The 72,089-nt window shown below is 44.7% G+C and overlaps 2 protein-coding genes across 2 annotated transcripts; both read right to left on the reverse strand.

The window, feature by feature from the left end:
- Positions 1-8,739: 8,739 nt before the first annotated feature.
- Positions 8,740-19,196, reverse strand: LOC149371126 (neprilysin-2-like). The gene is made up of 4 exons (XM_089579365.1): positions 19,163-19,196; positions 18,464-18,699; positions 11,123-11,266; positions 8,740-9,087 (listed from the first exon to the last, which is right to left on the reverse strand). The coding sequence occupies exons 1-4, from the start codon at positions 19,194-19,196 to the stop codon at positions 8,740-8,742; spliced, it is 762 nt and encodes a 253-aa protein (XP_089435491.1).
- An 854-nt stretch (positions 19,197-20,050) lies between these two features.
- On the reverse strand, positions 20,051-34,874 carry LOC149371127 (uncharacterized). The gene is made up of 7 exons (XM_089579373.1): positions 34,653-34,874; positions 32,535-32,672; positions 29,744-29,923; positions 28,132-28,297; positions 23,834-23,932; positions 21,392-21,676; positions 20,051-20,286 (listed from the first exon to the last, which is right to left on the reverse strand). The coding sequence occupies exons 1-7, from the start codon at positions 34,872-34,874 to the stop codon at positions 20,051-20,053; spliced, it is 1,326 nt and encodes a 441-aa protein (XP_089435499.1).
- Between the last annotated feature and the right edge of the window lie 37,215 nt (positions 34,875-72,089).

Here is a 72,089-nt window from a genome sequence, read left to right on the forward strand (position 1 = left end):
GTGTCTACACCTGCCACCGGACACATGTGGCGTCCCTTCTCTTGGCGCTTTTCATTGCTGCGGCACCGAGTCGGTGCCCTTCGGACAGGGGGAGCAATGCCACCGTACGAACCATTCAGTGGCGCCGTACCGCGGCCGAACTGTTGTCGCTGCAACTTGCCATGCCTTGGGCATTCGAGGGGCTCGATGATCGTCTTCTTCCTCGCTCGAGCTCCCTGCTGTCTGGAACGCCGATCTTGCCTTATAAAACCTCGGCTGTGCTCTTCGACTGTTTGTCGGTGACAATATTATCAAATTTATTTCCCCCCAGAGAGCCTGAGCACGATGCTGCATGAAAGCCTGGTCCCATTGGAAACCCGGCTGATAACAGGGGCAGAGGGGCCGAGGATGGGGGGAGGGTTGCTGTGGATACAAGCCGCGCATCCAAGTAGCCACACAACCATGTAGAAGAGAGAAAAAAAAAACTCGCAGGATGGTTAGAAGTGTAACACAAATGTTCAAGTGTTAGCCGTGGTGAGAAAGAAAATGATTTCCTGAAAGCAGGCCGAGATGCCCCTGGTCTCGCAGGATCATGGAGCACAGCCAAATTCGCCGAGCGTGCCACCGCCATCGCCGCTCCCGCCAAAACATAAACAAGCTGTGGGGTAACTAGCATCATCATGTCGCACTGTAAAGGTCTCTGCTATGGGCAGAGGCGACGCTGAGGACGCAAAACCGACGAACGAGCAAATGGAGCTAGTGTTCTGCAGAATGTAGTAAGTTCGCTGACTTACGTTTGCAGGCATAAAACGAACGCGTAGCGATAAAACGAACGCGTAGCGCGTTATTCTTTGGCAGAGCTAGCTACGGAAGAGCATGCAAAGCCTCATCTTCAGATTGACCTTGCTGCTGACATAAAATTAGCTTAAAATGGGCAGAACATTTTAGACATGCTCGCAATTCACAGAGAAGGATTATGGTTTGTTCAATGTCTTCATATCTTACATGTAAATCTACTTTTTGTCAATGCCATTTTTAGCTGACATTTATTATGACATTCGCTATGTAAAGCTTCTGCTCAAAGCAGTATATACGACGGCACTTTGCGTGAATATGAGTCGAATTTCATTGATTTGAATTTTTCTAAGGTTGCCTTACCCATACTCCTAACGTAACTCGGGTATGTTAGCTGGCAAACTATGTACAGAATACGCGCGCGAACTGCTGTCAAGGAACGCTGAATGGAAATAGATTCAGAAAGCGTTGGGACACCAACAAATGTGAGGTATAGGCCACAGGCCTCAGTCGGTTGCAGAAATGGCACTGGGAGACATGGACGAGCGGAGTGCAGGTAGAAGACGGAAGACCAGGAGGCATTTGAGGGACTTTTTTCGAGCCGTAATCGCAAAGCGTGACTGCAGTTTCAGCTAGAACGTGCCTCATGTTTTTCCTTGTCGCAGAAACTCACGACAGGAAAATAAACAAAAAAGGCAACTACAGTGAACTGATTGTTGGGCAAGCAACGAAGACCGGCGAAAAGTATAGCACAGAAGAGATCTGCCTGAGATAATCATTTACTTAACATGGCCCCGTTACTCCAGGATAGGTGATGGCTGCTTAGTTTTGCGCGACATGAAAGTATTGTTTGGCCAGGAAATGGCTTTCTGGAAGCAAGGTTTATGTTAAAAGAAGTTAATACATCTATTTTTGTAAGACATAAAAAAAGTAGTAAAAATGATCACAAACCATGTAACATAGTAATTAATATTAATTATCATGAGCCGGTAGTTTACCGCTTTACGTCGTTTAAAATTGATGAAATTCTCTTCTTTCAGCATCTTAAATCCTTTGCGCTGTTCTCGGCAACGAATACATCTTTTGCGTCGGAAAAATGCACGTTCAGTTATCAGTTTGTGAAGGTGTCAGCCGCGAAACTTCACATAGGCGGCATACAGGGTCTGTTCTGAAAGTAGTAGGACTGGTTTTTTCCTGGGCGAACGGGCGGACGAGAGGCTGTCTGCGCGTGCAGGATCGTTGAAGGGGGATATTGGGAATACTGGGGAAAATCGGCAGTAGGCTCTCGGCCGTCGAAGAGAGGAGGTCGCTTCTACTGTGAACCCCTGTCGAAACGTCTCGTCACGCAGAATCATCTAGCGTTTACTGAATCAGCGATACGCGATAAAATTTTGAGTAAATCTTGGTAAAACGGGCAAAGAGACTCACAACATGATTAAGGAGGCCTACGGTGACGCTTCCATGGGTAGATAAGGTGTTTTTGAGTGGCAAAAGCTGTTCAGAGAAGGTAAGGAAAGAGTGGAGGAAGACGACCGCTCCAGACGCCCTTCGACCAGCAAGACCAACGAAAATGTGCAGCGAATGAAACATTTACTTAACAGTGATCGTAGAATGAGTATCAGAATGATTGCTGATGACTTGAGCATTCCTCAAACCCAAGTTTTTGAGATCGTGAGAGAAAACTTATCAATGAGGAAAGCGTTCGCGAAGTTGGTGCCGGGAGTGTTGTCAGAGGAGGAAAAGGCCAGCCGGTAGGATCTTCTTCATCATGTGTATGAGGACCCCGATTTTTTGCCCAGCACAAGGCGGCGATGCTGCCTCAGCCCCCTTGCAGCCTCGACTTGGCCCCGCCAGACTTTTTCCTTTTCCCGAGAATAAAATCGACGCTCGAGGGGAAACATCACGGGTCGGTAGAGGTGGTTCAGCAGGCCGTGACGAGGGAGCTAAACAGCATTCCGGTCCAGGCGTTCCTGGAGGCGTACGAAAACTGTAAAACTCATTGGCAGCAGCGTGTAGGTGCGGAAGGGTGCTACCTTGAAAAATTGTAATCGTTTGTACTATTCTCTTGAATAACTTTTGTTTAAAAAATGAGTCCTACTACTTTCAGAACAGACCATGTATGTCCCATTCGCGTATGTACGAGGAAAAGGTAGCAAGAAGCCAGAATTAGGAACTACAAATTCATAATAAAATTATGTAGCTGAAGAGTGGAGTGACACTTATAAACAAGCACAAAATATGCAGGAAGCTATTGGCGAATGTGAGCAGCATATTATTATTTCTTATGGCACCGATTTTGCTAGAAAGCTATCTGCAATCCTTCCTCAGTGCATGGAGAGCCCATAAACAGTGAAATGTTCCATTGCTATGCCTTCTTATTATATTCCACTGCAATACGTCTCGCGAAGACAATATCCCTCAGGTGACACGAACTTCTTAGTACCCTTTTCAGGGTTTGGACTTTTTGGTGCTGCAGTGAAAGTTAATACTAATGTTGAAGTCTCGTAACATGTAGCCTTCCCTGTAACAAACACTGTGTAAAAAAATTCTGCGCGAACGTGAATAAGAGTTTATAACATAATTTTGCCTATCAATAGAATTGGTGCTGAAATGGCGACTCAACTTGCATTTTCGCGTCATATTTTTACGCAAACTTCATTATGCTGTATAGCCTGAACATATTTCTGCTAGAATACTCGTTGGCACTGAAATATTATGAAGAGCATCCTAACATTTCTTCCTCAAGAAATCATTACAGAGAAATGTGTACCATGGTATCAAGCGAGAGCTGATGAGGCCTTCGTGAAGAGCCTTAAGCTTTACAGCAAGAGTTGTGCTCCCATCTAGTGAGGTCACCGTTGCGTATGTATCCTTCAACGAAATAATGTTCGTATTTTCACTTCCATGGCTGCGAAAGTTTCTTGAGCGGGAAAGCAAATCACAGACGCTTCTAATTCTCACTGTCTGCCAAACTATGCGAGCTTTTGTTTATTTCTTCCGGATGCCGAACATACGTTCAGAAGTGCATTATATTAACGAGTAGCCAATGCCCTAAAAACCATCATACTGGCTATGATAGTGCTCAGAGCTTACTGCAGGCATTGCGGTAGCTATACTTGAATGAGATGAAGCGTTCGTATTCAGTGGTCATACATAGAGAGGCATAACAAGTGTTCGTAAATTTTTAAAATGTCGTTATTTTTATTCCTCTCTGGTAGTGCAAACACACTTCATATTAAAGCATGCTTATCTGGCAGAAGGTGCATTCAGGGCTACAGCCCTCAGAGACGGGCCTGACTCCAGCTACTGATTCCTAATTACGGGATGGAGTACACTTGGTGCGTACCAACGGCCGAGCTGGCGGCAAGGGTCAGCAAAGCCGATGAGGCAAGATAATAAAAAAATTCCAAATCTGATTTATTTTTTCCGGGAGGTTTGATGTCTGCTATACTTACTAAAGTTTTAATACGGAAAAGTTACAAAAAAGCCTCTGGTTTTTTTGCTGCCCGGAACGTTTCCAAAATGAATGAATCTCGGCATTCTGAGAGGTGGTCGTTGGAGCAGAATGAAAAAAAGTCTTTTTAGTCATTTATAGCGTATGTTGAATGATAATTAAGAGTAACTGAAATGCCACTATTGAGAGGTACAAGAGCTACTGCGAAAGACCATAATCACTGGTTCAAAAGAGCAATGTTCAGCAGCCTACAGGCCCATTCAGGGCTACCGGAAAATGGCATAACCACGTCGGATTGAAAAAATACATTGAAGAAAACATTGAAAAACATTGAACATTGAAAAATGATTTGATATTTAATCTGTTCCTGACAAGAAACTAGTGTCTAGTACGCTTCACTAAATGCCGCTAATACATAAAACGTCTTAAAAAAATATATATGATAAAGCCCGAGCCCAGTCACGTGCCCTGGTTCGACGAAGTGTTTGAGCCTCAGGCACGTTCCATGCCTGGGACGGAAACGGAAGAAGAAATGAGGCATACACAACATTCGCGCACTCAAAAACACTCAGGGTTACCGAAGAGAATCTGCCAAATCTGTGTCCTCAAGAAAAACTAGCACGGATTTTGTCTCACGCGCAGCCGAAGCCACATTACTCGAGGGTGCAAGGAAATGCGTAAGGCACAGGGCGTCGGTCTTGCGGAGAACTAAAGTACTTAACACTGCATCGAGGTTAGTATTGATAATTTGGCAGCAGCAGACCAAGTGTTCATGTTGTTCGCGACACCATATGCCGGAGACAGGGGTTGCTTGAAGTACTAGTTTTATGAAGAAAGTATTTAGCGTAACAAACGTTGAAACGCATTCGGTCATTGATCAAAAATTGAGTATCGTTCGCACGTGCGAGGAAATACAACAGACGAGATTATTTGTTAAAGATAAGAGCGAGACAGTTCCAGTGGTATACAACTGTTGCTTCACACCATCTTAAGCGACTGTCTCAATTTTCATCAGGCTCGCTAGTTCTCAGGCGCTGCCACAGAGCACAGTAATGATTTTTTTTGTCAAAGCTTCTTCAGGCAAATTAGTCTTTTGATACGAGGTGTGCCTCTGGCTTAATGGGAACCACTCCTCTAGGATTACAGCTCAGAAACAAATCCTATTATGTTCTTCACACAAAAAGGGCTTCATACAAGACTCAAGCGAAAACCCTAAATAATTAGGCTGTGGGCACCGTTAGTTTACGTGATGTTACACTCAGTATTCGTTTCCCTTCTTTTCGCTTTTTCTGTGGTGGCCTCCCCAAGCATCCTGTTCTACTCGACGCATGAGAGCGTTCACATCCCATTGCGTCCATCGATGTTGTAGTCGCTGCGGGAAGCCGGATGAGGCCAGAGTCCACAGGAATCGTTGGTTTCTCCGCAACGGCCACTACTAACGACCATCTGAGCGGAAAGAGACAATCTGTCTCGGTTCTTCCAATGCTTTCCTGTGCCTTGCTTCCTTAGTGCCGTACTTCCCTCTGTGTAAAATGCGGGCTCTTCTCTTCGTTCCCGAAATGCGCCATTGCGCAAAGGTGTTTCTTCAGCATTTTTTTCATTCTTTGAAAAGTGAAACACACATTATAAGGCGTGTGTTGCAATGAACCTATAACTTATTGTAAGTTTTGGTAGCAACGAAATGCGGAGGCCTGTGACTGTGACCATAACCGCATACCCATTCCTCCTTTCAATACATACATATCCACGCGTCAACAGATATTAGATTATCGGGAGTGCCCACCTTTTAGAATTCATGTTTCTTACAGCACAGTTCTGTCTGAGTCACATTATCCTTGCCCAAAAAATAATACTGGAAGTTTCTGGTAGCCACAATATATAATTTGAGACATGCCATAAAAAAAGTTTGTTGTCCGACTGTTACCGCGTAAAAGAAAGGCATGGTGCGTTGAGAGGCAAACTCTGTAGCTGGGTAGACCAATCAATCCCCCTCACATGAAAGCACACCCTAAAGCGCATATTCAAAACATGTTTCAGCCTTGGCCTAAGCTTTCCTCTGGTGCGGCTGTTTAGAAAGAAGAAAAATGATAAAGATGCGTTAATCTGCACACTAAGGATCAGTGATGTGTCAACCTATTTATCAAACGCAGATGCAGCCTTTTTGTGTATTAAATTCATCGATTTCCTACTGAAATGCATTTTACACAATCGCCGTTTGCACAAAATATGTTTATACTGCGGAGGAAACCGAAAGGAACTACACGGACTTGAGTTGGAATATTATAAAGCCAACGTAATAGCATTAAGTTGAGAGAATGGTTACAATATTGATGACTTAAACACCATGACCTCATGCAATTCATTGGCATAAATACATTTCAGCGCAAATTTTACTTGTAACAGACCTCCCTTAAATCATTTGGCTGGCAGGTGTTGTTTTCACGCAGTGGAGGTGTTGTCCATTTAGCATAGAAACCGTGGAGAAGAAAAAAAAATATCGCACGCCATATTTAATGCTCGAACTGGTCACAGGGTCAAATATATACTGAATTGGAATGACAGCTGCAGGATAGAAAACGAAAAGCAATTAGTATTTTTGTTCGGGCAACAGCGTACACGAATAATCGAGCAACGAGTAACGTAGGCCATGCTTGCCATAAAGGGCTTGAAGTCAAGAACCAGCAGAGAGAGCTTGTTATCTAAGTGGAAAAGTTAGTCTGTACTATAATTTTGAATTTCTTCTTTGCATTTACAGCTTGCCTCTAAACATTTAGAATGCTTAAGCAGTGGGTATGCCATATTAGCATGCAGAGCAGTTTTGACACATCGACACAGCGTTCCGGTGGCATCTGTAAGTGCTTTTGACAAGGGTACACTTTGCAGCAAACGATGCATCAAAAGCCCATGAGAGCAAAAGGTAGTGTACATGAAAACAGAGGAAACATTCCAACAGAGGCATGCACTCGCAACTTTTCCGAATTCACAGCGTTCTAGAAAACTGCAGAGAAGTCAGTTGCGCTTTTGAAGCTGATATTGGCATTTTACGTGCTTGGCAAACTCTAGAAGTTCCCAAAGCAAGTCTCCCGTCATACGCCTCGCACTTCGAGCACGCTGGAATGGCATAACTATCTTCACACGCTTTGACGGGAGAGACGCGTTCCGACACTCTCTTGTTCATTCTTTCTTGATCCGTTTGAAGTTCGCTCCCAGAGAAAAAGAAGACGAGAAAAAGAAGAAGAGAAAAGAAGAGAAGTCGACGTGTTTATCCGAAATATGATGTCCCTTATTTCCTTCTCGAAGAATTTCTCCAGAAATGAAAGGAGAAAACTTCAGTGAAAATCGCTTATTTGTTTTCTCGCTGCTCCTCAAATTCGCAGGAAATGTGCAGGCAGTTCCGCCGTCAGACAAGGCTTTGAATTCACTCGCTAGCTTCTTTTACTACCCCATTGTACAGGAAGTTCTACAAAAAAGAAAATACACACGGAAATGCTAAAACCATTATCGACAAATTGAGAGGTCCATTAGGCAAGCCTATGTACTATAGAAGATGCGCAAATATATTTTGGAGCAATATTCTGTACGACTATGTTATTAACTTGCTCTTTGCTCTGGGAAAGAACAGTAAGTCAAACCTAATTACTGACTTGTTTTCGGTCACTTTGTCTTGCTGATTTTACCAAGATGTTAGGAAGCGAAGATATTATTAAATAATATGTGGAAAGTGAAACGAAGCTTCGTTTCTCAACCGTTTTTACTTAGTGGTGAATCAAAAAGTCAAAAGCATGGTTGTCAAAATGTTGCCCTCAGTTGGTTTATTTCATTAAACGGTAGGACTGCGCGAATAAGACAAGGACAGGAGAGATAGGAAACATGGTGTCGTTTTCGTTCCTATGTCTATGTGTTATTCGCTAAGTCCTACCTTTTAGTGGTATATAAGCATCTCGCTAAGCTAACCTTTGAGCGTGTACTTCATCTCTGGGCTTCAGAGATTAAACACATACAAAGAGCGACGTTTGCAGTGCAGCGTGTTGCCACCTAATTGTCGGTGCCATGAGGTACTTGCGTGTCAGAAATTTTAATATACGACTGCGACATCCAAGGTTCCTTCGGCCAATAGTGTTTACTTACGAAGATATAACTTAAGACATTCACCCCAACTAGGCCAACATGGTTTGCCGTTGAAACCGCAACAATTTCATGAGCGCCGGAGCGCCGAACCCGTCGAGTCTTTGTGCCAGGTGCTGAGAAATCAAAAAATCAAAATTTTTTTTTATTTGTCTGTATACGTACACATTCATAAATTCTGATCTGCCTAAGCACATTTTGCTTGTTGTTGAGAAGTCTAGCCTTCTTCGCTTGAAGGACTCTGACGCGTTCCAAAGAGGAGGCGCTAGTGCTCTTGTCATAATTTGTTCAAATTCATAATCAACAAAGTGAGTAAAACAGTAAAGGAACAGATATGAGCGAGACTCTTCTTGATAGCAGAAGGTGTAAAGCACAACGCAGAGCGGTTACCAGACGGAACACTTCGGTGAAGGGTTCATCCGTGCCTGCGCGCTGCAACCAAAGGTCTGCGCGAAGGCCTCCATGTTCATCGCGGGCACTTCGCAGCGGGCAAGGGGGCTTGCGAGGTGCCCTGCTGGCGTGTCGGTGTCGTTCTTGTACTTGCAGGCGTCCAAGCAGCGGCCAACAAAATACAGCTCCTCCGCCGTGAGGTTCAGGCCCGGTAATGTGCTGGTCCTCTCGGAAATGTGCAGCATCTGGTGGGCAGCGTGCGCTGTGGTGGCCGCCGCCAGATCTGCCACGTTCTCCGACGCCACGGTTTCGTTAAGGGGCAGATCGAGTGGCGTGTATCCCGCCTGCAGTGCAGCAATCGTGAGAATTATATGTGACCACTGAGATACGCTCCCGAATGGTGGTAAGGTCCCTAAGTGTGGCAACGCACTGACACTCGTAAGAACTCGTCCAAGAACTTGCATCTCGTAAAGAAACATTATTCAGTATTGCCAGTACTTAGGAATTGCCGACAAAAAGCCATATTGGCTTGATGAAGTCCGCGTTTCCTTACAAGGAAAACAGCGTAAGAAGTTCAATGAGTCATGACAACTGGCGGAAGTTAGCTAATGAAGATCAGCAACTATAGACCTACACTGATTGTATAGTGAAAAAGTGAAAGCATTTAAGAGCATTTATACTTTTCTAACGCAGCAGACTCCAACGGTGCTAGCCGTGTGTTGAACATTGGGGGCCCATAGTGCGAACTCTTGGAACCTGCCAGCGTCGATTTACTAGGAAGAAATAGACATGATCTTTTGCTCTCAGCGCCAAAATAGAGTTTGATTTCTTGGGGTTTATCGCCCCAAAGCAACTCAGGCTATGAGTGACGCCGTAGTGAAGGGCATCGGAAATTCCGACCAACTTTAACGGGCACATCACACGAGCCTCTACAATTGCACCTTCATCGAAATTCGGCCGCTGCGGCCGAGACCAAACCCGCGCCTTTCCGGTCAGCAGCCGAGTGCCATAACCACTGAGCTACCGCGGCAGGACGCTAAATCGCAGAGAAGGAATGTGTCATTGCGTTCAACTGATGCCTGATATCGTTTTAACAGCCTTGGGCCGTATGAAACCCTTACGGGTTCAACTTACGGTACGAACTCTCGGTTAGAAATGTTATATAAAATCTTTCACCGAAAAATAAAAATAGATAAAGAAAATTATTTGCTTCCACCGAATTTCAGGTGAAAGAGACTTGACCATGGGTGGAAGATTAAACAATTCAAATGCAAAACTAACACTTAACAAAATGCATTTTTTCCATCTACCATTCATGAATGGAATCGCCTGCCCCACGAAATTGTTGAGTGCCGTTCCGAACGTATGTTCCGCGCGTTGCTATCGGATGTATGAGTGCGCAGCTGGCTTCTTTTTTTTTGCTTTCTTGTCATGCTTTGTTGTTTCTTCATATTCATTCATTTTGTACTTGCTTTGTCATGCCTTGCTGTATTGCTTTTGTCCTTTTTTTTCTGCCCTGTTATTCTGCTATCTATCCTCATCCCCCCCCCCCCCCCTGCAATAATGCCTATGGGCGCTGCAAGTATTTCCAATAAATAAATAAATAAATAAATAAATAAATAAATAAATAAATAAACGATTTAGTGCCATGAAAATGTCATCTCTTATCTTATCTTATCGTATCTTAAAATGGGTTCAGTGCGGGTGTCGTACGGTTTATGCCAACTCTATACTGAAACCGGGATATTTCTTCATGAGCAAATTACATATTGAAATACCTTATTACTTAAGTAGATTTCTGTCCAACCGTTCTGACTTATCCGCATCGTCTAGTACGTGCTTGTGGTTACGGATGCGTTAGCGAGAAGCACTGGGAAAGCATGAAGCATTTGTAACTCACCAATGTGTGTTGTGCGCAACTAACTGCGCTGCATCGCGCACAAACCGCGAGAAGACCAGATTACACAAATCACGAATGTGTTGCGTTGGCAGCGTTGGTGATAGCGCTGGTGTTGAGTTGCGTTTCTGCCGCGTTTTATTCGGAGCGCTATAAAATTAGCTGTATAAAACCACGCAGTGTGTGTCAGCACGAAGTTATGTAGGAATGACAGACCCATAAATTTCGCAATAAAACAAGCATGTCTGCACTAAGACTAGGTCTGCTCAAGAAGGCCTGGCCGGTTTCCTTGTGTTCCAGATTTGAGACTTCTCCTCTATTATTCGCCACTACGATTAAAAATATATAATGCTTTTCTTGCACTGTAATATTACTTCATGGCTAAGCTGATCTCGGCCGCCTCGAGGAATAAAAAAGGAAGACTATGGGCTCATCTCACATCGTTTGTATCGTCACCTTTTGCCCGCAGTAGTTCCTCTCACCTTTTCGTGTGAATGATGCAAGCACCTCATATTGAATATATAGCGCTGTACGGTGGCCGTGGTATTCCATGGATTGAACTGGCCGTTTTCATCGTACAATATTCCTGTGACGTCGAAGGCCTTCATGATTTTGCGGGCGAAGTCCTGCAGTACAAAACAAAGAGCCACAAGTGTTCAGATTTGCAACGACAAGTTCTTCGCGTAATTTTTTCCTCTTGTTGGTGTTCAATTTTCGATTTCTTTGCGAGATGGCTAATTACGACGCACATTTAGCGACCTCAGTTGATGTTTCTATAAATAAAGTAACACTGCGGTTTCAGCACAGCATTCCAAAATGAGCCTTAATCACTCGAAAGAGACAACTCTTACCCCCCAAAGTGACAAGTGTTAGGTAAAGATGTCAGGTTTCACAACGCCATTTGAGCTACCACTCGGTCGCCGGAAGTAATTCCTTAATGATTATGCCCATATGCTGTATAAACTGATATATAAACGTCAAATTTTCCTTGCAATCTTGGTTTCTTTTCTACCTTAAGCCAGCCATGGCAGCAGCCCTCGTGGGATCTGTTCATCGTTCCCCGCGCAGTTTCAGTTCCGCTGAGTTGTTTTCACGGATAACCGTACTTAGACATACCTTTTCCGCTAGTGCGACCCTGATCGCAGCGTATAATTCAAGTGTGCTTCCCTGCCAGTGTGTCGGTATTGAACCCCACGGCGGGCACGACGAGCGTATAGAGGACCGCAGCTGCGCAGGGGGCACTGCAGGCGCCAGTGGAAAGCATCTTCTCCGTCCTACTAGGAGAACTGCTAGTCGATGAGGTCCACTCCGTGGAGCGGATAGTTGACGAAAAACGCCGTTAAAATAACGGCGAAATGTGGTCGCGATTAAATGACAAGATGATTTAAGACGTGGAATTCGAGGTAAATACCTTTTTTTGGTCCGGTCAACTTCGGAAATTACTAAACTTCGATGGGTGGCTCCGTAGTTCGGTGCATGCAACTTTGTCAGCCAAATAATTTGCATTTTCTTACGTGTTTCGCTGTATAATAATGAAAATTTTATTTGTTTGGACATAAAATAAAGTGTACTTAAGGCGACAGGCGAAGCTGAAGAGATAAACCAAAGCATGCATGAAATGCGCCTACCAGCTGCTCGCTTATGGCTAAGAGAAAAAAATGTTCTAGTTAGGTCGGCCGCTACCACTGAGATAAGTGGCTGATATATTTATTTTGATGCCGATCACAGTGCACGTGCATCCCCAAAACAATGCATTTGCAGAGCCATCGCTCATATGCAAATGCACATTCATATGCAAGGGAAAATTTTGTCTACTGTTAAAAAAAATTTTACCTGTTGTACAGAGCCAAAGCCACCTAGACACTTTAAGGCCTGCGCGCTCCCTCCGTGACGTCACCGAACTTGACCCAGCCGCCACTCCCCGCGTCTCCTCCCGTGCCGGGGCACGCGCGGAGTGCGGGCGGTACTGATGCGGGGTAAAATTTTTGCGCCTGCTTTTTAATTGCATTGGGCTAAAATGAAGAAAGGTATGCATTGAATGGGTGGGTTTTCATCGTACTTAATGAAGGGATTGCTGGAAACGTTTAGCGGTATATGTTTCGCGTAGCATATCTAGATTTGAAACTTCAGTGAAAGAAACGTCAGTGATCGAAAGGAACAGTGGCCACAAGACTTTATGCACATATTTACAAATTATATACATATTTACAAATGGAAAAGCTTTTTCCGTTTGTGTGCCATGAAATGCTTTTAGCTCCCGTTGTCGGCAGTGTGGTGACGTCACGCCGAGACCCAGTGGAAGGTTCCACTCATCCGGGCTCTGAAACGAGAACATCCGGGCACCGTACGAGACTTCACTAGATTTAGCGAGACTGTCTAAGCCCTCCTACGCGACCGGCATGCAAGCGCCGGCTGGTCTCCAAACGAGTCACAAAAAATAACTGCTGCCAGTGCCTTCTCAATGTTTATCGAGTATCAGACTAGCTGTGCGTTTGATAATGCACGGAATTATAATTTCCGATTTCTAATAACGCGTGCAAAAAGCACATACATGCCACAATATTTAAAATAATTTTTCAACAGCGCATGCTACACAAGGACACAAGACGAGGAAACACACACACAGCGCTGACTGCAACTTTATTATTATTTGCGCTGACTGCAAATAAAGTTGCAGTCAGCGCTGTGTGTGTGTTTCCTCGTCTTGAGTCCTTGTGTAGCATGCGCTGTTGAAAAATTATTATGAATAACCAACTAGCCCGTGAGCTCACCCTGTTACAATATTTAAGCATGAAATGCTTTACGGTGCGGTTCGGGTGTCCACCGCGATGACAGAGAATTACTGCTCCATTTCCTGTCCTCAAAAAACGTTGCGTTCAAAGGGCAAGGCATCGCGCCGAACGGGTGGTGGCGTTCCTACCTTCCTGTAAGGTGCGGCTCGGGTGTCCACCGAGATGACAGAGAATTACGAATTACTGCGTAATTTCCTTTCCTCAGAAAGTGTCGCGTTCAAAAGACGAGGCATCACGCCGAACGGGTGGTGGCGTTCCGCGGACTGCCTGGCAGCGCTACAACACGCTGTCGCGTTCCACTCCTAAAGGCGAAGCTTAAGCGTCATTAATTAGCAGTTTATTAGTATTCAGTAATTAATCAGTCATTACACACTAATCAGTAATTTGCCATTACTTCGTCATGAATTATGTGTGACGTAATCCAGTGGTAACATCACCAGTGTCACATACGCAAAGTGGTGCTGAAAACGCTTTCGCCTCTACGCACTTCGGACAGTTTCGAACGCGCTGCATATACATTCTTGTCAGGCCTGCGTCTCGTCGTGTCCGCGTGCGCTTCGCATTATGCCCGTAAACATTTCATGCTTACTCTACTCTCGGTTACGGAAGAGGCAGAGTTTTTTTTTAATTAACCAAGACATGAACGCCCGCACTGAACTTGCAAAACTATCTATTCAACCACACAAGAACACTGCCTGGTACATAAGAGAGAAAGCTGTAATATTTACTGATACCAGCAGTCTAGGGAAAACTTCGCGTTCCATCAATTTTAAAACCACACCTTGCCCATATTTTAGCACCGTGATAAATTATTAGTCTTCAACGATAGCTTCAATGCGCAGACAATGTACCTTAGGATCTCGCAGAGTCCGTATGTCGACGTCGTCTCGACGAACAGCACGCTCCCACGTAATCCTACGGGCGTCTTTTGGGAATGAAAACACACGCACTTTTGGCCCGTTGTCGTAATTTCCTTTGCAGTTGGGCACGCAGCAGCGACCCATCGTTTCCACAGCAGGTGCGGGACACGCAAAAATTTATGTATCACGATCACAAGCAATTTTCTAGCCAGCACTCATGAACGCAACAGCAATGGAACGCAGCAGCGCACGCTGAGACGTCCGGCTACACGACAACGGAAGGGTACAAAACTGGTTGAGGGAAGAAAGGAGACGTCTCAGTGTCGGAGGAATGCGGTGGGGCAGGTGGGGGCGCTGGGTCAGCGGTCAAAGTGGCTGACGTCAGAGCAGGGGAAAAGGAAAGCGCGCAGGCCTTGAGAATTCAAGATGGCGCTGACAGAGCTCAAAGTCTCTCGTTCTCAAACACTTCATACCAACAATTCCGGAAAAAGCAACTTTGAACGGGAAAGAGTCTGTGAACGCATTATTTTCACATATTGGAAGATTTGACTACAGCTACCTCCCTTCGACTGTCTTGCATTTTTTTTTTCCTGTTAACGTTTTTGCTAAAAATAAAGAGGCACCGACCAAAAAGGTGTAGTCAATATGACAGACGTTTCGACTTCCACATGGAAGCCTTGTTCACTGAAGGAAAAAAATTTCGAACATAGTGCTTAAGTACGCTGCACTAATCGCCGCAGGCATCTAGCGTACGCGGGCGGCAGATTACCGATGTTACGATTCAGCGTGTGATCTGTTGTCTGTTTAAACAAGGACTCCAGATATTGGCGTGACGTCCAGTTTTTCTCACGGCCGATAACTGCGGTCTCTTCCCAAGCGATACTATGCTTCGCGCTTTCGGCATGGTCAGCAAGTGGGTTGGAAGCCACCTTCTTGTTTCTGACGTCATTCTTGTGATCTTTCAGCCGTCTCTCGAAGTTTCCGCTTTCCCCTATGTAGGAATAATCGCAGTATGAGCAGGGGATTTTATAAATTACGCCGGGAAATCTATCCTTCTTCATCTCGTCTTTTACGGCCACCACCTCATGACGAAGCTTGCACGCAGGAACATGGGCTATATGCACATCATATGTGCGAAAAGTGCGAGCCAATGACTCACTCACGCCTGGCACGTAAGGGATTGCAGCTCGTGCACGGCAAGGAATGCGAGCGGGCTGAGATGGCATGGCTGTTTGGCGTATAACAGCATCCACAAAGTGGTTTGGGTAGCCACATTCGTTGAGCTCGTGGCGTACTTGGCATAGGTCAGAGTCTTTATCCTGAGGCTCCGAGCATATTCTTTCCGCACGTCGGACGAGGGTAGAAACGACGGAGCGCTTGTGGCAAGTAGGGTAGACCGAGTTAAAATGAAGATACCGGCCTGTGTGCGTGTCTTTTCTGTGCACTTTGAATGACATTCGGTCATTGCATCACTCAATCAAAACATCCAGAAAAGGAAGACGCCCAGAAATCTCCTGCTCGACCGTGAACTGAATGGAATCTTCCATGCTGTTCAAATGGTTCGTGAAAGCAGCCAGGACATCCTTTTTGATTATGCAAAAGCAGTCGTCAACGTATCGAAAAAAGACCTTCAGGCGTGGCTGGAACGAAGCCAGAGCTCGGCCTTCCAATGCTCCATTGTAAGGTTTGCTGTTGTGACCGATATTGATGCTCCCATGGCAGTGCCATGAACCTGCTTGTAAACAGTACCCCGAAAGACAATGTATGTGTTTTCGAGGCAGAACTGCAGCAGCCTCAACAGGTCCGGTAGCTCGATAGGTGTTCTGGCACTCAGTCCGTCGTCGTTCTGATGAACTGATCGGCACACATCCACAGCCAGATGCACGGGAACACTCGTGAACAGTGATATGACGTCAAACGACACCATGACCTCGTCGCTGTCGATCGTGACCTCACGTAGCTTTTCAATAAAATCGAAAGAGTTCCGTACGGAAGTCGCACCCTTGCCGACGAGTGGCGAAAAAACCTTGTGCAAGTAGCCTGAAAGCCGCTACAAGGGGGAGCGGGTAAAATCCACTATGGGCCGAATTGGAACGTTCAGCTTGTGGATCTTTGGGAGACCATATAATGCAGGTGCAGACCCGTTGTGACAAAGGAGTCTGAAGTACAAGGACTTGTGCTGAGGCGGAACAAACCGAAAGACGTCAGCCAAAAGCCTTTGTAGCTGTCGCTCTACCTTAAGCGTCAGGTCCCGCTTGAGCCGCACGTACGTGCCTTCATCCTTCAGAAGTGTCGTCACTTTTTCTACGTAGTCGCAGTTGTTAAGGATGACAGTGGCGTTTCCCTTGTCAGCAGGGAGGATTAAAATATCCGAGTTGCTCCGCAGGCTCTTGACTGCATCACGGTCCTCAGGAAGGAGCGGGGTTGGAAGCCGACGTGGCAGCTCGGCGAGTATGCTGATCGCACGGGTGCGAGCCTCCTTTCGGCGACTGTTTTCCACAAGACCTACAGCCTGTTCAACAGCACAAATGATTTTTCTTGTGTCAGGTGCCGCTGTCGTGTTGAAGTTCAAACCGAGCTCCAGCACGGCGAGCTCGGCTCGAGTAGGCCTATACGAAGACAGATTGTGGACGGCGACAGAATGCGGCTCAACGAATGTGGCTACCCAAACCACTTTGTGGATGCTGTTATACGCCAAACAGCCAGGCCATCTCAGTTCGCTCGCATTCCTTGCCGTGCATGAGCTGCCATCCCTTACGTGCCAGGCGTGAGTGAGTCATTGGCTCGCACTTTTCGCACATATTACGTGCATATAGCCCATGTTCCTGCGTGCAAGCTTCGTCATGAGGTGGTGGCCGTAAAAGACGAGATGAAGAAAGAAAGATTTCCCGGCGTAATTTATAAAATCCCCTGCTCAGACTGCGATTATTCCTACATAGGGGAAAGCGGAAGCTTCGAGAGACGGCTGAAAGATCACAAGAATGACGTCAGAAACAAGAAGGTGGCTTCCAACCCACTTGCTGACCATGCCGAAAGCGCGAAGCATAGTATCGCTTGGGAAGAGGCCGCAGTTATCGGCCGTGAGAAAAACTGAACGTCACGCCAATATGTGGAGTCCTTGTTTATACAGACAACAGATCACACGCTGAATCGTAACATCGGTTATCTGCCGCCCGCGTACGCTAGATGCCTGCGGCAATTAGTGCAGCGTACTTAAGCACTATGTTGGAAATTTTTTTCCTTCAGTGAACAAGGCTTCCGTGTGGGAGCCGAAACGTCTGTCATATTGACTACACCTTGTTGGTCGGTGCCTCTTTATTTTTAACATGTATTCACCCGACCAGACGAGATTTCGTCAAACCTTGGATTTCATAACGTTTTTGTTATCGTGAACTGCTTGATGCAAGCGGTTTTAAGATTTTGCTGCACTATGCAATGCGTTACTCTGCAATGAGTCACGCGCACTTTAATAAAAATTTTTTGCACAGTATCCCTGCGGCTCTTCCTCTAAGGCTCCCAGACATAACGGGGTCAAGAAAAGCTGCAGTGAGAGCAGTGAAGCAAAAAAATTTCTTTCCTACTCTAGCAAAATAATCTCGTGCAGTTTCATTGCTAAATATCCATCATCATCATCATCAGTCTACTACGGCCACTGCAGAGCAAAGGCCTCTCCCATGTCTATCCAATTAACCCTGGCCTTTGCCAGCTGTAGCCACCGTATCCCCGCAAACTTCTTAATGTGATCCTCCAACCTAACTTTCCGCCGCCCCTTACTATGCTTGCCTTCCCTTCGAATCCACTCGGTTACTCTCAGCGGTTATCTTGCCTTTGCATTTGTGTTCTAAACAGCCACTACTAGTGCAGTAGTGCATCGCTTAACCTTGGAGCATCGCCACTGCGCTGGTAGCAGTATGACTACTGAACCTGATCTATCAATGTGACACAATTTGCCTTTTGCGTGGTCGAAATTAGATTAGAACCATAAGTGCACTATACTAGGGAGTGAAAGACAATTAACTTGGAAAATGAATAACATCAGGTCTGGAATTGTCTGCCGAGTGATAGAAGTTTGGTACCGCATTTCCTCGGCAGCAATCCAATTAATCAGGCCTAATTTTTTAATGATTGAATTTGTCTGGCTTTGCATAAGCTTAAAAGCCCAAGGACTCACATTGCCGAGCTTTGCGTAGTTGAGGACGGCATTTCCATCTACGGGGAAAAACGCTGGCAGCAAAGCACCTGCCGGAACGATCACAACGTTGTCTTCGTACACATAGTAGGAGGTCAGCTGGCTGATGGAGAAGATGACATTCGTCTGGTCCGTCCACTTTTGGTGAACCAGAGCCGATCGGGTCTTCCGCCATCCAGAGAAGAAGCTGCCGTTAGGTGGGATGTCAGCGAATTGACCTGGGCGTGGACAGAGCGGGAAAACATTTCTTGCTAAGTATCGCGCGTTCGAAAAGCACCACCGCCATGACACAGAATCGGCGTACAGTGCTAAGAGCTTCGAATAAATAAAACTAGAAGGAGCAAGGATGTTGTAACAGGGTGATATTTTGCTAGCAAGCGTTAGAGGTGCTGCGAATTTGCACTAATATAATTTTAATCATGAAAACTTGACGTTAAAGGCTAAAGAAAAAATAAAGGCACTTCATGGAGGCGATTCAGGCTTGTTATGTAATATGTCATTAGGTAATTATGTCTTGTTTTGAAAATTTTCTAAAATATCTCTCTTGAAGGGAGGTACATTGAATATTTTTGCCGCTTGCTTCTGGAAATGTTGAGGAATATATCATTCACGAGATTCTGAAGCGCGGCTGTTGAGTGCGAAGCCATCTTTAAAGAAAAGTCGGGAAAGAAGGGGCCCTACCTGGAAATGCCAAAACTTGGCCAGTGACTAACATGTGGTGTTTATTATGATACTGGATAGCATTAAATATAAAATCTACTTCTTTACGTGCATTGTGTGTGTTTTTATCGTAACCTTTGCCTTGATGTCTTAATCGTGTTCTATGCGTGTTATGCTTGTTTGATGCGTGTTTTAAGCATGTTTTATGCGTGTTTTATGCGTGTCGGTAGGTCCAATGAAATCACCAGAGTATTGATGCTCATCGTTTTACGCTGGTTGCGGTTTTGCACAATTTTGCACTACCTGGGTACTCTATATTCCTCTGGGAAAAATAAACACCTACAATTGGAAGATTACATTGCTTCGCTCATGTTATAAACAAGCACGAGAAAGTAATTTTTCGCAAAGACGCAATTTAGTTCTGCACCCGTCGTCTTGGCAAACGGTATTGTGTTGAGAACTTACGCTTTACTGTTAGAGTATATTGATATGGGTATGCATAAGAAAAACCCAAAACAAAAAAAGAAAGTCTTAACGGAAGTGTGTTGGGTGTTGATGCTCTTAATTTCCTAGCCGCCGCGGTGGCTCAGTGGTTATGGTGCTCGGCTGCTGACCCGAAAGACGCGGGTTCGATCCCGGCAGCGGCGGTTGAATTTCTTTGGAGGAGAAATTCTAGAGGCCCGTGTACTGTGCGATGTCAGTGCACGTTAAAGAACCCCAGGTGGTCGAAATTTCCGGAGCCCTCCACTACGGCGTCTCTCATAGCCTTAGTCGCTTTGGGACGTTAAACCCCATAAACCAAACCAAACCATCTTAATTTCCTTGGCATCCGCTGTGTGCTACGAACGCAGACCACATTTTATTCTCCTCTCATATTGTATGATCCACCTGAGGTACGCGTTTCACAGCTTAATGAACAGAATCCAAACTCGTGGCGTCCCACTCACCGTAGTATTGGTTTATGTAGTTTTCGTCGAGCTTCTGGCCGGGGCTACCTATGTGGCCCTTCAGTTTTTGCATCTTCCTTAGAGCAGTGTCACGCGCTGGACCCCTGAGCCACTTCGATGCCTCCAAGGCCGCTCTGAAAGCGGCGTGGACCTTGGTAAACATGTCCGTCGCTTTGTTCAGCGCGCTCTGGCTGACAACTGCGGCGCGCAGACAGCAGGTGCATGATAATCGGTAGCCATCGCGGGAAAGCTGAATCCTCTAATTTCAAAACCCGATAGAAGATAAGTTCATGACATGCCACCGGTTACTTAGGCTTGCCAACCGAGATGCCGCATGTGAAAGAAAAGAGGAGCGTCAGTTTGCCCAGTAAGAGGCTCAAGAAAATCTCGGTTCGAAACTACAAGGTTAAATGAATCGTGCTTTTGAAATAATCTAAAGTATTCCAGGATATCTTTTATGAAGAGCTCCTTGATGTTTTTAGTTTCCCACGCTCATGGAGCTTTCATTTCTTCACTTTCTCAAGTGCTTCTCGGAGCGTTAAGAAAATTCACGGAGCACAGTGATAATTCGACAATGCGGAAGTCACCAATTGTTAGTCGTCAAATTATGGCTCTTTTTCGTGTTATAGTTAATACAGCAGTAGGCCGAGAATTAGTAGCTAGCCCCGCTCATAATGACACCTTGAGATCGTGTGCTTAAAACGTCTTACATAATTGTAGCACTGTTCTTCCATATACCCTTAACTCTGGTGTTCTCTAATACACTTAAATTACAACTCTAGGCCCGCTTTAAGACTGAGATTCATTGCATTTCTTTAATTACTTCCAACCAATCTCAATCACTCAATCCTATTCGCTACGTGCTGCAGCTGACAAAATTAATGTGGGACCATTTGAATGCTTTCAACACCTACTTCCTCTGAATATCATGATTTCTCACGTCGTGCATCTACCACACGTACAAGAATTAAATATGTATTATAAAGTAAGTGAATAATAGAGAGCCTTCTACAATATTGTGTTTTAAGAAGCTTCACAGACTTTCGTTACCTTAACATCCACTGTGGGATCACGGTATCGAATTCCTGGCGATATTGAAGCTGTGCACTATTAGCCTCTTCTCTGTACCTCCAAGTGTACCGAACTGCGTTTCTATAGTGGCCTTATCACCAGAGGCAATATGAAAACAACCGTCTATTATATTTTCTCTCACAAGGGCTAAATATATTATGGCAATAACGCCATTCTGAGCCTCGTGTGTGCATGTCGCGGGCAAATTTCACGGAACAGGCTATGAACCTACCAGTTCTCATGTATTTGGCAGTAATGGGGAGCTCCATGATCTGCAGGACCTGGTCAAAGCAAAAAGCCTTAGCCTCCTTTCCTCCGGCAAGCTCGTTCAGCCGCGTGTACGGGAGAAGAGCCTCGAACAGGCCCCACGCCAACACCGCCCGCATTCCGTTGTTGCCCCAGCCGTTGTCGGCCAGAATATTTGCAAAATCTTGGAGCAGCTCTTTCTGGAAGATGACTTTGTCGCTGGCTTCGTACGTCCCATAAGTGTATTTTGTCACCGATGCTGCCCACTGGACTGCATAGACAAAAGCAGTTACTTCATTTTCTGCTGTATTTTCATCGTAAGTGTCCTCGTTATTATTCTGACAGTACTGACTTTGAGAGAGAGCGCCATTTACTGAGTAACCCGGCTCTTTGTGCCAAAAATATATTTCACAGTCACTGAATGTGCGGCATATTGGTACGTATTCACGTTATGAGTATATAGTAGACAAAAGTTGGACAAACGCGCGAGTCCTTAACGCGCCTTCGGATTTACGCTACACTCTAAACATGAACACGCCTATATTGTAGGGAAAAAAAGGAGTGTGCTGTCCTCTAACGCACAACAATTTCTATAACGGAAGGTGCTAAACGACAGCTTTCTCTCTGTTTACTCCTGTTTGTTATGAACGTATCGTAGACTTAAATTTAAAGAGCAGATGGAAAACCTGGGTTATTGGCCGCGGCATCCTTTGTTATTCCACTTACGATTTACGGCAGCAAAAGAAATCAGTTTGATAAAATGCTTCACTGTATTTTAACGCAAAGGCATCGATGTTCATTAGCTTCTTGTTTAAGTGACAAGAAAACCATTAGCGGATGAATATTTTTTCATCAAGAAGGAATCTTATGGCTTTCCCGATTGTGTTCAGAATTTCACTAGAAAAAAAAACAGTTGTATTCAACCACCGCCACCTCTGTTAATATGAGCCGATACATATAAGAATAACTGTTGATCGCTCTGGGTGCTGTGCCGGCAGTGTATGAAATGCTTCGCAGCAAGTGACTTAGTACTATGGGTGACCTTGCTCGTCCCAATCTTCAAGCAGTAAGCTTGGAAATATATCGCAACAATGATGTTATAATAATTTGTGGAAGAAGAATGCTACAAGGGCTGCAGGGAGAACTACAGCGCTCTGGAATTATGCCGAGGGTATTTTACAAAATAAATGCGGGAGTGCTCTCGAATGGTGAAAGCCTCAAGTGTCACAGAAGTCAGCAAAGGCTCCGGTGGTAGTAGTTCCGCACGAAGAGAAGCACAGTTAGCTGGGGGAGCTTCTATAGAGTTTCAATTTGATATTGAACAAATTAGTAATGGTTGACGGTCACTATAGGCTTATCAAAAGCCTCCGAATCTCGGCTCACAAACTTAATGCTTTAGGTCAAGCTACAAGCACATACTAAACATCATACTGGCTTTGGCTGCTCCCTTGTCTAGAGGGACGTTAAAAGCCCCTCTTTCCAAAGCGGTACTCTGCACGCATCTGACTGTCTAGCTATGTTCTTGAGTACCGTGTACTCAGATTCAGAACTAGAATACCTATTAACCACAAGAGGCGAAAATGTAGGATGCAGAAAAAGCTGTTCGAACAGAGCTTGACAACGCGTCATCCCCCTTAAGGCAACAGTAAACTCTGGCATAGATCACGTTACAAAATTTTAAAGCTACAAAGTTACAAGCCAAATAAGAATAACCGGTTGCATGACGAAGAGTGAAATATTTCGGTTTCCTAAAAAGCAGCGATGGATGAACTGCGCACGAAAAACACGAACCCATCCGCTACACATTTGTTTCTGTTTACATGTAACAAATTACACAAATTATTTTACATCACAACTTATCTAAGAGAAAACACTGTAATAAATAAAGTGAAAACTTATCCGCACTAATTAGAGACATTAGCATCACAAATGTTAAGACTAGCACATGAATAGCTACAAAATGCGGCTATTTTGAAGCGTTTTCACAACCACGTCTCACGAGTGCAAGCGGTTAAAAATGGCTGGTCTTCTTGATTTGGGCCACTAAGCATGCTGTTAGACGATTTTCTTTTCTTTTAAAATTTGTGTTTGAGTGAGCTGGCTCACACTTGAGACGTAAGATGGCAGCACAAAAAAAGACACATAACACAGAAGTTACACTGAAGTTTTTTTTGCGCTGCACTCTTATGGCACAAGATAATTTCTTCATGCAAACCTTCAAAACAGTACAGTATTGCATATGCATAGCATGGATTTGTATTAGGATTGAATGCTGCTCGCTAACATCGAAGTACACGCTCCAGCATCTTTACGCGGGAGCCCGTCTGTAGGTAGACACCGCGAGAAAGTGCTCATTATTCGCGCCTGTGGAGAGGCCGTTCGTTTGCACGAAAAAGAAAAGCCATGAGTTCTGAGAACGAGCGCTGACCTGATGTGATGTGTGGTTGCTTTCCAACGTCCATATCTTTGAGAGCCCCAGTGATGAACGGGGTGCCCCCATTAACGTGCCTTTCAACTCCGCTGATAACTGCAAAAGAAAAAAGAAATGCCACAAAAAGCTCATTTTTAGATGTTCTGATCAACGCAGTAAACAGTCTAGAGTTTTCAGGAATCATTAACTAAGCATTCAGGAGGAGCGCAGCAGTAAACAAAGAAACTTAGTTTTGGCCATTCACCTCAAAGGTATCTTTAAATTGAATACTATGTAAAGAGGAAGATGATCAGCAGACAGAGCAGCAGAACCGAGGCGAGGCGCGAGACGAGAAGACGACGATCGGCAGCTGAAGCAGCAGAGCCGACGCGCGGCGCGAGACGAGAGCGTGAACTGTTCCGGGACCGGACCTGCCCTTGCCCGCTCTAACCGGCCTTCACAACTGTCAATAAAGGCCGTTACAACTATTATAAAATATGCCCGCATGTATTAACTGCCCCTGCTGGAAAACAAGATCAGTCGGATAAAAGAACCCGATCGTTGATCGTTTAAAGAGAGAGCATGAACGCACCGGCATCCTCTCATCCGAACTGGCTAGTTTCTACCACATTGCTCATAAACAAGGGGTGAATGGAAGTTCGTCGACGAATTATGAAGTTCTGTGTACTAGAGCCCAGATCTCCATCCAAGATATAATGTGACAAGGCCTTTTCTCTAAACCAATGTTACTTGTTATTTTCATGCGATGCGGCGAGGAGCGCAATAGCTACGCCGTGCTGGTCTGTTTGCCGCGTGCGGGATGTTAGGAAATTTTGTGGTTGGGCCATTTTTATCACTGCCGGGCACATTTTTGCCCCGTTTGGCAAAATATCGAAGTAAAATACCCCTTTGGTTCTGTTGGGATTGATTGGTAGTTAGTATTTTGCTGCTTGGTATTCCAAATTCGAGCCGCCCTAATTAAATCCTATCCACATAACTTTGGTCATAAAGTCTGGGCCCATTGCGCTACAGCTTTGTCAGCAGGGAACATTGAAAGTGTTCCAGTTGGTGTGTATTAAAAAGTGGCGGACGACAGCAAAATATAAGTTAACTTCTTAGCACACTATAAACACTGATGTCTTTGAAAAAAATATGAAGTTGATAAAATAACATGGAAACAGAAACCCGTTCTTTCAGTGGTAAGGATTACCGTACAGAACATAAGCGTGGAATTCCATTTGTAGCAGGCAAAAAAAAAAAATGCTGAACTAAGTCACAGCACTTCAGCTTCACTTTTCCAGTAATTTTTTTTCCCTGTCAAGCAAACTGACAAAATGTTTCTGAGTACTTATACGGCTGTCTTACACTTCTCATCTTAGAGGGCTAGAATCGGACAAAAATCTGTTGATTAAAAAAAAAAGACATCGTGATTAAAGTGTAGTTAGCCTGCCGTACCTTATGTATGCCATGGACGTTGAATATTCCCGTACTAATTATGAGGTTGTGTTGTAGCATAACGCTGCAACTCCGGGGCTAAGAAATCTGCAGTAAGAAATCTCCCGCTCAGCCCGGCGCTTACCTAATTGACATACTTCCGGTCCTTACGTATAAACTGAGTGCACAAGGGGTGGTTGCTACAACAGAACAGTGCGCGGTATAAAGCGTCCTCGTTCTCCATTTGCATCTGTACATACAATTAGATGTCTATACTGGTAGTTATAGTCGCATGCGTTAAAATATTCGTAGATAGGAACGAGGGCCACATGACACAATATAGAGGGACAAGTGACAGTGACTGCCAAGCACTTGTCTTGTTCTTTTCCGTGACAGGAGCCGGCCAGTTGCTGTCTCTTCATTACATGTAGGGCAAAACACTCCAAAATGCTGTTTTACTTTTCTATTTTATTCACTAGTCGTTTTATTCACTATCGGCCGTAGATGCTGAGTTTAAATTGCATTAAGAAGAATGGTAGTCTACTTCTCCCATCTAACTGTGGACGCTTTGAGATACTAGTGATTGCTTGCATACCTTTCATTTCTTTATACCGTTCAGCCGATGTAGGCAGAGAAGCGAGAGTCAACCGTGTAACTCAAAAATAAGTGAGCTCCTGGTAGACTCGTTTCTCAATAAGTTCTACCTAACACCACCATATTGGAAGAATTGCGGCGCCCCTCTTGAGCATGAAATTCAACAGTCACCAGATTAGCTTCGTAGCTAGCTTTCGGGTAACAAAGCAGACGAACCCCGGCTTAGAATAAATCTTTAAAACTCAGCTCCAGGCTCAGTCAGCATCAGAAGAATAGGTGAGTGTTTAGTGGGCAGTGCATTGTTGTACAGGCGACTTTTTATATAAAATTTAGCTTCTGTGGTCTGAAAACACTGAGTGTGTAGCCCATTCATTGTCATTCAGAAGGGGCTGTCTGCAGCGTGATCGAGCGCCAAATCATGTGAACCTCAAAGAAACAAGGTAAAGAAGAGAAGGACGTGTATTTTCAATCCGGTTTACCTGTTGCATGTTTCTGCCGGTTACGAGAGCACAAGAATATCCTGAAATGCGGCAACAGTTCCCGCTTCTCAGTGGTTCTTTGCAAAATATCTATAATATTGAAGTCTTATCATCGCACAGCGTCAAAAACACTTGAAAATTTCTAGAAGCTTTCGTTATTTAAGCCAGATATCACTATCGCTATTGGAAATGAAAATAGTGTTGCTCCTACCCAACTAAACGTCTAACACACACCATATTGTGTTAATTATGGATTCTTTGAGGCGAGTATTTGAAATGTCTGCTTATTCAGATTTTCTCAGATGTTAAGTGTAGTTCTGTGCAGGGCTTGTCTTCTCGAACCTCTGCTGTAAGCCCTCAGTTTATCGACGGTGTAGTGGCATTGCTCTCTGCGATTTCGTGTAAAAAAAAAAAAAAAAAACTTCATGTCGAGCATGTTCGGCGTCAAGACATCGGGCTTGCTCCAGTTAAAAGAGGCTTCATATTTGTGTTTTTTTTTTCAGACACACGGTAAAAAAACGTAAAACGTTTACCAAACACGAACGAGCGATTACTTGCGCCAGAGCCTGGCATACGCATCTAAGGTAGGCGGCGTTGCTATTCCCTCAATTCTCGAGTTGATAGCTTACCTCCTGTGCCGTCTGTTATGCTTGTCCAGCGAGTTATTCCTTGCATCCAGCGTGTGAAATGCAGAGTTTACATCACCTCATGAACGCGTCAGTGTGAGGTCGCGTCCACGGACTGCACCAGGTGCGAATTCTCCTCCCGATTCTGGTAGAATGATGAGTGGCCGATCGACACTCAGCCGACGTATTTAAATCGCGGTATGACAGCCCCATAAAGAACGCGGCTTCCAGTCCATTGTGGAGACTGAAGTAACATCATTTCGCAGGACGCCATCCTTTCCTTGTACTCAGCTTTATGATTTAAGTGGTGCCGCTTGGGCACGCGTCTCTTTCTTTAAAGCTGCACCCAGAAGCAGCGTTTTCACAATACAAATAATCCAGCCTTGAGGCCTTCGCGTGGATACTGTAATAGCAACATTTGCAGCGCTGACTCCTTTTGTTCAGCGGGTGCTAGGATAAGATTACGACTCTAATGTCAACAGAAAACAGAACAGAAAAATGAAGTGTGCGTGTGTATGTGGAGGGCCAGGAATTTTAGTAGGCTGCACAGGGAAATTCTCTTATACGTATGTGGACCGAGTTACGAACAGGTAATGATTAGGATGCTGTACTTTTTGCGGGACGATTCTATCTCTCGGATACCTCATAGTCAGCCGAGGTCAAGACTTCAATTTGTGCATATCAGCTGGTTAAGATTTAGAGTGCGGGGTATCATGACGACCGAGTTACTTCTTTGCATGTGTGCGTGATTCATTGGTTGTGATTGGGGACCAACCGTAAATAGAGGCACGCATAAAATTCAGCCTGACTACTATCGGAATATGTCTGAACACCTTCGGAGTATGCACCTGTTCAGAGACCTGCGGCGAAGAAATGCCCACTATTGTCTAGCGTGAGGACAACAGGGTCTATGATGCAAGCAAAAGCCAGTGGTCCAGCGCATCTATAGCGTTGGTCAAGTATTCGACCTTCCTTAAAATGATTACTTCGATTTGCACCGCCAGGTTAACGGCAGCGCCTTACGTTTCAGCGTTTCATTTTTTTATTCGCGACAAGAAAAGAAGGCAAGTTTCCTGGTTTTGTTTAAGTACGATCTGCTTTCTCCGATTCGAAACCCTCTCGTGGCATCAAAAATACATGGTGCGTGATCTTTAGCAATGAGCTGTTTAAGAAATGCGCTCACGTATTTGGTCGTAATTATGCAACAATGTTGGAAGGTTCTTGTGGCTGCTGGGGTCGTAGCCGGGGTAGATCGACAACTGCTCGCGGTAGAAGTTCAGGGTGCCGGGCCATTTCGTCATTGCCTGGAGTTTGTTGTGCCACGCTTCACGAATTTCGCTGATCCGGAACTGCAGTGGGATTCAGAAACGCATTACATGAGCACCCCTTTTTTTTCATATTCTTATCTCTGCCACAACACAGCGGCATGCCGTTACCATCGTTTAGGAATGTATTTTAACAACGCGTGCATGTGGCATAAATAGCTGTAGGCGTTTTTTTCTGTTTTCACACCCTCTGCAGAGACTTGTAATTTAACTCCAGACTTCAAAAGTGAGGATTATTTGCAGGCAGGCTTCAGCACTCGAGTTGCCATTATTAATTGCACGTATCATGGGTAATTAAACTAGCGGATCATGTTTTGCGTAATATCTTTTTTTATTTTATTTTTGGTTCACAAAACATATGCAAACCAAAGATGAGCAGGCAGAAGGCGCTAGACGAACCTGACTGAGGCCTGCCCTCTATGTATAATGAGCCCTTTATTTACATCCCTTTGTGTGCTTGTTTCTCTGCCTGTCTGTTTGTCTGATGCCTGCTTTGTAGCAGGCTGTTGGCCTGTTCACCGGTAGGTGGGTAACCTGTCCAGGTTGGCGTATGTTTATACATATCAACCCACCCTCCGTACAGGGTGGCAGCTCAATTAATCGCGTAGGGCTTCTTCGGGAGTGCAATCTGGGCAACCCAAGTCCCACCGATTGTAGCACCTGCCATAGAAGGCAGCGGCGCATCACTTGTACGCTACATCACTGCGTCGGGAGTAGTATGAGGACACCCAGGGTTCTATGAATATAACTTAGGGAGTGACCAAATTACTCATTATACCTATCGAACAAACTTCACCAATGAACACTGGATCAGAAAACCGGGACTGATGTGAAAACCGAGTTGCTATAGCACCGAAGTCGCCTTCGGACTAACTACGCAAATTGAGCATACTTTTTTTTTTACCCAGCTGTTGTGTGCCCAAATTTGTGACCTTAAGGTAACGTTTAAAAGGATTTTCATGATTACATCGCTGCCACATTCCTTCATAGAGCGCATTATGTCTGTGTGAGGCTGTCAATCTATACTATCTATTTTGCTAAATCTCGCTGGAAGGCTTCTGACAAAAGCAGACAGAGTTTAGTTTAACGGATTTAACGTCCCGAACGATTCAGGCTATGAAAGACGCCGTAGTGAAGGGCTCCGGAAATTTCGACCACCGGGGGTCCTTTAACGTGCACTCACATAGCACAGTACACGCGGCTCTAGAATTTCACCTCCATCGAAATTCCTCTATCACGGCCGGCATCATACCCGCGTATTTCGGGTCAGCAGCCGAGCGCCATAACCACTGAGCCACCGCGGCGGCTAAAAGCAGGCAATACTTCATCGAAGTACCTGAATCTGTGCCTATCTTGCCAAAAATTAGGACACAGGCGTACTCCTTCATTTTTTTTTTGAAAAACTTATCAAGGTGTTTAGTGCGGGTATCTAAGGGCACACGCACAAAAAGAGAGAAGCAATGGCCATACTTTCATGGCTCGTTTTCCTTCGATGAAGCCGATGTCGGAGAGGGCGAAGTCAAAAAGAACAGGGACACCCAGGTCGAGAGCGAGGCGCACCGCCATGTCCACGGGATTAACCCTCCAGGCAGCACCCAAATTCGTCACGTCGAGGTTCATATCGACGAGCCACGACTTCAGGGCATTCACCTGCATAAAATTCGGTTATATAAAAGTGAGCTGGAAACTCACTGGTCTGATATGAGCTCAAAAGCATAGTAGCGCCTGCATGCGGACAAGGAACCTCTGTACTTCGAAGCGGTTTTAGAGATCAGCTGCAGTCTCGGGGCTGCTCCAGTGTTCACGTAAATTTTCCCAATTTTGCACGCTTCACAAACGCGCAACGCACGAAGGCTGTGTGCTTGCACGTAAATAACGTTTCATTGCATGACAGCGGCTCTATACAGCCACAACAGATTGTCGTGAGGGCTTTGTACTGGAATGGGCCGCGCGGCGTCGAGGACCTTCAGAATTCCACTTTCCGCTTTCGACCCACTCAAAGCGACACCTTGGAAAACTATTTTTTTTTTCAGTGAAAATTGGTTCTAAAGCTCTCTCTGGGAACTTTTAAGCTTGTCCAGCGTAAAAAAAGAAAAAATTTATTGCTGATAAAATTTCGTTGAAGAATTCTTACATGAGTCTATTCGAACTCGTGACCTCTACACTGGAAAAGACTGAGTGTTCATCGATCTGAAGTGAATTGCAGTGTATCATATATCCTGTCAGATCTGCTTCCGATACACTGTGTGGACTCACCGCAGTTCACTACAGAACGCAGAGGGTTCTGACAACAAATGTATTTTGAAGGTTATGAAAGTTCTACTATCTAATTACAGTGGTCTGTTTGTAAATAGAATATTCAAATTTATTCATACAATCCAATCTGAATTTGTGCTCCGTGTCCTTTTGATCACATTAGAGTACGTGTTAGACAACGAAAACACTTTTGCAATCAGTAATCTTCAAGTGCTGCTCGTTTCCACTTCGAGATAGAACATGGGGAATAAGATTGAAGAAGAGATACTAGCTAGAAGTCCTAGGTCTCGTGGTAATCATAAAGAGTAGGAATTAAGTTCTTGCACTGAACAGGAGAGAACGTATCATCAACCGCTGTCCGTTAAGTTACCAATGTTTACAGCTTTATTTATTTGGGTTCCGCGACAGACAGACCTTAGAGCTGTCTGTCTGTCGTTGAATCGAAATAAATTTTATCGCATTTTGACTGCATAAAAATGGTTAGGTGCTATCCTCGCGTGAACCTTAAAGGAATTGTAGCTGTATCTAAATGCGACTGGGTTTGTGAACAATACAACCACTCTCGTACCAGCTTCTTTCTCTCTCTATATGCTGAAAAAAAAATAAATTCGACCGTCCACATCCTGTCAGCAGCAGCTGGCGTGCAGGCAGGCTTCGGTAATCAAGTATGTGGCAACCTATTCATCGCCGCTTGGAGCAGTCGCACACTGCTAAAACAATACTCCAAGTGATCTGATGGCATAGAGAGGAGCGGCATAAGTTCTATATTTATATTATCGAACGCTGATATTATGCCTGTGACAATGGCCGGCATCGATGGGTGGTACAGCAGCGCAATGTGTATGGGAGGCACCGTTCGCTGGGTATTGTAACAAAGTTATGTGACCACTAAAAGATATCCTAGCCACGTACGGGTAAATTCATGCGACAAAATGTATACTAGTTCACAGAATCGTAACATCATCATTCACATGAGCACTAGACGCCGTTCATTGCTTCTCAGAATCGGAAATTCATCCCTAATGCGACCCTTCTGAGGTCTCTGATTCGTTCAAGCTGTAGTGACGTCATGCCAAGTGTATACAAGACTCTAACCACTGCGTCATCAGGGTACTCCTGTCAGTGCCTTGGATGCGCACTCAGGTAAAACTCTCTCTGAAGTTGTAGACAGACGCGTCACCGGCGAAAAGTGCAGCGCCAGCCCGATTATAATGAATCAATGACAACGACCGCAGCTGAAGCGCCGACTGGAACAAGATCCCACCGTTAAACTCTTGGGCGTGAAAGCAAAGTGCCATTGCAGCGAATATCCAGCCCTTAGTATAGCCGATTCCAAACGTGTGGCTAGCATCACAAAAGTTCTGCAAAGAGTTTCAGACAGCAATTTCTCAACAAACCTTTCGACAATGCGACCGACTTTGGATTCGGAGAGACTTGTGATCCCTGGCTTAGAAGTGAGACGGCATTTTGCGCTCACTGTTCAAAAATACAGACCTTACTGCATTATTCAGTCGCAGAAATAACCCATAACACCTGCATTTTACTATCGCTGTGATATTACTCTCAGGTTTGTCATGAAAAAGACAACAAAAGCCGTCTTCTGAATTTTTGAACGAAAAGGTTCAGTAAATATATTTAACCACCCGTGCTTGCTATAACTCATGCGCGTTCCATGAGATGCCGCTTTATACCTTATTTATACCTTATACCTTAGGAAGAAATGGGCTTGGGCAGGGCATGTAATGCGAAGGCAAGATAACCGCTGGTCCTTAAGGGTAACGGAGTGGATTCCAAGAGAAAGCAAACGTAGCATGGGACGGCAGAAAGTTAGGTGGGCGGATGAGATTAAGAAGTTTGCGTGGATACAGTGGCGGCAACTGACAAAGGACAGGGTTAATTGGAGAGACATGGGAGAGGCCTTTGCCCTGCAGTTGGTGTAGTCAGACTGGTGATGATGACCTTATTTTGTGCGCTGCAGCCTCCTCGACAATGCTTACACACTGACCTCGTCGTATTTGTTGGTGATGTGCCTGAAGCAGGCCTTGACAAGCCCTGCACTTTTCTCCCAGGCACTCTGGCTCCTGGCTGGCACCTCGTTGTTGTATATGGCGTCAAATGTGGCACTGTGTATTGCGGCCTCTGCCTGAAATTGAATAGCATGTTTTAATAATCTGGGACTATATACGGCATACCACATTTGAAGATTTCACGGTTCAGCCATTGACACTATACAACAAAAGCGATACTCCAGTAACAAATTTTATGCTCCGAGTTTTCGCTGAATGTCCAAAAGGAAAGGAGCCGCCTCCGGCGTCATTCAGAAATTTGTGAAGCAGCAGAGACTATGAGCTTGGTGGGATATGCTTCGTTGCCTGCAACCTCCACACGTAGTTTCGAAACACTCAAAATGAACGTACTCAAAATTTATATTTACTTTATTTAGCCCACTTATACAACTACAAATGACAGCCATGGTCGTTGTTCACCGAAAGGACCAAAGAAAGGCAAGGTCAGGAGAACAAGGGCACAGATGGTGGTCTTCAGAGCGCCTTTCTACCATTTAACAATAGTGGTTTTCTAGGCTGTCAAATACTCTTTAACAGCTGTCTTTACACAATGATGGTGTTTTAAATTGGGACACGCTAGTGTTACAGCCAGGCCTGAAGCTGCAATGCATAGTCATTGTCTTGCACATAAAACAACGTTATAATATTTCACGCGCTGTTTACATGCCAATAGCGCGAAAAGAAAACAGCTGTATGGTTCCTACTGAGCAAAAATTAAACCTCAACGTCCACACAAAATGACAGCCAGGCTAGAGATGCCGACTCACAGAGAAAAAAAATTGATATGCGCTGACTGTGTCGCTTAATGAGTCTGAAATTAAAACGTTTGAAATTATACGACTGTTTAGGAGGTGTCGTTACAACACGTTTCAGTCACTGTTCGTTAGCGGCCCGGTAAGATCACTGGCTCGCATTTGGAAGCTGGCGATTGATGCCAGGCAGCGGGATCCTACATTTTAGTTCGCTTTTCTTCATTGTTAAGATTAAGAACGGCTATAAAACTTCTTAATAGAATTCCTTCTTAAATATTTTTTAAACTAGTCGACTCTGATAATATTTTTTAAACGTTCGCTAGAACGGCTCTTAGGCTCAAAGAAGTGTGGAAAAAACGGCAAAGCCTCCCATTGGAGAGAGCGCAATGCATCATCAAACTGTGCCAATTTCATACGCAATGGTTTCACAGTAGAGGTAGCGCAGGGAAGATTTTCTTGTTATACAACGCAAGATGAACCAGAGGCGGCAGGGGAGCCTCAGTCCACTAGTCTCTCTCGACAAGAGGGCCGCATTTGCGCGCAGGAAGACAATCCTCTTGTTGAAACAATGGCTGGTGGACTGGAGCTTTTCCTCCACCTCTGGTTGATGTGTTTTCTAATACCATGTGTATGCTGTCCACCCCATCTTAAGGCGTTGTGGTCACGTCTATGCTGGACAGACAGGGTGATGTCTGAACATTTGTTATCGAAAGCCGTAATTTTGAATCTTAAAATACCCTTTTACGCGTTCTACCGCGTAAAATGCGTTTTACCGCACTTTGTACTTGTTAAGTTGTACAGAAGAACATACTATGCTGTAGTTTGAACCGCTTTGGTCCGGTGATCCCTGACCTAGATGGAGTGTTCTGCTTCGGCTAGCGTGGTGGCATGCATCTGACTTAACGCACCCTATGTCTGCAGAAGTACGGTTTGTTATTACCAATTACCACGAATTGCCGAGAACAATTACTGCAGAGCTGAACTCCTGCAGAACCCGAGGTGACATCCGCTATTTCCGTCTATTTATTTGCGTTTACTTCCATAGCACACTTAACGGGCTACTTTTCCTTTTCTGAATACCTGTTGCCAATTCGCCCAGCCAACTATACACTGGATGTATAGACAGACAAGCCAAGAGTTTAGTAGGCACAGACACAGCCTTGCTGCAGGAAACTGTCACACGAATCTGGGAAGCGGCATTGGTGAGTGAGAGGGCGGCACCTTAACGCTCGGTAAGGGTACTGTGAAATGGCAGGCTCTACCGAGCGAAAACAGAGTATGAGACCAAATGTTAAAAATGCTTACCTTAGTGTAGGCATTATCCTCTGTGTCGCTGTGGTAGTTGCCGCACACGAATTCATAAAAATTGTCGCACGGGTCCGCGGTGAATTTCAGCTGCCCCGTTAGACTGGCACTTTGGATATTACACTCGTTTGTTGTACATGGGTTTAGCACCCTCACTTTAGACGTCGAAGTTGTGGTAGAAGTCGAAGATGTGGTCGTAGTCGAGGTTGTGGTCGGAGCCATGCTTAGAGTAATTTCTGATTGAACCGTCGTTGCCGAAATCGTGGTGGCTTCAACGGTTGTTGGTGTATCTCCTGTCGGTCCTTTAGGACTTCGTGTACTGGTACGGTCAGTAGTTTTGTCATTGTTGACGACGTGATCGCCAAATCCGGTAGATTTGGTCCCACTGGTGGGATAGGAATCTGGGAAATCACCGAGGTTGCTTGAACCTTCGTCTTCGTCGTAATCCTGGTCAGGTCCTCTTTGTGGATCCTGCATAGGAGGGTGATGTCTTTCAGATAAGACAACGGCGAAACCAGCTGTGTGCACAGCTGTACTGATCTTGCTCGTAACATAAGCCTGTTAGTACGTACTTCAAATGTCTTAACAACTAAAATACCTCATCTTCTTGGCAAAAATCTTGACGTAAGTTTTATGTTATTGACTTTCATCAAAACACCAATAAGGCTTTTAAATTTCTTCAAATCTTTTTTTAAGAAATGGTAGCTTACAACTCGCACGTAAAACCCGACCTCTGGATGCGCTGACATAAGTAGCTGAAAAAATCGAATTCCTGGTTGACATCTACGTTGTCTTCTGTCGCACTGCCAGAAAACTGGCTCACGGATGAAGCTGGCACAGCTAGTCAACGTCCTCGCTAGCGCACACTTATGATATGCATGGTCTGTGCGCTCTGCCGTAAAGAACTAGTAACTGCGTGGAAACGCAGACTGGACAAAAAAAAAAAAAGACGCTCGTGGAGGTATCAGAGAAAATACGAAATAAACTAGTAAGCAATAAGGGCAGAGATAAGAAAATGCGAAATTGGGCAAAACGAGATAAATTGTGGCTTAGTACCACTAAGCATTTAAACGTAGAATAAAATTAACTAAATGTGTAACTGAAATAACCAGCCATGTGCGTGCTGGACAAGAGCTTAAGTGTTGAAACCTGTGTTTTAATGAAGCGGAGGAAAAACGCCCAAGTGAGCCTCGGAGAACGTAGAAGTGGTGTAAAAACCGGAAGTTTTTGCAGGGCCCTTTATTGGAACTGTGCGGGGTAACCGAAAATGCTGCCGAGATTTTAGGCATTTGTTTATTACAACTAGTCTCAGTCTTCAATCCAGAAAAAAAAAAGTATGATTACGGTTTATGGTTTATGGGGTTTAACGTCCCAAAGCGACTAAGGCTATGAGAGACGCCGTAGTGGAGGGCTCCGGAAATTTCGACCACCTGGGGTTCTTCAACGTGCACTGACATCGCACAGTACACGGGCCTCTAGAATTTCTCCTCCAAAGAAATTCAACCGCCGCGGCCGGGATCGAACCCGCGTCTTTTGGGTCAGCAGCCGAGCACCATAGCCACTGAGCCACCGCGGCGGCAAGTATGATTACGATACTCTCTAATGCGAAATTTGAGCGCAGCTGCGTCTGCTTCGGTGGGTAAAACGGCAGGGTCTTCTCGTCGGGGGCCGTGATCCTCTGCATCGCCGGCGTTAACGTCAGTATGCTCTCGGCGGTGACGCTGAGCCTGAGCTCAGGCAGCTCATTTAGCAGCAGCGGCAGACCAAACATTTCCAGCAGTTGCGTCGCTCATTATTCAGAAAGAACTGGGTGAGACTATTAGGTAGAAAGCCTTAACTGCATCAATGAGACAAAGGCCGCTTGTGCGAGTGGTAACGTTCAATGGCACCAGTAAGCATTTAGGGCCTGTGTAATTTCTTCTATGCAGCCTTACCAGAGAACCGCATAACTGCATGCAACGCCCTCAAAAGCTCTTAAAAAACCCAATTCCAAACTTCTACAAGCGGGCGATGACATTAAGACATGCAGGAGGCGCCACAGAACACATTAAAACTTGTGTATCCTTTCCCTTCTGTTCCCTAGAGAGCACGAACCTTCTGAAACATCTGTCTAAGCGCACCGCCTCGCCCAGGCTGCGGAGAGATCTGATTTTGTTGGGTTTATTGGAGTTTAACGTCCCAAAGCGACTCGGACAATAAGGGACGCTGTAGTGAAGGGCTCCGGAAATTTCAACCACCTGGGTTTCTTTAACGTGCACTGACATCGCACAGTACACAGGCCTATAGAATTTCGCCTACATCGAAATTCTACCGTCGCTGCCGGGATAAACCGGTGTCTTCAGGTCGAGAAGCCGAGCACCATAACCACTAAGCCACCGCGGTGGCCTGGTGAGATGTGCGCTCTAAAAGTTCAGCATGGTGTCACCCTGTCGTTCTCATGAGAAAATTATTTTACCGGAAGGCCTCAAGTGGGGCAAAGAGCGAAAACGCGGCGTTATCGGGGATTGAAATATACCCGTAGTGTAAGCTCCGAAACTCTGCAATTGTTTTCTCACTCTCTAGGATAGTCTGGATGTGGGAGAGAAAAAGGGTCAATCACTATAGGCGCGAAAGAGGTGTATAGAAACTCATGAAGACATCCAGCAGCAACGGTGCCGCTAAGCGTTACTGTATTCCTAAAGAATCCGCCTCCCCCCCCCCCACCCCAAATATAAATAAAAAAATAAGGGGGACACTGAAGCTTCGCTCTTAAATGAATGACGCGACATCGTCAGTGGCTCCCTTCAGGCGATTCTGTGCACACACATTCAAAGTACTTTGTGCAGATTCGCACATTTATTTGAAGTATCGCAACGCAGTTTCCAGATTTCTTGACTTTAGATTCTGCCACCCTGAAGTTCATGGACATAATGTTACTCTATTACTTCCCTAATTAGCGCGTCTCTAGATCACTCTACTAATTAAAAGAATACTGAGCTTCAAACCAATAGAACACCATGCACACATCACCCTCCCACATCTAATACATCAGCCACGTCAGCGTGCTTACGTGGCCTAGACTGGCGTGCCTGTCTGGCGACAAAAGGGTCGTGGGTTGGAATCCTTAATACTAATTACGGAAATGTTTCTGCATTAAAACCAATTATTTTATAAGTTTCAGCAGGTTTGAGACATGCGCCGACCTGAAGTTCACTATACATGTCCTCTATGAAATTATTTTCCCTCCAGACTTCATCTACGCTTCGAATGGGTTTTTTGTGCATTATTACTAATGTAGGAATGAGAAGGGAAGGAACTGTAGAATGTTTTTTTTTTATTATAAGCAGCGTACTCTTCTCAACCACCAAGTATTGGTACTTATACAACGCATGTGGGGACGATGGACCAGTCTCTGTACGGTATTACCTACAATCACATCGGAGATCACGCGTCCAATTACTGCAAACAGAGCACTGTCATGTCTGCATCGGATAGAGGCAAAGTGCAAGATACACATCTGTGGCACAGAAACAGCTGAAGACGCTGATACAGCAAGAAATTCAAACCTAAGTCGACGACAGACAATATGGAATACATGATTGTACAACCAAGTTTTATAAAGTTCGCCACAGGACTGAACAGTGCTGTTGTACGTCTGGATGCAGCAGTTATGAAGAGAACAGGCTCACCAAGTTCAATTTGGAGTCCTTGAAACGAACTTGAAGAGCATTCGTTGCATGGCCCAGTAATTTTTTCAAGACCGTCACATTTTGCCCCGCGCATTGATTAATTTAGAACCACAGGTTAGTGCAAAACGAGACATTTTAAAAATTTCAATACCAAGAAAATTCTGGGGATTCCGTATGAGCTAACCTTTTCATATTCACTGAGTGCAATGCAAGGACGCGATAGAAAATAAACCTGTAATGTGTGATTTGGATATTTTTGAGAAAATAAAAATAAGAGCATATTTGCAACTTTGTGTGACGTTTTGACCCCCACTCTCCAAAAGCATTGCCAGACGGCCTAGGCTAAGATTACCTATAATAGAAAAAGCAGATCGTCAATTCGATGAAAATGAATTATTGGTTTGTTGGGGGTTAACGTCCCAACGCGACTCAGGCTATGGTGACGTCGTAGTGGAGGGCGCCGGAAATTTCGACCACCTGGATTGTGGACCCTTCCAATGTATCTTGAAACCAGGGCGCAGAACGACGCATTTCAATCCTCTAAATGACGCGTAGGCCACTCTGAGTTGCGATGAACATTTTCATTGCCAAAGGCACCATGAAACAATGTTTGCAGATGCTCAGAAAAGTCTAACAGTGATTGATGATTCATCACATCACCACATTACCAGAAACATATCTTAGTTACCTTGAATACAGGGGAAAAATATCGGTGCCTAAGATCAGTTGTCCTCATTTGTCCCTCTCTAATGTTCCAGTGCGTCAGAAGGAAGCATAGAAAGCAAGATTGGGCTACACGCTGCCCCAGAATACCTCGGGTGTAAACTCCTTGAATTCTTGCCTTCAGATGATGCATCTGTTTGCTCGAGCTAACAGAGCGTAAGAGGATTCGCTTGCGTAGTCTAAGTGCATTTTTGAGGCACAAAGCTCGAGGCGCGACTTCTGGCGCCGACCAACCCGAAGGGATTCGAACCCCACAACAATGCTCTGTCCAAAGACCGGAAATCCGCGTTGGTAACGATAGCAGAGACTCGTAGGCGGGCTCCATGTAATTTCCCGGCACATGGCGAGACAGGCTTTGTCAGTTGTATCTTGTCTCTGTGTCTCGAGCATTTCGTTGATGTCAGGAATGGCAACATACACAGGGGCGCTGCTATTCGCTCCAGCCATGACATCAGGGGTACACCTCTACTGACGACCACAGCCGCATGCCACCACCACCGCCGTCGCTACCGGGTGCAGCCTGACTTGAAGCATGCTGGTGTGGCCGCCAGCAGAGGTATACCACTGATGTCATGGCTAGAGCGAATAGCAGCGCCTCCGTGTGTATTGTTTTGACCGACATCAAATAAATCTTCATTTTCACAGCACGTTAAAGAACCCCCGGTGGACGAAATTTCCGAAGCCCTCCACTACGGCGTCCTTCATAGACTGAGTTGCTTCGGGACGTTAAACCGCAATAAACCAAACCAAACTTCATTGTCACAAAGGCAAGAGATAGTTTACAAAGCCGTCACTGCGCCTCCAAAGGTCGGGCAATAATCGTGTCTTTTGAAATTAACATTTTCTAGGCACTGGCTCCATACTGAGGGCTCAAAATTGATACTAGTGCCTAAGTAAATTCGTTCTAGAATTCCTGGGAATTGTTCCCAGTTATTTTTTCCGTCCTGTCCGCAAAAGCTATTTATATTTTATCTATTTTCTCCTCGTTGTAGCCCGATCCATGAAACAATGGCTTACTTAATTTGCTATACCCATCAGCGTAGATATCAAAACATGTTGACCTTTTCTTACATTTTGCGTTAATAGATTAACCAATCGTGATAGCTACAAGAAATCTCTTTAAAACTTATTTCAATGTCAAGCTTTTTCTAAGCCTCTTGAAAACTTCGACTCTAAGGCTTTTTTCTTACCACCCACGTAAAAGTGGCATGAAAAGAAATTCGTAGAGCGGAGCGTGTGGGCGCCGCGCAGTGCGCGTTTCCTTCCATCGTGATAGTATTATGAGAGAAATTGAATTTGGTGCTTGTTGATAGATAACCACGCTATAAAAAGAGAGAGGCTAATAATTTGACTGAAAAAAAAATGCCGATGTTTCCCAGGCGAAAAGCAAGAGGGGACACTTAAGCTTCGCCTTAAGGCTTCTACGCGTTAGCGTACTTGGCCAATTTCATGTATGCGGAATTGGTCATTCTCTACTCCACCTTCACAGATCCTTGTGAGTTCTCGTACCACTTTTGGCGCGATGGTTCAGAGGTTAAGCTACGCGCCACTGCCCTACGATTTAAGGTGCTCTCAGCAGTGTGCCTTATGCGACACACGTTCCTGTCCCGGACCGACCAGACAATAACTGAACTGCCACCTGCCGCGGTATGCACTCGTAGATTGCTCACAATCTGGTGGGCAGGATGTGATCACGGCGCAAGGTCACGTGACCTGGGTGACACACCTGCCTTTTAGGTTGCATTTCAGGGTTTTTTCGGCGGATTTTTGCTCACGGTAAGCTACGCCATATCTTCTGCGACAGGAGCTTCTTAACGCTCTTGTGGTAAAACGTGCAAAAAAAGGTATCTCGGTGTCGCCATCTCTGGTCATTTTCGTAACCACACTGACGAACGTCAATACAGTGTGTCCTATGGGTAAAGGAGGCTAAACGACAACGCGATTCGGTTCTAAGCGGTGAAAAAGGGGCCCTTCTCACCCGCGACTTCATAAGTTTGTATCGAGTAACTGCACAATTTGTTCATCTGACTTTTTCAACAATCAATGAACCTTTGTTTCTGGACAAGCATCAACGTGATCATAAAAAGCCCAAAAATTAATTTTAACTAATGAAATACGTTGTATCAAGATATCCTCTGTGTACTTTGCCCATCCGGTGGCAAAATCCATTCAACACTGCCTTTTTCTCGCGTTCAAGGCGCACGATAAACTGACTTGATCAGAGAGTGACGGAGTATGCGCTTACCTTTCTTAGAGACCACACCAGGAGGCATATGAAGGTACAGATGACCAGGGAGGAAAGTGTGAGAAGGAGGAACATGGTCGTGGTGGACCTGACCCGGAAGGGACGCTTTTCTTCATTCGTTTCTTTCGAAATCGGTGAACTGGCGGTCATCGCCTGGCTTCGCATTTTGCTCTGCGTCTGCGGAGATGCCGGGATCGCTTGCTTTAGCGTTTATCTCTTTTGGACACTCTTCGAGCACCGGGCCCCTCGCCCAGACGAGTGAGTGAGTGAGTGAGTGAGTGAGTGAGTGAGTGAGTGAGTGAGTGAGTGAGTGAGTGAGTGAGTGAGTGAGTGAGTGAGTGAGTGAGTGAGTGAGTGAGTGAGTGAGTGAGTGAGTGAGTGAGTGAGTGAGTGAGTGAGTGAGTGAGTGAGTGAGTGAGTGAGTGAGTGAGTGAGTGAGTGAGTGAGTGAGTGAGCGAGCGAGCGAGCCAGTGAGTGAGTGAGTGAGTGAGTGAGTGAGTGAGTGAGTGAGTGAGTGAGTGAGTGAGTGAGTGAGTGAGTGAGTGAGTGAGTGAGTGAGTGAGTGAGTGAGTGAGTGAGCGAGCCAGCGAGCGAGCGAGGCGATAATTGCTTTGGTGATTGTAAAACTCGTTCAGGATTCGTTAGCTCTGATAGCTGACACCAGGAGTGCTCCAACAATCTCATAGCTTTTGAGTGGTTCAAAAATTTTGCACAATGACATGTAGAACACCCAGACCTCTGCCTGCCAGCCAAAACTTTGTACAGGCAGTCCAAAGCAGTCTTACCGCCACTGCCCGTCTTACTTTGGACGGTAGATATGCTGCGCATTACAGCAAACAATTTTTTCGCCATTGCCGGCCCGATCTGTATTTACATATTGCTCCGTGCGGTGTGAAGCGATATACCGGCAAAGTGCCTACTACAGGCGACGTCCGATAGCTGTGGAAGGAAAATTGTATACAACATCAATGATAGCCGTCAATATTCGGGCATGTTATGCGGAAAGTCGTCAATTCATCAATTCAGATCTGGCAACTACGTTTGTTATACGATGTCAGTGCAGGTTCAAAACCACAGGTGGTCGAAATTTCTGAAGCCCTTCACGACGGCGTCCTTCAGAGCCTGAGTCGCTTTGGGATATTAAACCGTCATAAATCAAACCAAAATAGTGATCTCGACTTCGACGACTGCCAAGTGTGCATGACTTTGGCCGGCAAAGCTTTGTTTTCAAGACAGAGAGCCACCCACTGAACAGTTTGTTTTTTAGTAAGCTGTTTCTTCCTTTGTTGCCTGACTGGTTACCCTGACACCCCAAAATTAGCCTATAGGTAAAGTTTGAAAGATTTAGGCGCCATAAATCGGTTTAATGTGGCACAAATGTGACAGCATTCGCCTCGTTTATTCGACTCACGAGTGTATTCTGATTCTACTTGTTTTACAGTTCTGATTACGTTTGATCCAAGATTGGCAATTGCTTGCATAAGCAATTGTCTAGTAGTCCAATAAATTTGAGGAAGCAATTCGATTTTAATTGCAGCGTAAGTATAGCCGCAGCTTATCTTAAGCCGACGCTTTAAATACCATCCAGGGACGGCGAAGCCGGGGTGATGTCCCGGCCTGAAACTGTAGCTCTCGTTTGCGATCTTTTTAATAGACATAGTCTAAAATATCCTCGACGCTCTAAATACGAGCAATATGCCTTCAAAATAACGCCGAATTGCAAACTAAACCATCACGTCTGCAAGCTTCATGCATCGTAAAATTTCTCACTCACAAAGAGGATGCTGCCATTGTGATTCCTGCTCTCGATTACCTGTGGATGCGTTGGTCCTGCGTGTAGCATTGATGCCCTCTCCTCCGTCCACAAGCAGTGTCGATTAGATGTTAGCTTCTGTTTATGGCAATCAGCATGACCCGCGGTATCTTCTTCTTCTTCCTCTTAAGACATGGCACATACTCACGTGGGGGGATCGGCCAAGGTGTAGTGGCATGAACAAAGAAATTTCCATTGGCGATTACGACGTCCGTGGCAAGTTCCTTGTTTTCTTCTTTGTCTGAGATGGCGTTAGCATCAGTGGAAGACTAACGAGTAAATATGGGAAGCGCTTACTGATCACAAGAAACACGATGGAACTTCAAATAAATTGAAGAATTCAATAAAATTGAACGAATATAATCGTGCGATAACGGAATTACACTCCATGCCTTCAGTGAACTGATTACAAAACAGAGTGCAGAGAAAGCAACCTCATTGTTTTCGCTCGCTCCCTCTAGCACCGATTAGAAACCTATGTTCACATCTAAGTAGCATGGAGAAAAACAAACGCACATTGATTAGTTTAAACTCAAGCGCCACTGACCACAAAATATTTAGAGATTCTTTCCCAAGCAGATTATAAAACGGTTGCCGAGAACTGTAGCGTTGTTCTTATCTGTGGTAATAAACGCAGAAAAATGCGTTCGTTGCCTCGTCGTTTAAAAGTTATTTGTACAAGATTCTTCAGATTCGATGTCATTGATCTTAAATATTGGTCATAGCGCGCGTCGATCCTCTACCCCTCCGATTTCACCCGGCCGCATTCAAACGACTGACAGCGACCTATATCTTGCCTCTCGCATATTTCTTTAAACCCTCGCCAAACGAAAGCGCGGCTCAAACAAAGTTGCCACCATCTACCAACAAGCGCGAGCTGATCGTGTAATTTTAAAATATGCATGATCTGCTTTGCCCTCAGAAAGTGCCTTCCGTAGCTTCATGCCCTCTATAGGTCGGGAAAATTACCAATCGTATCAACTGTCTGGCATGCAGAGGTCATGTAAAAGAGGCAATGCACCAAGAAATCACGTCACACTAATCCAGCAGGCGCTGTAGATCGGAAAGGGGAGGTCTACTTTCGCGGGGCATGTAAGCTAAGCTGGTTACGCGCAGCAAATTAAATTATAAAGAGTTGGACCTCTCTGCCACATGCTCTGGCAACAGTGCACCGCTATTGGATAGGAGACGCACGCGGTACACAAGATGGACACTGACCTCTTTACGAGTGTAGTGCAGCTTGAAAATGGTGACGCAATGGCTCGAAAAGATACGCTGCGAAATGCAGTGCGATACAGACCTGTTCCTGTAAACATCGCTTGAGAGAGCTAAACAATATGGTAGCCTGACATAAAGAAGCTTGTGGAAAAACAGTCGTCCTCTGGGGGAATGATTTGTAAAGGCTATCGACGTAATAAATTAATATATACACATAGCTCGACAAACAGGAAAACAGGCTGGAGGGATTTTGCAACTTTCATTTTTTTTTTAATTCTGTCGCGGGTTAATTGGAGTGAAAGCCTTAGCATACCTGTTTTTTGAGTACAGACCTTGAGAGACGAATGCATTATGGGCCTGTTTCGCTCGTCGGAATCTGTTGTTTTCTTGCTTTTCAGGTCTTGCATACTTCCTTGAGGATGTTTTATTCCTCTAATCCTCAAGCCCAAGCCGAACTGGAGCTCGCCGTGGTTTTCTAGGACAACGTTTTATGTATACAGAATTTCCTTCGAGCTCGAGTGCCCTGCACACATGAATTCACTAAGTCGCAAAAATACACGAAGTTGAGCACCGGCAGTTACTAAGGAGCAAAACAGCATCGCTAACTCGGAAACGGTTATAAAAGCGGCAAAGCCTGGGAGGGATTTGAACTTTATTATGCTGGAAACAATTACGGGTCTGTGCCAACTCCTTAAGGCCCTCTTAAAACATGCAAACAATTTGATGATAATGGTGTTTAATTCTAGCCAGCAATGCACGAGTAAAATACTGCTGATTTACTGAAATGCTTTCGCCTTATTTAGGTCCTCTTGCATTTGAATTAGCCTTCATATTTCAGTTTTTTTTTCTTTTAGTGCTCTCGCACTAAAGGAAGAGCACTAAAAGAACGCCAAAAATTTTGTCTCGTGCTCCGAAATAACCCGAGCTTGCCCCAATAGCTCGGGTAAGCTCGGGTTAGTTCAGAGGAGCGTCGCGCAAGCTGCAGCCAAGGGGACGAAGCTCGTGTAAGTTCGGAAGAGCGTGGCGCCAGTTCTAGCCAATGAGAGGAGGTAGTCACGTCTTCCAGGTCACGTAACCTCGTGTGGTTATCAGAATCTCCTCACTGGGTTGTGAGCAAACTGACCACGGGGGTAGGTGGCAGCTAAAATACTCATTGTTCGCGAGGGATTGCTCGCGAATAGCAACATGGCTCGCCAAGCCTTACCGCTGGCTGTGATAGAAAGCGCCACCTGCCTGTGCAGTGGAGCGCAGCTTAACCGCTGCGCCACTGTGCTGGCAGTGTTTCGTAGAATTGCGGCGATCTATGAATATTATTACATAATGAACAGTTCTACATATTGGGCATTAACCCAATAAAGCCTTTAAGGCGAAGCTTAAGTGTCATCTGCTTTCGCACGTGTGCTCGTTTAACCAAGTTAAACCTCGACCACTTTCTGCTAAAGGGGATGAGGCCTCCTGCATTGATGCTACCTTTGAGGAACGATACTCTGTGCGAGAGAATGTCAGAGAGACATACACAGCCGAACGAATGTGCAGGGAAAAAATTCGTTACGCCAGTGGTAGACATAAAGAAAAAAAATTAGGCAGTGGCTTACCTCTGGTTAAGCCTGGATATACAAGCGAAAAGCTGCAGTTGGGCTTGGTTTGATGTCATGGTTGTCGCCATTGACATTGACATTGACATATTGTCACGGCATTGTCATATTGTCATCGACATTGACATATTGTCACTTAGTAGGGACGGTAGTGCGGTCAGCAGAAAGACAATGAAAACACTTCGAAACTAAACTGTTTATTTGAGCTGACGTTCGCCTTCAAAGAGTAGGTGGCGGGATAAGCAACAAGCGTGCTCGGCTGTCGACGAAGAGAATGCCCGCCGCTCTCAGCCGCTAAAAGCTGGTAGCGAATTTTGGAGATAGGGCGTGTAAAATTACCACAGCAGTCAGGAACCACCTAAAATTGGCTCCGCCTGGATGCGATTAATCGCGATAAATCCGGTCGCGTCTTGCTTCACAAAAAAAGCGATAGATACGCACCTGCAGCTTTGAAGAATAAACAAATAAACAGTACAAAGATTCGCGGCTTTACTCCCTTCTGAATTAAGTATCCACTAGGTCGTATAAAACAAATAATGTGTCTAGAAAGAAATAAAACGGACTGTGCAGAATAAACACCGAAAAGCACCACCTGCAGGCGCGCGGCGCGAAGTTATAAGTATATCACGCCACCTGCGAAATTGGAGCTCGATACACTGCGCGACTTTCTCATACTTTTACGCAGGATATGAGTACTCGGTATAGCCTATAATGAAAAAATTAGGCAGTGGCTTATCTTTGGTTAAACGTGCGTATACAAACGAAAAGCTGCAGTTGTGCTCGGTTTGACGTCATGGCTTTCGCAGTTGGCGCACAATGCACTGGGAGCACCACGATAACGGTGGAGGCGTTTGGCCGTTCACACACTGCCTGTACAGAGGCGGAGGAGGAGACGCGTGTGTAGTGAATACGGTGGTGTCTTAGAAGGTTGGTTTAGAGACGTACTGTGGTGTCCATTCCTTTTGGGTGTACACCAAGTTATGAGACACAGGCATTTCCTTTCCTTAAAACCAATTTTCATTTCATTTTCTCTAAAGCCTGGCCCGCAAGGAGCGTTGTTTACTCGCGAAATCGCGTCGCGCGCCCAACGCCCGTGCCGGCGTCGACGAATTCACTCCCGCATGGTCAGCAGCCGAGCGGCGCGCGCTACGGGCGCGTTACGGGATACGTTGACAAGATGGCGGCGGCCTGCTCGCCCACTTAGGAATAAATACATGTCACCGCTGTATTTTTCGACGAGATAGCTCGCTCAAATGGTAGCGGTTCGCTTTTACTTCGCACAGCTCGCCCACGCGTAGAGGTATAAGCGATAACTAGCCCTTGTTTTTCAGATAATTTGGCGATTTTCAAGCTCTTAGGCCTAACTAAATACAGTGTGTTTACCTCGCAAGAACGACACCTGGTGAAGCAGTTGTCTAGCTTTTAGTCTCTTGCTAAATTTTCATCTATTTGCAGTTTTTCTTCTTGGAACGAAAAAAGGCTCACAATGCACCCATCGTAGTTATCAGTAATTACGGATAAAAAATTTCTTCAACACAGCGTTGATGTGCTTTGGCATGTTGTCACTAGATGGCGCTACCCTGAGGGACGCCGCGGCCAGCTAAAAGCGACTCCTCCGAAAGACAACACGCTGCTCGGCCGTTTCGGCCGAGAAACCCGAAGCCCAAGCCTCGGTACTGTAGTGAACTAGAACTCGGTACCCTCGGAGCGCCAAACGCCCGTCTTTCCGGGAAGCAAGACGCAGTTACACGACGCATCTACCCGAGAAGCGACGCAGCTACAGTGCCAGAGAGAGCTTGCGAGCGCGTCTCTCGGCCGGCGTTGCTCCGTCCATAGTCACGTGACGCCCGCTGCGGCTCTAAAGTGGGGACGATGAGGTGACTGATAAAAACGATATTGCAAATCTTTTTAATGATTTCTTCCAGTCGGTCTTTAGTAGGGATGACAATGACATTGAGAGTGATCATACAACAATTTACACGTTGCCATACTCAATGCACGAGATTCGCATCAATAAGGAGGGCATCTGTCAGCAGCTGCTGTCTCTGGACCCGAAGAAATCAAGCGGTCCCGATGAAATACCAACGGAATTCCTTAAACGGTATGCTGAGTGGTTATCATATTATTTGCAAATTTTATTTGAAAAGTCATTGCGGGATCATTCTTTACCTCGTGACTGGCGCAGCGCAATAGTAGTTCCGGTATTTAAAGGCGGTAATCGACTTCTTGTAAAAACCTACAGGCCAGTTTCACTCACTTCCGTATGTTGCAAGGTTTTTGAACACATAATAGCTAAACACATCCTTCATTTTTTGGAAATAAATGACCTATTGTGTCCATTTCAGCATGGTTTTCGGACCGGCCTTTCGACAGTGACGCAGTTAATTGAAACAGTGAACGATTTTTGCAAGGCTATAGATGAACGTCAGCAGGTAGATGTGGTCTGTGTAGACTTCTCGAAGGCTTTCGATAAAGTTCCGCATCATAAGCTTCTTTTTAAATTACGCAGATTAGGAATCGCTGAAAATATAGTACTATGGATTCGCTGTCAAGTAACCGCTGTCAAGTCGTCAAAATAGAAAGTGCAGTATCGAATAGGCGTGAAGTTCTGTCGGGGGTGCCACAGGGCTCCGTTTTAGGTCCGCTTTTGTTTTTATTGTATATAAATGATATTTCTGCTATCGTCGAATCGCCTGTCAGAATGAAACTTTTTGCCGATGATTGCTTAATTTACTCTCCTGTGGCTTCCCCGGCAGATCAGATGAACATAAATAGGTGTCTTCAGTCGTTAAACTCGTGGTGCCTGAAATGGGGTATGGAAATAAACTACCAAAAATCTAATTACATGCAAGTAACAAGAAAGCAGAATGTTATGATGTTTCGATACAATATCGGTGAAAATTCCTTAGATCAAGTAAAGTGTCTCAAGTACTTGGGAGTGACATTAACAAATAATCTTGACTGGCGCACCCATATTGAAAATGTCTATTTAAAAGCCTACCAGAAGCTCTGTTTCCTGAGGAGGAAGTTGCCGAATGCGACTAGAGAAATTAAATTGATTGCGTACAAGACATTCGTGCGGCCAATCATAGAGTACGCAAGTGCAGTGTGGAGTCCTCATCAAAAGAGTTTAAAACGGAAACTGGAAAGATTGCAAAGAATGTCAGCACGTTTTATATGCTCTAAATACCGCCGCACTGATTCAGTCACAGCAATGCTAAAAGAGTGTCAGTTAGAATCACTAGATGTAAGAAGAACAAAGGAGAAATTGAAACTTTTTTTTCTGATAATGAACGATAAAGTCAAAGTTAATAAACATCACTATGTTACACCTCCCCTGAAGCGCTGCCCTCGGAAAAATCACAGTAAGGTATTACAGCCTATTATTACACGTACTGATGTCTATCGCTACTCCTTTTTTCCCGATGCTGTAGAAATTTGGAATCAACTACCAAGTGACGTTGTGGACCAAACAGATGTAGACAAATTTGTGATAGGCGTGAACGCGTTCCTGGAAGATTGCTGTGCAAATCTGTAATTCGGTGCATTTGAGTGTTTCTTTTTTGAGCGAAGAGAATTGCACTTGTGTCTGTATATGTTTCCCTCCCTGTAATGACCCTCATGCAGAGGGTTAACAGTATGAATAAATAAAAAATAAATAAATGAATCGATTTTCTATGCTCGTGGGAATATCTAGATTTTTGTTCCTTTATCAGTCTATAGGAAGCTTTCAATTTCACTATCCCGTGATATTGTAGAAAATTGGAGAGCTGTACACATCTGAGACAATACATAATTATTCCAGTGGATATTCTGAGTAGTAAGAGGAAATAAATTGGAAGAAATTGTAGGGATGGTAGACATGCACTCTAAAGTCCGTGCGCTGGCCGGCAAGGCGACCTGCTTATACGGAAGGCAATTCTTGATTTGAGGCTGTCCCCGGGCCAAGCCACTGTTGTTAGATAGGACAACGCTAAATAGGACAAGTCTTTAGGTGAAAGACAGAGAAACACACTGCCGACTTTCAACTGTTTTTTTTCGAACAGGTAGATAATTTACAGGAAAAGGGTAGGAAAGGGCGCAGAGAATGTCATTTTTTTTTCAAACGATCTCGCGGGCGGATTGATGGGCTGCAACAGTTGCAAATTTAGCGCTCGTACTCTTTTTTTTTTTGTCATTCTCCTAAAAAGAATGCTCTTCAGGGTTGTTGAATTTAACATTTTACCAACTCGACCAATCGTCGGTATTTTGCCACGGTTTTTTGATCGGAAATTACACATAGAGCAACCACTAGGTGACGCTTTGCTTACACCGCTTGTTAAACTGCGCTATAATAATAATAATAATAATAATAATAATAATATCTTTTATTCACTTCAATTCGCAAGTACATGCTCCAGCCCGCGTAAGCGTTATCGCTTGTGTGCGGGGCTGGGCAGCCGAAGTGTGAAGTACATGATCAGCGGTGAATAAAACACACACACACACACAAAAATAGAGCTCGAACAAGACAGACTCAGAAATTGCTTCCGCAATGCAATAAAACATAAAAACACTAAAGAGCTGAAACCAGACAGACTCAGATACTGCTCCCGCGGTGCAAGGCGAATACATGAACAAAAAACATCGAGTACAAGAAAGCATCCACCGTTTTCATGCACGAAATGACAACGCTGAGAACATGGAAAGAAAAGAAAAAAAAATAGATTAAAAATTTATCACTCCGTATTACTATTCAACCACGATCGAAGAAACTTATTAAGTTGTTTTAATCCATTAATGCTCGGGGCTGTTTGTATCTTATTGAAGTAATAAGGAACATAATGACTGCGGGTTTTTTTCCCATAGTTGGTGTAAATCCGTGGTATGACGTATTTTTCCGACTGACGGAGAGGCCGTGCTTTAATGTTGTCGATTTTAAAGACGCTGTGGAAGAAATTTTTGCGCAATATTTCAAAGATAAATTGCTTGTGTACAGGTAGCATCTCAAAATGTTCCATACTAGCTTTTACCGCTTTATCATGACAGCTAGTTCCGTAGGCGAGATTAGATGCAATTCTGTACAGTATGCGGCTTAGTATGTTTAGTTTATACAGTGATGCAGTTCCGTAAATGGTTATTCCATATCGCAATATGGATTCTCCTAAACCTTTATAAACCATTTTTCTAACCGACACATCGCAAATAGATCGCAGGGCATACATATAAACACACACCAAGCGCAAACGTTTGGCTAGCTCCTGAATATGAATGTTCCATGACAGAGTTTCGTCAAATGTCATGCCAAGATACTTGAAACTAGATTTAAGCTCCAACGGCGTGCATGAACAGCTTGTACAATTCTTATCATGAAGATATATATTAGAGCATGTACGAAGTTGTTTGTATGGACTATGAAAACAAAGAAGGCAGGTTTTTGAGATATTAGTATAAATCTGATTAGCGTTGAGCCATTCTATCAAAAAATGAACATCCTGTTGCATCCTGCCGCATGCTTCTTCATAAGTTTCACTTGGTACCACCAGAGCAGTGTCATCTGCATATAAAAAAATCTGAGAGCTTAACGGAAGATTGGTCATGCCATTGACGTAAATATTGAATAATAAGGGTCCTAACACAGAGCCCTGAGGAACACCAGTGTGAACATGTAACATTGTGCTGAACGATTCGCCTATTCGAACACATTGTTCTCTATCAGCAAAATAGCTCTTAAAAAACGACATGTAAGGACCTCTGAAACCAAAATGGTCGAGTTTAGCTAATAGTAAATTGTGATTAATAGTATCAAACGCTTTTTGTAAATCAATAAAAAGTGTAAGGACAATGTTATTTTTATCTATTTCTTTGCATATTAAATCATGAAAATCTTCCAGTAGGCTTAAGGTACTTTTACCTTTGCGGAAACCATACTGGGCGGCATTTAATAGATGGTACTTATCACAAAAGGACGTCATATAGGCATGTACAATTTTCTCCATGATACAAGCGATGGCGGACAAGATCGCAATTGGCCTGTAATTATTAAAATCTCTTTTAGAGCCTTTTTTGTGCAAAGGTCTTATTAAACTTATTTTCATGTACCTATGAATATGTCCGGTTGTGAAAGTTCCATTAATAATACAAAGTAATATCGTTTTAAATCTGTCAAAATGCACTATGAGATCCCTCATCCTAACACCATCATACCCTGGCGATTTTGTGATTGACATTGTTTTCAATACATCCCGTAGTTCTAGCTCAGTAACAGTAGGCATGTAAGCTGAATGGATGTTCGAAATAGCAGCAGTAGCTTTCCTTATCGACGTTCCCGGTTTACACAAGGCGGAAACAGAATCTACAAAACGCTTATTGAATTCGGTAGCCAAGTCTTCACTGTTTTCGTCTGGAAATGCTTGTTCTAAGACGTTATCAATGCTTTTCTTGTGTGGTTTTCCTATAGTGCTCTGTACTAAGTTCCAAGTTTTTTTTACATCCTTCCTGCATGCCGAAAATTGATTTAGTTGGTACAGTTTTTTCGCCAATCGTATTTTCGCTGTGATTTTGTTCCTCAGCTGCCTGAATTCTTCTCTTAGTCCCATGTCATGTGGGTGGTCATTGCACCTTCTTAAAAGTTTACTTTTAATATAGGATAATTCAATTATTTCTTTGTTTACCCAAGGACTTGCCTTATTTCTACGTTTCATCCGGACCTTCGTTTTTGAGGCGTTGTAAATTGATTTTAAACGTTCAACAAGCAGTTCATAAGCATCTAAGTGATTGTGCTGTAAGAGCGAATTCCAGTCGAACGACTTAATTAGTTTATCTACTTTGCCATTATTAATTACAAGCCTTTCCGCAGGTTGCTCCTGTGCCTCTATTTTACTCTCTTTTAGCACCGTAAGAGAAACAAAATAATGATCAGCAACTTTTTCTTTGATAATACAGCCCCACGTCTCCTGTTCCATCACGGTTGTACTGATATGGTCAATGCACGTCTGTGTTAATCTGTTGCCAAGGAATTCTTCTCGCGTGTAGCCTTGAATTTTATTTTCCAAACCAAAACTAGCCAACAACGTTAGGTATTCGCTTACGCCTGCTTTGTCAGTTATTGAAATGTCAATATTGAAATCTCCAGTAAGAATCACACGTTTGTTTACTCCATATCTTTTAAGGAAACTACCCAGCTCCTCTAAAAAAACTATAATATTTTTGTTAGGAGGTCTGTAGATAGCACAAACTAACAATTCCTCATCACCGTTTGTGAGATTAAGAGCTATAACTTCTGCTTCATCGAAATCAACTTTCAAGCGTTCACAAAACCAAGAGTTTTTAACAAAAACTAACACTCCCCCACCACGTTTGTCCTCCCTGCACAATGCACATGATTGATAGTTCGGTATATTGTAAAGAGATGATTCAAAATCCCTGATATTGATCTCAGTAAATGCTATGACATCCAGAACAGCTAAATAATTCTCAAGGTACATTTGTAACATGTTCCAATGTTTGTGAAGGCTTCTCACATTTGCATGGATGACATCAAAACTTATGCAGGGTTGCCGATACAAATTCCCGGCGCATCTCCATCCATTCACAAAATGAACGTACACTCGCAGTCATCACGTTATCTTGCGCAAATCCGCTTCGTTTTCAACAGGAATAACAGGGGAACCTTCAATTTTCCTTACAAATATACGACCGTTTCGCACCCAAACATATTTGTACAGTTTTTCAGTTGCAAGACGCTTTGCCATCCATCGAAGCTTCTTAGTTAGCATTGTTAGATTTTCATTAATGTAAATGTTCTCATCCTTGAGTGTGGTTCGTTTCGCAAGCCACTTTTCTCTTGTTTCCCTCCTGGTGAAACGTACTAATATGGGAGTTTCAGCATCGGCTTTGCCTTTCATCCTGTGCACTGTTTCGATTTCCTCATTGCTGGGAATGGGGAGTTCAAGTCTGCCTGCAATTGAACTTATTATTGCCTTCAAGTCTTCGTTCTTGTTGTACTTGACACCGTGTATCTCCAAATTATTAAGCCTTGAATAGGATTCCAATCTATTCACCTCCATTTCCAGCTGAGAAAGCCTAGTGTCCTTTACAAGCAGTTGAGCCTCCAGATCAGTAGTTTTTTTCTTTAGCTCTTTTACGTCTTGCTTCTGTGATTCAAAATTTTCAAGCACTTCATCGTACTTAGCAGAGAGTAAATCGAGCGATTCTTCCATGCACTGTATCGTTACTGCTTGCTTTTGCAGGCTTTCATTGGTGGTATCATGTTTAGCCAATTGTTCCTCCTGTTTTTTTTCAAGTTCATCTAAACGGCGCAGGACAATGTCTAACTTTGACATGACGTCATTCAAAGAAGGTTGATCACAATCTGCCGTCAAGCTCCCTCGGTTAGAGCCAGGCTCGCTTTTAGTGTTCGTCAAACGTGTTTTACGTTTAGCGCACGTGGGACACAGCCAACTACATATGGCTTCTGCTGACATGCTTTTCAAGATAGTCTTTGTGACACCTGAACATTTTCCAGTGTGATAAGGGTTATCACAATCACTGCAGCGAAGATTCTGGCTATCAGGCGCAAGAGCTTTCAGGCACGCGAGGCAGTCACTTTTTAACATCCTGAACAGAAAGAAAGCTGTGCAGTCCAGCGGAGCAGAATTGATTTCACAGACAAAAACAAAAGAAAACTTACTAAGGCCGCTCTTACCTACGCAAGCGAAGAAACAGCGTTATGCCGCGCTCACGTACTCCGCCGGACTGACTGCACTCGTTGACAAGCTGCGGTGGCTTTTTAAGCTTCTTTGCCCAGTGTCGTCGGCCTGGATTGGTTGTCTCCTGGATGAAGCACTTGTGCCGTGGCCCGTGTAGCCATGAGCGCTCACACGGAATCTTGTTCCATGCTATGATGATAACGGCGTCGATGATGGAAGCATCCGAAGCAGGAACACACCCACAAAGCAGGCAGACGGCAATCTGGTCCCTACGCAAGCGAAGAAACAGCGTTATGCCGCGCTCACGTACTCCGCCGGACTGCACTCGTTGACAAGCTGCGGTGGCTTTTTAAGCTTCTTTGCCCAGTGTCGTCGGCCTGGATTGGTTGTCTCCTGGATGAAGCACTTGTGCCGTGGCCCGTGTAGCCATGAGCGCTCACACGGAATCTTGTTCCATGCTATGATGATAACGGCGTCGATGATGGAAGCATCCGAAGCAGGAACACACCCACAAAGCAGGCAGACGGCAATCTGGTCCCTACGCAAGCGAAGAAACAGCGTTATGCCGCGCTCACGTACTCCGCCGGACTGGTTTGACTCTTTTTTCAATTCATAATTTACATTGAACATTGTTCTTGTTATTAACAAAATTTTATTAATTTCAATATTCATCGGTTACGTTCTTTTCTGTTCTCCGCTGACTTTTTGTATAGAAGCACCTGCGAAGCTCATTCCTCCATTTGATTTTGAGCTCTCTCCTCTCTGCAAACTTCGCTTTCTTAAAAACTCTCATTACGCTGCCTGCTATCTTTTCTATATATCAGCACTTGCTGCAAAATACGGCATGCAGGCTCCTGCGGATTTTCGCTTAAAATTCTTGCTCCTGCCAGGACTAATGAGCAACAGGAATTTTTGGAAGTAATGTCAGGTCCGATTACTCTACTTTACGGGCTATAGGCACCCACGGGTGAAACTATGGGCGTGAAAAAAGTTTATTTTTAGACTGTTCGCACCCGGCACGTAATGCGTAAGGCCGGCTATTGAGTCCGCGAACTCATATGGGCGCGCAGCCGATAATGTGTTCCTAAGATTGTTTTCACAAGCCTGAGCCGTCTTTTCTAATCCTATAAAACAATCTGGAGATTTAGAGCTCGTCACTGTGAGTATATTCCGTCCTATGGACGAAAATACCACTTTTTCTTATAGATGATCGGGTTTCCTGTGTTCCTTGCTTCGATTGCCTGTTTTGAGAGAAGGAAGATGTAGTACAGACTTCCTAAACTTCCTACCGCGGTGTCAAAACACGAAGCAGCATACTGCGTTGACTGAGGAGTCTGCAGCATGGCACGCAAGCCTTGTGAGGTAAGTCGCAGATGATCAGCCACGTTGTTTATGTTCAATGCGTGGCTCAGGGAGAGGCCGCCCAATATTCTTCCGATGGAGATAGCTGCTACTGCCATCATTCAGCTTGAGGGTAAGTAAACTGCGCGTAGGAAATATGCACACAGCCCTAGCACGGCAGTGAAAAATGTCGTGTTATTGATAACTGCGTTGGGAATTGTGAATCCAACGGCTGAATTTCGATGGAGGCAAAATTCTTGAGACCCGTGTACTGTGCGATGTCAGTGCACGTTAAAGAACCCCAGGTGGTCGAAATTTCCGGAGCCCTCCACTACGGCGTCCCTCATAGCCTGAGTTGCTTTGGGACATTAAACCCCAATAAACCAAACCAAACCAATTTTGAATTGGGGGGGGTTAGCGTACTAGAGTTGCACTTTAGCTATGAGGGGCGCCTTGGTGGGGTATTACGGGCTAATTTAGACCACTTCGGGTGCTGTAACGTGAGCTGAGATTGCACATGGCGTTTTGTGTATTTCAACTAATGCTATATATCTCCGCAGTGGCTGGGATCGAACATACGACCTTAGAATCAGCAGCCGAAAGATAATTGCGTCATGCTTGGCCCGCTAGAATAGGCAATTTTCCAAAAGAAAAGATATTCCGCATAGTGTAAAAGTCAAATTTTTAAACACTTTATTAATCGTGGATGACTAGTAGTGTTCATACATTCTTATTTTTCTCTTTTTCAACCAGACAGTGCTACTTCAAGCGTAAATAATGAAGTTTCAAATTATCCCAAGTAATGCAAAGAGAAAAACGACTCGACTACGGCGCATAGCAACGATCACCCACACAAGCATTAAATTTCGTAACAGAAATCCTGCAACTCAGAAGTTAGTGGAATCTGATGGAAAAGAAAACAAAAGTGAATTAGTCAGCCACCCTTACTGTTAGTAAGCAATGAAGGTGCTTTCCCTGACCGTACATGATGTGTTAATGTTTTTTCGGTGTAGTATGTGTTTTTTTTTTGCTGTAAAGGTTTTTCCATGGACGGATGATGTGGTTTTAATATTGTTTTGTGTGCGCAGCTGTTAGCTCTGATTAATTTCTGCTATAAAGATGTCGTTACTGAATTACAAATGTAGTTGCGAATCGGCTCCTCATCTGTGCTGCTTCCATCTGCCTGTTTTTTGTCGAGCTGCGCTGATGCACCTAATATGGTTTAAAAGAGGCTAGGAACATCAGAAACCATAATTCTAGACTCGCCAACGGAAGCGAAGATTACAGTATGCCTTAGCTGCAAAACAGTAGTTGCCTGCCTAGACAACCTGTGTTGCTGACCAGTTATGTGATCCAGTCATCGTTGTCCTGGCCAAATCGCGGCCTTCGTGTTGTTTTTTACGCACATATAGGATGATCTCTGCCAATCCTGCGCCGAAGCTTGCTTACACACTGTCATGCGCCTTGTCTACCCCTCTCTCCTCTTCTTGTTTATTTATTACCTTCAGCGAAATCCATTTCCGTCTCCGTACTGCTTTCTCTACCTTCCCTATTTTTCACAATCTGAACCAGCACCGGCAATGACCACGCTGACCTCGCAGCGCAGTGCTAATGAGCCAGAAGCTGTCATTCGCTGAGAGAGAGTGAGAGAAAGAGAGAGAGAGTAGAGTGAGTCTGGGGCAACTTATCACGCGCCGCCAGCACGCAGACAGGAGAGCGAGTAGATAGCGGCTTAGGGTGGGGACTAGCGGAATGTTAACGGCTTTTGGCCAAGTTTAATGAGGCGGTCACGACTTACCGAGGGGCTGCGGGATTAGCAAGCTCCGCGGAGAAGTCGCCTTTCCGGAGCACTTGGGTAAAAGGATTTTCTGGAATGGCGAGGCTCAGGGACAAAGCCTATGGATTTGATTTAACGTGCCACTCATGGCAGTGAGATGAACGGCATGAGAATTTCGCACGTGACAGCTACTGAAATATGAAAACTTACTAGACAGCACTGGATTCAGCGACATGAAGGCGGCGCGTACAAAGTGGTTAGCTCATATCTCACCACGTCACGGGCGCAGTCGCCGCTATCTCCTCGATTAAGCGATAGTTTTTCAACAAACACTGTTTAAAAATCGTCCTTCATAGCCGAAGTAAATTTTGTTTAACAGAGTAAGCTCGCATACTTACCGCCATGAAGGGCAATGCAACAATTTCCTGCCATTTTTAACTACATTCGCTTTTTTCCTTACAAATGTGTTGATATTGTTTGTTAACAGGGCCGTTCTTTATTGTAAACCTGACAATTTAAGAACGCAGAGTATGTAGAAAGAGTCATTTGGAATAAAAATGAGAGTTTAGTACCAATTTAGAATAGCAATTTCAAGGCGGTTGGGACGGGGCAGCCAGTTGTTTTTCATATTAGCCCGAAGGCGCAACCCCTGCATGTAGTTATAAGTCATCAAGGAATACGCCTCCTAATGCAACCTGCTAAAAAAATCTTTAAACAGCCGCGCGCCCCGGCTGTCGCAATTTTTTGAATAAACGATAGCTCCTCTACGTTTATACGCATACAGGAGTACAAAAAGGGGAGGAGATGTGGTAATTCTTCAGCTCAACTGACTTATGAACTCCTCAGGACGTGCGGTGAGTAGTTAGTGCATTTTTACGTACAAATAGTTCTCTGTTAAAAAGCGAGGAAAATTTCTGCAACCTGTTTTACGTTTTAGCATGCTCATGTACAACCATACTAACTCTTCTGTTAAGGTTCCTTTCGCATTTAATAAACGCAACTATGTCACCTCCTTGCATAAAGAATTAATTTGCACACATTTTGCACGAAAGATAATTTTCCTAGTATACAGTGCAACAACCACCAGTACACGTTTAAATATACACTGATAGAAGTCAAACTGCAGTTGAATTAAGCAATTTCTTTCATTTTATAAATACAATCTTAGACCAACGATACGCGCAAAAATTGTGCTATTACTATACGAAGGAATGAGGAACAAATGATAGCAAGATAAATCATGCCAAGGCTAGCGATGATCGATTTTTATGGGGCAAGGGCATTTGCAGCCAAAGAGCGCCATGGCACAAGATATTTTCTTCTAATCAAGGCACGGCCATAGACATATTTCCCAAGAATTTAACCCTAAATAAGCCAAGCAGACGAGCATGGAAAGCTTGTACTCATTGCATACGCGCGGTTACGCAGACATACATGTGGCAAGTTTGTGTTTCAGGCTCCTGCAGAAAATCATCTTTACTGTACACAAGCGCTCATGCGACGAACCAGGTGTCTCAGAAGCTACAGTTTTTGTGTATAAAAAATTAATTGGAGCAGATATCTTAACCTAGGAGGCATATACCACCTAATGACCGAAACATTTCACAAACTGTGATTAGCAATAATGGATCGCCTTCATCTTGGTCATCGACATACCCAAACTTTCTGCACGTCTTCCTGTTTACATCTTTCCATGTCTGACTGAACATCTCGCTGAACAGCTTTCCAATTTCCTTCTTAATTTCACTTTATAATAAAGGGTAGCGCTTGCCAAAATTGTAACTTTTCTCGAAAGACCCAAAAAGAGAGCGCGCCGTGTTTTGACTTCTCTTTGGAGCCGCAGGATTGGCGTACTACACTTGTTGTATAATCATTTTCGTGTTTTTTTTTTCGTTCGTTTCAAGATAATTCAGAGAACAAATCAGGACACGAAGCCCACTATCAGGCAGCCTGCAAAATGACAGTCGTTCTGTGGCTTACCGCACTCATCATTAATCACAGCCCAACAAAAAATTGACAGAGAATCTAGAAGAAATATCCCTAGAGACAAGGGACCGTGCCGACCAAACGCCAGAAAGTATTCTAGTGCGTAACCGGGCCAAAGGCAACGCCGCTACTGGAGCGGGTGAATGCTTTCTTTTTCTACTTTCGCTTTCCCAAAGCACAACTATGGGACCGAAAGCTCGGAGGAACACAACAACCATAAAATAAATAAAAGAAAAAGCACAAGAAGGGACAACGCGCGTTGTTGACAGCTCATTTGCGGAAAAGCTTGGTGGATAGGCACTGGGTAAACGGCGCCCAATACAGCGCTCTCTATTTCCGGAGAGGACGAGTTGCAAAGGCTGCGAAAGGCGGCAGGCTCATGGATCTTCTGTTTGCTTACTCGGCTCACAGGCACACTTGCTCTCATAGTCGCCCCATTCAAAATCGAGAAAGAACAACGAGTAAAAAAAAAAGAATGGCGCAGTGTTCATTTTAAATGCACGATTAGTTGGATGCTCGTGGAAAACTGAAGCGGTCACTAAAAGTATAGCAAAAACATGCATTTCGGCTCTAGTTGTGAGGCTTCTAACAAGGAATCCGTACGTTCTGGGCGAAATTGATGCTTGCGAATGGGCGACGTCACGGGACCAGTCTTCTTTGTGACGTTACAATTCCGGAGCACTAGGAATGCCGGGAGGGACCATACTTTTCGGCTAAAATACTACACGGGTCATCTGGGGCTCGCAAAGGCAAATTCATCTTTAGGGTATACTGAACGTAGGCGTGCGCAGGGAAGGGAGACAGCGAGAGAGAAACAGACACACTAGATGTGAAACTGAGGGTTACTTGCGAGAAAAAAATCAAGCGACACAAGATTCGTCGGACTCCTCATCGCGGCAAATACAAACTGCTTCAAACTCCTTTCCCCTTCTCCGCTATGGTATTCTGTCTCAAAGAACCGGCAGATCTGGAATCAGTTAGAGATGCTCGATGAGAAAATGAAGAGAGAATCTGACTAAACAGAAAGTGGCCGCTGGAACAAAGAGTAAAGAAAAAAAGATAAGTACACAAAGAAAGAACATTGACAGAAGTTTGGGAGGCACTTTTATAATTCATCACGTTTTCATGCCGCAAACGTTGCCATGTTCCACATGGCATTTGAAAGCCTATCTCTTTATGCCGAGGACTGGTCTAGGAACGCGTTGTTGAACTTATCGTAATTCGTTTGTGCACGGAGCGATACGTTTCATGTTTTGTAAAGCCAAAACTGCTCTTGGCGGTATATTTATACCCCCATGGTTAAACCTCCATGTATGGAGCTATGGTGGTATATTTATACCACCATAGCTCCCTCCGGTTATTCTAATCACAAATATTTCCTGTATATGTACTCGCCCTGAAAGACTACCAAACTCGTGTTCAACCATCTTCCTAGTGCGAGCACCTAGACCTACGGAATAATTAAGTTTTGGTAACTTTTTGAACCCTTACAGAACCAAATGAGGACTGTTAGACACTACAAAAAGGACGGTTACCAGTGCTCTGGTACGCGACTTTCCGCGAAAGCAGTCTGCGGGATCTTTGTTGCGGTTCCACTTTGCCAGCACGGAGGAGGAGGAGAAAACATTTATCGAAACTCTTTAATGATTTGATTTGAAAAAGGTTGGTGGGAACGGTAAGAAAAGTCTTCTAGCTTCCTGGTTTCGCCGAGACATTCTATGTGCCACTGCGCACCAAGAATGCCACGAATCCCAAGAAAAGTATCCAGTGAAAGCGCTAATTAGTTGTGCTGCGGACGGAGGTGCCATGGAATTGGAGTTCGCACTCAGCCAGCTTGGCAGCGCAGCGCCGTTTAAACGAAGAATAGAACTGTGGGATAGTACACATAAAATGCCAGGACATAACGAGCGCCCGTCCTGCCCTGACCTTTTCTTTGCACTGTCTCAAATCTACGCTCTTCGTTCAAACAGTATTCCTAACTAACTGGTGCCTCAATAAATTGAGTGCTAAGGGATTGGGGCTTTCTATCTGAACGAGAGTATAATCGAAAATAGGAGTATCCGGCAATAACATGATATAGCTAAAAACAAAAACTTCTTGTCTAGGCCCGCCCTCGTCCCACTCTCGTTTTTTTTTATGCCTGGAGACGATTGCTTCTCTTTCATAAAGGATACGAAAGAATGTAAAGATGATGGAAAGGCAGCAAGCTTAATGCAAATACTACAGAAAGAGAATAGCGCAGAGCAGAAGGAGCATAGGCTTTCTGTGTAAGCCTTACGCATACAAATGACCCGGGGCTAGGCAACTACTCACAAGTGCTCGCCAGAGAGGCTCGGAATAAATAGCAAGACAGAAAAAGAGCAACAGATGGAATGGCAGGAGTACGGACACGAGTGCAGAAGTGGGACCCTTAGAACTTCGCGCCTAAGTGGGCAGAAGAATGAAAACAGACGGGCAGACGATGCGGAGATTACCAGAGGATCCGTGCGGCTGCATTCCGGATGGCCAAGCCTAATAATCAAGAGGAGGATCAGAGCAGTCCGTATCGTTTCGATTACTTTTCCGAATGGGCCAGCCCAGAAAGTGGCTATCAGAAGAAGGCAGCTGTCGAAGCAAAAAAGGAGAATACAGGCGGCTGCCTAAGTAGCCCGCTGATCGGAATGCACGGGCACAAACACAAGAACATTTTGTCGAATATGCAGAGTCAGCAGAGTTGAACTTAGCTCTTGAAAACGCAGCACGGGCAATCATTGCAGCTCTACTCCGCTGTCATCCTCTTTTATACCAAATGTTTCGGAGAAGCCCGCCACTAATTTTTCAAAATAACATTTTTGAGGAAAACAGAGGCTTTCTTCGGCATACTATTACCAGTGCTGGCAGATGTCAAAAAATGAGGAAATGGCATTAACTAGCATAGTGATTAACTCAATTCTGGTAGTTAACTTTTTACCTATTATCGTTAAACATCTGACGGCAAATGAAGATTTGTAGCTGGCCGTTAGTAAGTCATATCAGCTTTTAGAATATCGAAAACGCGGTTACCTTCTCTGCTGTGGCTCCACTAGTTTGGGCCGTTTATCGCGCCATTCGAAAACCGTGTGACTGCAGCAGGCAGCAAAGCGGCGTAAATCAAACCGCGTCCCTACGTCCGCCCAATAATGTCCGCCCAAACTCCGTTGCTATGGTGCACGACGACAAGAAGCCGTGCTTGTGTCAAAACGTGGCGCGAGGACCTTCGTCCAGTGCTTCAATCTAAGTCATCGGTATATTTATTTATTTATTTATTTAGAAATACTGCAGACTCCTTCTGGAGTCCAAGCAGGAGTGGGAAACACATGAATAATACCAAAAATACATGAATAATACCAAAAAAACACATGAATAATACCAAAAATACAAAATGAAGTCAAAGAAAAAAGTCATACATTCAAACTTTTCAAAGCAACAATGAATTCCACTTCATCAGGAGAATCGGCAACATCCTGAGGCAGCTTATTCCAGTCGGACACAGTCGTAGGAAAATAGGAATATTTAAATGAATCGATGCAAGCCTGGTATTCTTTTAAGATTTTCCCGTGGTTAAACCGTGTGTTAGCTCGAGGTGCAGGGGTAAGGTAGAGAGTCTTGTTTATTTTTGTCTTATTATTGTACAGGAGGTACAAGAACTAAAGCCTATATTCTGTGCGTCTGGATTTGAGGGTCTGAAGATCCAAGAGATTAATCATCTGTGTTACGCTATCTGTTCGTCTGTAGCGGTTGCAAATAAAACGGACGGCCATTCTCTGTACCTTTTCCAACTTATCTATATTTGTTTTGGTGTAGGGGTCCCATATGCATGACGCATACTCCAAAATCGGTCTAACCAGGGATTTTTATGCAGTGAGCTTCACCTGTGTTGGGGCTGTCGCCAATTTTCTTCGAATCCCCCATAAGGCCTTACGTGCGGTACAACATATGTTGTCAGTATGTTTGTTCCAGGTTAAAGTTGATGTTAATGTGACTCCTAGATATTTTACAGCTGATACTTCGTTAATTACATCCCCGTCAATATTGTATGTGTGAGCTAATGTTTGCTTCTTGTTAGAGACACGAAGAACAGAGCATTTTTTTATGTTCAGAGCCATTTCCCACTTTTCGCACCAGCTGTAAATATTGCCAAGATTCGCGTTCAGGAGTTCTTGATCGTGTGGTGACCTGACCGTTCTGTACACAACACAATCGTCCGCAAAAAGTTTAACTACTATTCCAGGGTCTATCTCGGTAACAATATCATTGCTATAAATAAGGAACAAAACCGGGCCCAGGACAGACCCCTGGGGTACACCTGATGTCACTGGAAGGCTATCTGAAGAACTATTATTTACGTTAACATACTGTGCACGGTTGTCAAGATAGGCTTTTATACAGTCAATAAGTATTATGTTTATTCCAAAGTTATAAAGCTTTTGTATCAGTTTATTGTGTGGCACCTTATCAAACGCCTTGGCAAAGCTCAGGAACACTGCATCGATTTGGCCTCTGTCATTAATTGCAAGAAAAAAGTAAAAAAGGCATAAGAAGATAGGCAGCAGTCGTCACTGTTCATCGTGCCTTTCCTTTTATACAACGTCTATATGAGGTAGATTTCGGGTAGAGGCTGGGAGTCTGTGATGATTTGGCTTTATGTGGATTCAGATCGTCGCAAGTCGAAGACGTTGGAGATTCGCAGGTTCCTCTGATGGTTGCGCTGTGTCGCGGCGCTTCTCCGGCGTCCAGATATAGCTAAGTCGAGGAGGCCACAGTGTATGAATGAGCCATTGCCTCGGCGTGAAACACGAAAGCTACTGAACGAAAGACCCGTTCGGCTATATCTATCATGCTCCACAGATTAATAGAGATTGGCATGGGGCTGCCTCACTTTATGTAACCAGTCGTCTTTCACAAATCGCACCAAGCTGTATTCAATTTGTTCTGTTTTCATTTTTAGTTTAGTAATTTCGCCTTTTTAGGATAACGCTTCTTCGCAATTGCAATCACGTTTTCATAGTTTTGGCCCTCTTATCAGTCTACATAAACTAGAAATTCTAGCTTTCAATCCTGCCATCGTCTTGTGTTCGCTTTCCTTCTCTGGGCGCATAGTGCGATCAGCCGCATATATAGGTGAGTACTGATAAGGAAGTATTTACTCATTTTCATCAGCTAAAGCGATCATACAGCCGCAAAGAAAACCTCTGCAGCTTTCAAAGAAAATTAGCACTAAAAGAAAAAAAGTCGACAGAGACACTTAAGACTGTTTACGTCTGAAAAGCCGTAAGCACGCTCGCTTACTTTCTGAATGCATTCGCCGCGCGCTGCCGCGTGATACAAGCCGGTGTCACGCAACTGGCAAATATACCTCTGCATGGCTCTATGTAGCCGAAACCGCCCCAACCCTTCTGCTCTGTGCGCTGATCTGCCTTAAAAGATTGGCGCGATAACTAATATGTTAGTGCACACATATGCAATATTTTCTTTTCTTTACTTAGGATGCATAGCTCTCTGACAGTTCGCATACCATTCTTGGTGCATAGGTACAACATTTTAGTGGTGAGCCACTGCCTTGTGTGATGGAAGGCGCTGCCAGCAGAGAACTTCGTGCGGTCCAGGTTGCTCTTACCGAGCAACACACACACACACACACATATACGCATGCACACGGATTATCGCTTAATAGGGAAAGTAAGGCTAGCGCATAAATTTTTTCGGTTCAGGGATAGAACGCACCGACTACTTCCTCTCCGTCACAGTTGGCTTGCGAACAAAACTAAGCAGGACGGCTAGAAAGCAGCAGTGGAAGGGGGAATAGATGAACGATTCGAACTGGAAACAATGTTATTATGTTGCGTTTAAGGAATACAGCGTTTGTGAGCATAATTTTAATGAGAAAGTTTTCTGACCAGCTACCTGGGGTTATAGCAGACCTGGGGTTATAGCAGACAGGAAAAATGAGGAGTATGGCGAGCGACCGCAGGTACAAGAAGAGCGCTGCTGTATATATATAGCTGGATTATGAAGTTGCATCCTAGCGATGAGACCGGTCCTGCTCTAGCTAAGAAGCGGAATATGCTTACCCACCTACTGGAGCAGGCGAGCCTGCGAAGCCCTGTATTAGGTCTGCTAAAATGAACCTGGAGTCACAATGTGCTGCAGAAATGAGCGCCTTCTGGAGTGAAAGCTTCACTTCTCGTGTACAAACCTTGAAGGTCATGTTAAGGCGCAGATGTGGTCTTGAAGCGCCTCAATTATATAAAAAAACAAGAAAATTGCGGTATAAGTGGGAATCAAACCCTGGCCTCCGGAATGCGAGACGGGCGCTTTCATTCCACCACGACTGTTTTTTGTATTGCGAAAGCTATACTACGCCAGGTCTAATCGCTCGTCGCGTGGTCTGTGGACCCCACTGCTCCTCGAGAAGCCGCCGGCGCGCCCAACATAGGGTGTGTTTTCAATTGGTGTAAATGGTCGTGCGCGAATTTCAAACGAGGCCAATTCTACTTTGGCTAGTAACCATGCAAGCAATTAAAGGAATCGTATAGTGATGCGCCAACTAAATGGGTCTGAGTTTCGTTAATTTCTTAATTAACCAATTAGCCTAATTAACCTTTCTAGTTAGACCAGATAATTAAAACCAAGTAGAAAATTCGTCCAGTTGGGGAATCGAACCAGGGTCTCCGGAGAGCGAGACGATCACGCTCACCACTCCGCCATTCCAGCTCGATGGCTTGGAATGAACAAAGGCGCGTCTAATGAATACGGTGTCTTTGTTCACTCCCGTCTTTCTCTCTTCCCGTTACGGCGAGCAAAGCGTAGAGCCGAACGGGCGATGGCGTTCTGCGGACTCCCTGGCAGCGTTGCAAGACGCTGTCGCGTTCCACTCCTAGAAGCGATGCTTCACATCTTAACCACACATCAGTGACACAAACTGCAACACCGTGCATAAGGCTTTCGCCTCACCGCACTTTAGGTCAACAAAGTGCCCCCTGAAATTTTTTCTTTCCTACACACGGTTATGTATGGACAGAAAGTAATAAATACAGATGATTTTCATAGCACGCAGCCGGTAATGGCACTGCACCAGCTGTAGAGAAATCAACACAGCTAAAAGGCTGGAAAAGATTGACAACGCATCGACTATTGGAAATGACAGAAGGCCCGTCTAGTGAATGCACAGATGTCTAAGAAACGAATCTTAATGATATGTACTGTGGCGTTCTGGAATAATTTAAATACGAGCATGCAAATTACAGGTATGCCAATTAAGTGTGGAGTGAAGTAGGCTTCTGGTGAATTTCCTTCTTGTATGGCGTAGAGTTGTAGCGCCAACATGAGGCACCCATTGAAACCACAACACGCAATGTGCGGCGATGGTGCAGCAGATAGTTCGCGTCTAGTGAAAGCTCAGACGTGTTGGAAACGTATCTTCAAGATCTGCACTAGAGCGTTCATGAATAATTTAATTAAGAAAGCTTAAGTTACAGATGTTCCAGTTAAGCGAGGAGCGAAGTTGTTCTGAACGCACTTAAAATTGCAGACTCGAAGCCGCGTCTAGTTGTCCGGTACGCCTCAGCCTTCGCTCTGAAATCGGGTTCAAGAGAGGTTAAACCACAGCTAATTTTTTCCAAGTGCACAAGCGGAGGACCGGGAAAATCTTACCCAGGGGGTCAGAGATGCGACACTAAACGCAGTTGCTAGTGTGGCGTGATACATGAGTGGTGCGGGAGAGAAAACTCCTACAGGTCTTGCTCTGCTTCGATCTGCAGGACGAAAGAGATGTGCCTTGGCGCGTTGGGTACGACAGGCAAGGCTTTCTTGCAATAAAAATCACTCGTTACTCTGTAAAGCGTGCTCTGCCTGGTAAGGAACGTCAGTAAGGCGAAGCCAATTTAAAAAAAAAAAGCATATCATGTCACTGGTGGCGATGGTGGCTTTGTATGGTCTGGCAAAAACCGACTTCACACAGAGTTGAGACTGCCATCGTAGTATTTCTCTCATTTACTTTATTCCCACGTTACTTTTAATTGAAATGAGTGTGCGAAACGTTAAGCACCGACTACTTAAAGAGGTTAAGATTTCAAACTTCCCTGTATAAGAGTGGTGCGCCTGCCTACTTTCAGGGGAATGGCATGAAAAGAGGCATAAAACAAAAACGTGAACTTTCAGATTTGAAAGTGAAACAAAGCGCACCATCACTTCGCTTCAAATGCGCTAACACAAAATTCTGATGCTGTGGTGTTCAGCTGCAGAGCTCAACACCTGGTGGAACCCTGACCGCTGCTATCCCATTTCGAGGTAGTGAAAATGTGAATAGTTACGAAATATTCAAAATATAATGTCTGAATTGTGAGGCTCAGTGTGTGCTTGTGTAATCTGATGCGTGTGATGCATTTCTCGATTATGCACATTTTTTGTATTCACCTTTAGAACATCCTTCACGCTCCTTCCAAAAAGAGGACCACTGATGACGTTACCACGCACCGCTCTTTGTATCATCGGGACTGACAACTCAGCTACGTATTAACTTTCATCATCTTCATTGGTGGGACGGAGCGTTGATATGTCTTCCAAGTGTGTCTAAGCTCTGTCCTCCGAGTGTAGCCTCCACAAAAACATGCCCTCTCTCACCTAGACCCCACTGTCCATACATCCCTGCCATTTTCAATATGTGGATTAGGTAGTTCGTTAGGTATTTCGTGCGCCAATCCTACGACAATCGTCGATGTCGTGGGTAGTCGTCCTACCACTCCTGACGTTGTGGGCCACGGTTAAGTGATGCGCCACTGTCAAGGCCGGTGGCTGTTTCAAACACAGCCACCGGCGTGGCTTGTGAGACTCTGGTTACTGTTCCAATTTAACCTCTGGGTGAGCAAATCACTCATTAAATTGCCATGTGCCACAGTTGGCGGTTTGCTGAAAATACGGTGGATAGTTGGCACCATAGAATTTTCGATCACAAAGCTGGCGATGACAACACCGGTTGATTTTCTGCGATACGGCAGCCTTAGACTTGCCGCGTTACTCATACTCAGCAGTTTTGGACAAAAGCAGTTTTCAACAAGAAAGACCTTATGAACGCAGTTTAGTTGTATATTGTTAGATTGCAACATAACAATCAACATATCTGCAGATGTGGCGTAGGCAGGCGTGCATTGTTAAACAATAACATTTCTGCTGTCGTAAAAACATTCCCATTTGTTTTCCACGGCAGTCATAACTGCTTGATGTTAGCGATGGAAAAACTCTAAAGGTAGATATTGCTGTGCATCGGTGGAATGGTCTATTACCTTCAATGTTTCCTTAAAAATACCTTGCAATATTCCAGCTCTTAAAAATTTTTCTCCACAAATAATCGACTTGAACTCTTCCTGCTCGCATCCTCTTCTTCTGGCTCGAACCAAAAGTGCAGGCAGGCCAGCTGCAATGGGAAATACGATGACAAGTGTTTGGTGCTGTACAAGCTTGAGCAAAGTGATGCAGCGTCAAAACTATGCTGCACTTGGACCCCGCACTTAAGCAAGGTGGCTTAAATGTCGCTAACCCTCAATGCGGCCCCTTAAAGCCAACATTTGGAAGACCCGACAGCAAGAACAATTATGCGGCTGCTCATAACCGCATTGTTAAAGAAAATACGATAGCACTTAGGTTGCCTGCTTTGGCGTCTGCATTGAATGTCTAATGTTATTTCTATTTTCCCGCCATGAACTGCGGTTGGAACAGATTCCATTTCACCTTTTGCGGTATGCATAAGTCATCACCCTCTAGAATGTTGCAATAACTTTTAGTGGATTATCGCATAAAGTTACAGTAACTATACCAAATTATCCACCGAAATACACCCGCCAGTTGCCACAAATACACCACAATTCACCTCCCTAACCAACCAGTATCTAGTCACTGATCTCCTCAAATGCATCAACTTTACCCGCCAATCCCCACTAGTCGATCGTATTCCACCAACTAAGTAACACTTTTCTATTTTCTCGGGTTGTCCTACTTCCATAATTTGGGGGGTCCTTTAGAATGGAGTGGTGTGTGACTTCGAAACACTGGGGTTCCTAGATGTTCACCTTTGTCTGTGCCCTATGATTGTTCCACTAGTAGTAACGTGGTGTCAGTGACGTCACAACCACGTAAAAAGCATTCAGAGATCACGGGGAGTCCTCATCCCACTACTTCCGCAGTGGTGCAGTGGTTAAGCGATGCGCCGCTGCCCTTGCAAGTGGCTATATGAAAAACACTAACCGGTGGGACTTGCAAGGTCCAGGTTGCTCTTCTCGAACTCCCGTAAGGTTAATTCAGAGGGCCAGAGTGGGCAGGTGGTAACTAAGTGGAATTTACCTTAAATAATTCGAGTGACACGTGCAATGATCACCAGGTTGTGATCATGCTGCAAGGACACATCACTGCTCTCGACAATTAATAATTTAACTGCCGCCTACCACGCGTGGCAGTTTCCTTTGCGGCGGGCATGTTGCTACCTAGAAGGTTGGGCAGGTTGCGATGACGTCACAAGTTCTCGTTATGTCTGTCGACCTATCACGAAATTTTCAGGTAGAGAAGCCGGAATTTGTTTATGAGACGACAGCCCAATCGCATTAAAAACCGAAGAAGCCATGAAGACACCTCACGAGCAGTTTTCATGTAAGCTATCGGGCTGCAGCTGCTCTCTTCTAATTTTGTTCTTCCGCAGTGGCATTGCTCTGTTAATACTGCTCTCGACTCTGCACTCTACCACAGTACTAGTTGCTCATCCCCACCCTACCGACCTCACTACAATCCAGCTGTGCATCATATGTTACCGAATTTCATGTTACGTGGTCTAACTATGGGAAGCATGTTTTTTATTCTTGCGTGCTACTTCATTGGGAATTTCTTTTCCTTCAGCAGTGTAAGATCAGTGGGCCTTAAGCAGAAGCCATATTGGCGTAAATAAGGATACACTATATAACAGGAGGATCAGGTGAATGAAAACGTGCAGTTGCATTCTGTAAATGCTTTTTCAAATCTGAAAACCGTAAATCAGAAGTATAACTAGGACAATGACAAATTGACATCGTTTTATATCTAAGTAGTACAAACTGAAGCGAAACAAATGTATGAACAAAGTAGGCTGCTCTTAAAATATCAGTCACTCCAAGGTTTTCTGTCTTTAAGGTAAAAACGTAATGGCCTACGAAAGCATAAAAATCTCATTACGCCGCCAACCACTTTGTCTTCGCACAATCTAGCGGATATTGATTGTCAGTATTGTTACGTAACCGTTGGGGCTCGTAACCGAAAGGCTTTAATGGTTGACGTGGACGGCACAGGAGAACAAGCCAAGAGCACCCAGAGGAGGCCGGAACAGATCTTCTTCTTTCACTCTGCGGTGCATGCGACTTGCGAAGAGCAGCCGCCTAGTGGCTGCTTGTGGAAACGTGGCATTACCCCCCTCCCTAAATAAAACATCGACCCGATGCATGCGCAAGAAAAGAAGGTAAGAAAAGCAGTTCACAAGAACATGGCAGAAAATAAGCGGTTCGTAAGCAAGGATGGTGAGAAAATGAACGGTCACAAGAAGCATGCGGTTATGGCGTGGCAGTAGGCTGCTAGCGGTGCTCGCGCGAAAAGTACGGCTTCATTCGCACGACGTGGACGACTTCGGGCTTCTGTTGGCGGCGATGAGATGTAGAAGAGCCGTCTGGAAGAAGTTCGTATGTGACGTCACTGAGCTGACGACCACTCTGTAGGGACCGAAGTACTGCTTTAGCAGTTTCTCGGAAAGCCCTCGGCGTCGAATCGGAGTCCACACCCACACCATGTCGTCCGGTTCGAAGGTCACTACTCGGTGGCGGTGATTGTAACGCCGAGCGTCTCGGCCTTGCTGGTTCCGGATGCGCAGTCGCGCAAGCTGCCGTGCTTCTTCGGCGCGCTGAGTGAAGTCCTCGGTACCAGCTTCAGGGTCATGACCGTCATGGGGCCACATGGCCTCTAGCATGGTGGACACCTCGCGGCCATACAACAGAGAGAAGGGCGTCATGCGCGTTGTCTCTTCTTGTGCCGTATTGTACGCGAATGTGACGTACGGTAGGATGTCATCCCAAGAACGATGTTCAACGTCCACATACATAGACAGCATGTCGGCGAGAGTTTTGTTGAGACGTTCGGTCAGGCCATTCGTCTGTGGATGGTAGGCTGTCGATTTACGGTGGGTAGTGCCACTCAGCTGCATGACGGATTCCACCAGCTTGGCCGTGAAAGCTGTGCCTCGGTCCGTTATGACAACTGACGGGGCGCCGTGCCTGAGGACGATGCGCTCGACGAAAAATTTCGCTGCTTCGGCTGCCGTGCCTCGTTCGAGGGCCTTTGTTTCAGCATAGCGCGTGA

The sequence above is a fragment of the Amblyomma mixtum genome, chromosome 1, assembly GCF_055824585.1.
Source record: "Amblyomma mixtum isolate Tamu chromosome 1, ASM5582458v1, whole genome shotgun sequence".
NCBI classification, from domain to species: Eukaryota; Metazoa; Arthropoda; class Arachnida; order Ixodida; family Ixodidae; genus Amblyomma; species Amblyomma mixtum.

Coding starts and splice junctions, on each gene's coding strand:
- LOC149371126 (XM_089579365.1), bottom strand. CDS start 19,196: ATGTTAGTCACTGGCCAAGTTTTGGCATTTCCAG. Junction 18,700..19,162: donor CCAAGTTTTGGCATTTCCAG/GTAGGGCCCCTT, acceptor GTCCACGCCCAG/GTCAATTCGCTGACATCCCA. Junction 11,267..18,463: donor ACTACGCAAAGCTCGGCAAT/GTGAGTCCTTGG, acceptor TTTGTACTGCAG/GACTTCGCCCGCAAAATCAT.
- LOC149371127 (XM_089579373.1), bottom strand. CDS start 34,874: ATGGCTCCGACCACAACCTCGACTACGACCACATCTTCGACTTCTACC. Junction 32,673..34,652: donor AGGATAATGCCTACACTAAG/GTAAGCATTTTT, acceptor ATTCAATTTCAG/GCAGAGGCCGCAATACACAG. Junction 20,287..21,391: donor TGCCAAATACATGAGAACTG/GTAGGTTCATAG, acceptor TGCGCGCCGCAG/TTGTCAGCCAGAGCGCGCTG.